The sequence below is a fragment of the Acomys minous genome, assembly GCF_964271855.1.
Source record: "Acomys minous genome assembly, chromosome: 1".
NCBI lineage: Eukaryota > Metazoa > Chordata > Mammalia > Rodentia > Muridae > Acomys > Acomys minous.
Genome location: NC_140483.1, coordinates 4,452,570 through 4,514,337, shown reverse-complemented (window position 1 = coordinate 4,514,337; position 61,768 = coordinate 4,452,570). Strand labels below are relative to the sequence as shown.

The window sequence follows — 61,768 nt, the reverse complement described above, 5'->3', positions numbered from 1 at the left end:
AGTCAAGAACTGTTCTCAGCCACAATCGACCTGTCGTTGTCTAGGCTCTGGTCTGTCCTGAAGGTGGGCTGGTACCGTTGTCAGAGCTCCCATGGCCGTTTGAGGAAAACTCACTCCCTGAGAGATCCTTGGACTTGGACGTCTCTTAGGCAGAGATACGGTGTTCTCTGTAAGATGCCTGTCAGTAGCTGAGAGAGGGGAAGGCTGCTGTAAGGCACTGTGACCAGAGAGCAGATAGAATCCACCATTGCATCCTTAAACACCTTCACTCTTGCCGAGGTGCCAGGGCCAGCACAGTAGCACACTGGCCACAACTACCCCATTCAAGCCTTGACTTTCATGCTTAAGCACAGGGGTCCTGGGCTTCCTAATTTCAAGAACTAACTAACAGGTGTATGGACAAGTGAGCCAGTCTCTTTTCCTGTTACTGTCTCCATCAATGAAGCCAGCCAGACATCTCCCGTCCTGTAGTCACAGAGGCCTACAGTCAATTCCTCAAAGCTGTGTCCTTCCTAGCCAGGTGCTGTGGCATGAGGCTGCAGCCACGACTGTGTAGGAGGCTGAGGCAGCATTACTGAGCCTAAGCAACAGAGCGTCTCATAGGAGGCAGGAAATGTCTCAGTGCTCTCACAGCTCAGATCTGGTTCCTTGTCACCTGCACAGCTCAGCTAGGACATCACACCCACAAGGACACTGACCACCAAATCTGAAGCATATCAAACTCCGCCATGCACACACTAATAAGTATCCAAAAGACAAACACCCATGGAGCATCTTCTATGAGCTTATTGTTAAGTGGGGGGAAGTGCAGGGGGGTCTGAGGCTCTCTTCCCTCGAGTGGCAATAACTCCAGAAGCCTGTGTGTCCAGTCTGTGACTTCAAAGTACCACAGGGTTACAGTCAGAACCCAGGGTTTCAGTATCAAAGCCAAATCTTCCTTTTATAGAAATAGAGCTTTTAGAAGTCATTATTTTAGCCGGGCGTGGTGGCACATGCCTTTAGTCCCAGCACTCGGGAGGCAGAGGCAGGCGGATCGCTGTGAGTTCGAGGCCAACCTGGTCTACAAAGCGAGTCCAGGACAGCCAAGGCTAACACAGAGAGACCCTGTCTCGAAAAGCCAAAAAAAAAAAAAAAAAAAAGAAGTCATTATTTTTATTCATGTGTATGCATGCCTGGGTAGGGGTATACCACACGTGTGCTAGTGCTGGAGGAGGCCACAAGAAGGGGGTGCATCTTCTGGAGCTGGACAGCATCACAGGCAGTTGGGAGCCACCCAACATAGCTGCTGGGAATTGGTGGTCTTGAGAGCTCTGGGAGAGCAGCTGAGTACGCCTAGTGGCCCAAACTTGTTCTTCAGAGGAACATTTCTGTAAAACTATGACTGCTAGCCACATAAAACGGCTTCTTCGTTTCAGATCATTGAAGTGAATGCCTGCTCTCCCCAGCGCTGCCCTGAGCTGGCTGGGCCTTGCACTGGGCGGTTTTGAAGCTATTTCTGGAGCAGGCACTGAAGCTTGGGAAACAGTTTCAATGCATTCTGGGTCGTCACTTCTCGGACCTCCTCCACCGAGATCCCTTTCACTCGGGCGATGAATTCCACTGAAATGGAAACGTTGCAGGGTTCATTCCGTGTCTGAAAGAGAACAAAGCTTGACACTCAGTGCACGGATCCCTGGAGACTGTAGCTAAGACACACACGGGAGTGAGCCGATAAAACACCCAATGAGCTCCTTGTCCACCATGAAGGGACTGGCATTTCTTTATTAATGCTTTTTCAAATGGGGGCGGTGAACGTGGCAGGTTTGGCGACAGTGTTGACTCTCAGTCTGTGCTGCTCCAGAAAAGAACCAGGAGACACTTGCAGCTGAAGCCCTGAGCAGCGGCCTGTGAAGCAGCCTGGGCCGGAAAGCGCAGCACGCCTGAAGGCTTAGCTGTCCTTTGTTCTGTTGCACACGTGACTTCTGGGTAAGGTCACTGCACTCCACTGGCCCCTCACTTCAGAGGCTCCCAGCCCAGTGTGGTTTAAAATGTCCCAGGGCTGGAAAGACTACTCCAGTAGGCTCTGCCATCTGGCTGACTTTAAGGTAACCCCTGCCCCCATTTTAATACCAGTGAAATAAACACACATTCTGCTTATACTTAGTGGTGTTTCTTTTTTCTTTTTTTAAAACTTATTTTATGTGCATTGGTGTTTAGCCTGCCTGTATGTCTGTGTGTGGGTGTCAGATCCTGGAGTTACGGACAGCTGTGAGCTGCCATTGTGGGTTCTGAGAATTGAACCTGGGTCCTCTGGAAGAGAAGCCAGTGCTCTTAGCCACTGAGCCATCTCCCCAGCCCCTCAGTGGTGTGTTTTAGTAACAACAACAGCAACAGCAACAACAACATTTCTGCAGTCAACAGTATTTAGACTTAATGAAAAACATTCCTGTAATTATTAAGTGGATACCTGGAATAATAATAAGAGGAATAAAATTATTAAGGCAAAAACTCTTGATAATATAGGCTAACAAAAAAAGAAGTGTGTCAAAGACTCTCATTCAAAGCTGTTCATCATAGTGAACATCAAAGCACAGACTGGCTGAGTGTGGTGGCACACATCTGAGTTTCCAGCCCCCGGGAGGCAGAAGCAGAGGGATCAGGTGTGTAAGGCCAAACGCTGGCTACATGAGACCTGACCTGTCTCAGAAAATTAAAACACACAAAAACACACACAATTTATGTATACATATGTGTATATATGGATATTATGTTTATACAAAATAATACATACAAATATGTATATAACATATATATATACATATATATTTGGCTAATACCAAGTTTCTTATTACAACTTTATTATTTTACATGTATTAACATTTTGCCTGCACATATGTGTACATCCCACATGCCTGCCTATTGTCTGTGGAGGCCAGAAGAGGGCATTCGGTCCTCTAGAATTGGAATTATAAGTGGTTATGAGCCAACATATGGGTACTGGGAATAGAACCCAGGACCTCTGGAAGAACAGCCAATGCTCTTAACCACTGAGCCATCTTTCCAGCCCATAACACATTTTGCTTATTTGTTTGTTTTTTGGTTGTTTGGTTTCTTGGTGTAGCTTTGGCTGTCCTGGAATTCACTCTGTAGACCAGGCTGGCCACCAACTCACAAAGATCCATCTGCTGCTACCTCCCGAGTACTGGGATTAAGAGCGTGTGCCACCACTGCCAGGCAACAACAAGTTTTAACAGTGGAACATTATGCAGTTATTAACTACAGTGAGGAAAAGTACATTTATTAATATCTATCAGTGAAAGAAGGTTGGAAATAACGTTTCCAGGCTGATCCGATCCTAAGGAGATAAGTATGTATGTCTATATATGGATATAGTGGTCTGGAAGGACATGAGACCGTAAACCTACTGATTTTTCATATCATAAGGCTTCGTTCCTTTCTTGGAGGGTTTCATTTAACCTCAGGATGACACTATGAGAAGACAGTATTCTGCTCACAGGAAAGATGATATCCTAAAAAGCTAATGAGGCCGGGCCTGGTGGCTTTAGTCCCAGCACTCAGGAGGCAGAGGCAGGTGGATCGATGTGAGCTCAAGGCCAGCCTGGTCCACAGAGGGAGTCCAGGACAACAGAGCTGTATAATAAAGGCTGTTTTTTTAAAACTTCGTACCAGGTACTACTAGGCACTTTTATATAACACTGAAAGTATTTATTTCACTATTTTAGCCATGTTTCATAACTGAAAAGTCAGCCAGCCATAGTGGTGCATATCTATAATCCAGTCCTTGGGGAAGCAGAGGCAGAAGGATTAGGAGTTCAAGACCAGGCTCAGCTATATAATGAATGGATAGATGGATAGATTGATTGATTGATAGATAGATAGATAGATAGATAGATAGACAGACAGACAGATGATAGATAGATAGATAGATAGATAGATAGACAGACAGATAGACAGACAGACAGACAGACAGACAGACAGATGATAGAGTTTTGGAGAAATTAAGTAGCTTCTCCAAAGTCAGGCAATGAAGTCTTGAACTCTCAAAAAGGATCTGAGTGGAAGTCTTAATAACCCAGACATATTTTCTAACACTCACATTACACACATGAAAGCAGTACCCTGCAGTGAATAGGCCTCAGCTCAGCATCTGAGTGCCTTGCAGAGTCCCTGCTAGGCCAGAACATCCCCTGGAAGGATGCATCTGCATCCCCACAAGCCCGAGAGCCGCTTACCATTTTTTCTGGTCCTAGCACAGGTGAATCTGTTTCTAAGCAGATAGAACTTAGAGGCAGCTGTTTCACAAGCTTCTGCTTCTTAGAGAGAAGAGAGAGTAAGTTTAAAACAGGAGGAAGTGAACAGCAGTGACCTACATGTGGGCGGGTCTTGTCCTGAAGGGCTCTCCCATGCATCCTTACCACTAAGTCACCAGTGGGCTCTCGACAGCTAGCATGCTCTCACCAGGCCACTTTAAAATAGGGATATTGCCTAAAATTGCAAATATTATCCAAATCTTCCAGGGAACCAAATGGATTAAAATAAAAGTAAGAAATGCCCCACAAGAAATCTAGTACAGGGCTGGGGAGATGGCTCAGAGGTTAAGCACCATCTGCTCTCCAAAGGTCCTGAGTTCAATTCCCAGTAACCATCTGTCATGAGATCTGGTGCCCTCTTGTGGTGAGCAGGCACACATTTGGGCAGAATACTGCATAAATAATTAATAAAATTTAAAAAAGAAAGTACAAAGAAAACGCTGCTAAGAAAGAGATTTTAAGTTCTCTGGCTAGCTGTCAGTTCTACATTCTGCACCTACTTTGGGTTTTGAAAAGTGATACAGATGTGTCTCACAGAACTGAAGGCATCACTGATCGCACTCTGTATCCTCATCTGACAGAGTATGGAAAAATGCGTGTCATAAAAGTGACCAAATATGGCAAATTACCAAAGATTTCCTTTTAAGTGTTTTGAAGTGTAATTCATATGGCATAACGGTCACTCTTTAAATATATATATCTGAATAAGATATAACCAGGCGTTTCTTATTCATCCCTCTAGCCAACAGCAACCAACTTTCTGTCTCCATAGATTTGCCTTGTCTGCATTTCATAGAAACAGAATCTCATAACGTGTGCCCTTTTGTGTCAGGCTGCTCTCTCCTAATATGTTTCATGGCTCATTCATGCTGTGACATCATGAGGTAGCCCATTCCTCTCTGTGGCTGAGGAATGCTCCACTGTGCGGGTGTGCCACACTGTGCTGCTCGGGCAGTCATCACTAGACTCACTTCTAGCTTGTTTCTGGTCACAAGGCCCCACTTTGGTGTAGGATATTTTTTTCCTTTGGGTGTATCTTCCTAGGGTGGAGTTAATGGGTAACAGTAATTCTACACTTAGTTTCCGGGGGACTCCGACTCATTGGTGTGGAATGGCACCCCTGCACTCCCCTGAGGGAATGACACCAGCTTCTCTTCAGGCACCGACTGCTCTTTTCTGTTGTTTTCTTCAGAGAATTATCTGCTTTGTGGTCAGACTTTAATCCTTTGCCCGCTTTGTGGCCAGGTTCCTATTTTCATCGTTGGTCTGTATTTGTACCTACCTATCACATGTTGTACTGTGCTCTCACGGGACACATGATTTGAAACTACTTTTCTTTCTGTGGATTGTCTTTTCAGTTTACTGATAGTATACTTTGAAATATAGAAGTCTTCTTTTCTTTCTTTCTTTCTTTTTTTTTTGAGACAGGGTTTCTCTGTGTAGCCTTGGCTGTCCTAGACTCGCTTTGTAGACCAGGCTGGCCTCGAACTCACAGCGATCCACCTGCCTCTACCTCCCGAGTGCTGGGATTAAAGGCGTGCGCCACCACGCCCGGCTTTATTTTCTTTTATTGTGGACATTTAATTTTTTGTTTGTTTGTTTTTGTTCTTTGTTTTTTGAGACAGGGTTTCTCTGTGTAGTCCTGGCTGTCCTGGACTTACTTTGTAGACCAGGTTGGCCTCGAACTCACAGTGATCCACCTGCCTCTGCCTCCCTGAGTGCTGGGATTACAGGTGTGTGCTACCATGCCCGGCTTCAGATTCATTTTTAAGTTTTCTATATGTTTGAATAGAGACTTAAGACTAATTTTGAGCCGGGCAGTGGTGGCACACACCTGATCTAAAAAGTGAATCCAGGGCAGTCAAGGCTATAAACAGAGAAACCCTGTCTCAAAAACCAAAAAAATAAAATAATAAAATAATAAAATAAATAAAAACTAATTTTGAAATGTAACTAAAATAGTACCGTAAGTTTGTCACAAAGCTTAGGTTTTAAATCGTACCTCACAAAGTATTTTAACAAAGCATTTTAATCAGAGACTTTACCTGCCCACTTCTTATGATGGATGGTGGTATTGAGAAGTAGTACCCAGCCCTCACTCCCTCCATGGCTACGGATGGCCGGCCGTCAAACGCGTGCAGGAGCACCTGCTCAGCACCTCTCAAGGGAAAAAGAAATCAGTGTTCGGTTCTGTCCCTACAAAGAGCTAGTCAAAATAAACAGAGTCTGGATTTTAAGAAATATTTATCACTGGGATATAACGATCAGATTCCATGATAAATATACAATGTTCAGAAAAAAGAAAAACATTGAAATGCAATTTTTAAAACAATCATCTAAACTTTCTACATTTCTAGATCTTTTCTATATGTCTATGCGCTGCAAAATGATTATCTAATAGAAGGGTGTTAAGCAAACTGATTTTTCTAACAGAAATTCAAGTAGAAAAAAATGGACTTACAATTAAACAAGCCTTGGTTCATGAAACCAACCCCTACTCTTTGTGCATGCATACATGTGTGTGCGTGTGTGTATGTGTGTGCACGCATGTGTGTGTCGCTGAGGACTAGACCCAGACCCTTCCTCATAGGAGGCAATCCCTTTCCCACTAAGGAACGTTTTTCCACACCGGCTGCAGCTCTTACAGGATAATTGTCCAGCTGACTCCTGAAGGGACATATTCACCACTGACCACACCTCTAACTGCATGGAGTTTTATTACTTCATCATCTTTTTTTTTTCTTCAAATAGTGAGAATATTCATTATGGTCATAAATTTGTTATAAAATTCATTTAGTAGGTCACAACCAATCAATGTATGTTTTTGTACACACTGTAGACTAAACACATGTGTACATGTACACGCACTGCTTGTTATACATTGGACAGCCGTTTTTAATGCATATAGGAGTCTAAAAATAAGATGCATTTCTTGTTGTTGGCGGCATTTTAAGCTTTGGAAAAGAATTATGTTCAGATTAGGAGAGTCCAGAGCAGGTAGCTGTGTTCTTTACATATGATGGCCACAACCTGCACAGTACTGCTTTTTTATTTACTTATTCTTTTTACATATTTAATTTGTTGTATTTATGTGTTTGCATAAGTACCACGCGCCATAGCAGAGGGCAAAGGTTCTTTCCTGATACCTTCTGGTACCTGAGACTTGACCTCTGGTCCTCAGGCGTGTGTGCAAGCCTCTCTACTCTCTGGTCCCCAAAGCAGCAGACAGAAAACATGTATACCATGAGCAATGAGACTGCCGTTTTTTGCCTTATTTTCTTCTTTCTTATTAGAGCCAGGGACTGGAAAGATGGCTGTGTGGTTAACAGTACTTGCTGCTCTTACAGAGGACCTAGGTTCAGTTCCCAAAACTCACATGGCAGCTCACAACTGTCTGAGTCTAGATCCAGGGCACCTGATGCCCTCTTCAGGCCTCTGAGGACACCTGGCACAGGTGCAATGAACGTACATATATACATGCAAAAAACGCATAAAATAAAAATAAGTTGAGAAATTTGAACTTCAAGTTTTCACTTGCTCTAGTTAAGCCTGATAAATACATAACTGCACAAAAATAACCTTGTAAATATTAGCCTGGCAGACAAACCCATCCTGGTGAGTTTCTTTTCTTCTTCTTCTTCTTCTTCTTCTTCTTCTTCTTCTTCTTCTCCTCCTCCTCCTCCTCCTCCTCCTCCTCCTCCTCCTCCTCTTCTTCTTCCTCCTCCTCCTTCTTCTTTTTTGGTTTTCTGAGATGGGGTTTCTTTGTGTAGCCCTGACTGTCCTGGACTCACTGTGTAGACCAGGCTAGCCTCGAACTCACAGAGATCTACCTGTCTCCCAAGTGCTGGGATTAAAGGCGAGCACCACAACGCCCGGCTCCTGGTGGGTTTCTACCTCCACTCTTTATACATTTCTTCAAGGAAGCATGCTTGCTCCTTAGAGCCTCAGCTGGAACTGTGAAGCTTGAATGTTAGGAACATAAGTACCTTGCTCACGTAAGAGGCTGATGGTGGGTCTTCCGGCTGAGCGCGAATGCACGTTTCTGTTTAACAACAACAAAATTCCGTTGAAGACTTTTAAATAGGAAAATACTGTTTTGTGGTATTAAAATAATCCCTGAGGCTGGAGAGATGACTCAGCTACTCTCACAGAGGACCAGGTTTCACCCCAGCACCCAGGGCAGCAGCTGGTTAACAGCTCTTACTCCAGTTCCAGGGACCCCACGCCCTCTCCTGGCCGCCACAGACACTGCATGCACACGGACCACAGACACACATGGACCACAGACACACATGCACATGACCACAGACACACATGGACCACAGACACACATGGACCACAGACACACATGCAGGCAACACCCATGCACAGAAAGAATGACTTTTAAAAAATAACTTGGGGCGGGAGGAGGGGGTTGGGAGGGGGCTGGTTAAAGAGTTGGCTCAGTGGTTAAGAGCACTGTCTGTTCTTCCACAGGGCCCAGGCTCAATTCCTGGCACCCACATGGCAGCTCACAACTGTCTAATTCCAGTTCCAGGAGAGGAGACCTGACACCCTCACACCAATGCACATTAAAAACAAAACAAAACAAACAAACAAACAAACAAAAAAACCTCACGGGAAAAGAGACATAGGGCTCATTATAAGAGGACCAGCCATTACACAATTTGCTCTAGTTACGAGAGATAGTTCACCTACAAAGGCACGTTGAGTCTTTTGGCCAATTGGACCTGTCTGATCAGGACTTGTCTTTGCTCTTCCTTTTCTTCATTGGTGCCCGCAAATCTAGGGGAGAAGTCTAGCCCCACCTGTAACAGGAAGACAAAGATTGTCACATCTCACATTTCCACGTGTGACGCCCACAGAGACTGTGAGTGGGCACTCAGGGCACATATATCACTACACAGCAGCCACGTGAAAACACTAGCCAAGTAGACATAATTAACTTCAATATACCCCAACATCTAAGTTGTTTTATAGTCCTCTTGTGGGGTACCACAACTCTAAAACCCACTATGTATGTCACACATCTCAGTTTGGTGCCAGCACTGACAAGTCACACGAGGCCATGGCACTAGCAGTGCAGGTTACAGAAGCCCGTTCCTATTGCTGCTGCCTGGACGTGCATGCTATGAACTCTCTCCAGAATTCAAGAAACATGGTATTTTGTCTTTTTTTTTTCCCCTAGAGCCAAGGACCGAACCCAGGGCCTTGCACTTGCTAGGCCCGCACTCTACCACTGAGCTAAATTCCCAACCCCAGAAACATGGTATTTCATCACAAACTCAAGACTAAAGTATGCCTTTATGTTACCTATGAAGTTTTTTGTTTTTGTTTGTTTGTTTTGTTTTCCAAGACAGGGCTTCTCTGTGTAGCCTTGGCTGTCCTAGACTTGCTTTATAGACCAGGCTGGCCTCGAACTCACAGCGATCCACCTGCCTCTGCCTCCCGAGTGCTGGGATTAAAGGTGTATGCCACCGCCACCCGGCTGTGAAGCTTTTTTAAAAATTGCATTTATTGGGTTGAGAGTCACACAAGGATACCACAGTGCACACATGGAGGTCAGAGCACAACTTTCAGAATCAGTTCTCTCCTCCTGCCATGTAGGCCCAGGTCCTCAAGCTTGGTGGCAGCTGCTTTCCCATGCGGAACCATCTCACTGGCCCTCCCTCTCCAGGCCTCTCAGCCTCACAGAGCAATGGCCACACTTAAGCAAAAGCAAAGTCTTTAGAAATATTCTTACAGCATCTTCTCCCACTAGGAGGAGCCTAGAGCAAGGCTTTCTGTTGCTTAATCCCCAAGTGCTTTTGCTTCCCGAAGAGGTATCGCGTTCTTGGCAGGCTGAACGGGATGAGCACAGCTATCTAAGTCGGTTACAACGACTAGTACTGAGCTAAGGGTTAGTGCCTCTATCCCGTGGAGGTCTGGACTGGACATCGCCTTGTCAGCAAAGGTTTACCTCTCCAATTGCCAGCAACCGATCCTTGTATTTCTCAATAATAGGCAACGCTGCATCCAAATCCTGCAAGGAAAAAAGATGTGAATGTGTCGATGCCCAGAGTAGGAGCATCGTTCCTCAGTGTGCGCTGTGTGCCAGGCCCTAAGCCACACTGGTACTTCACATCACTGCATCCGCTTCACCACGTCAGCAGCTCTAACTATACCTCTGAGTAGCAACAGCCACACATGTTCCGGCCACAGGCTTGTAAAGTCCCCTCTGCTTAGGAGGGATTCGCTCGCAGGTCTGACTTGCAGTTCCTGGAGAGGCTGAGAGGTCACAGCTGGTGGCCATGCACATGGCTCTGTCGTCCCTAAGCAGCAGTTTGTCGGTTTATGATAGTGGTATCCCATATGCCCTTCGTTCTCTTTGCATTGATTTGTCTTCATATCGGGCTCGGGCTCTGCCATAGGAGTTCAACAATATAAACAACGCGCTTCCCGTATGAGCTTGGGAACTACTGAGGCACGGCACGCTCTCATTTCTGTGACGTTACCTTTGCATTTAAGAGAACTTTGCCTGTGGTGTCCTTCTAAGGAGAAGACAAAATTTAGAAATTGCTTATATAAAAGCCGGGCGGTGGTGGCGCACGCCTTTAATCCCAGCGCTCGGGAGGCAGAGGCAGGTGGATCGCTGCGAGTTCGAGGCCAGCCTGGTCTACAAAGCGAGTCCAGGACATAGAGAATTCCTGTCTCGAGAGAAGCAAGGAAGGGAGGGAAGCGGCTGACGGAGGAGCAGGTGTGTGCTCATGGAGAGAGGGAGCAGAGGGCGAGCAGTGAAGGCCTCCAAAAGACGTCAGAGCAGGCTTGGTCAGAAAGAGCCCACTCTGCCCGGGAGCTAGCAGCTAGGACCCCATATTGTGGAGAAGCTGCCTGGCAACAGCTGGGATGGTTGTCAGACGAGACATCCAGAGCACTCTGCCTCTGGGCCAGGGGCACTGGAGAAGAGGAGAAATAGCTTGCTTACAAAGTGTGAGTCAGAAAAGAGGAAAATAAGAATGAAGTTCAGATTCACGTGGGTTTTTTGCTGTTGTTGTTGTTTTCTTTTTTGAGACAGGATTTTTCTTGTTGTCTTGGCTGTCCTGCACTCGCTTTGTAGACCAGGCTGGCCTTGAACTCACAGCGATCCACCTGCCTCTGCCTCCCCAGTGCTGGGATTAAAGGCGTGCGCTGCCGCCGCCACCACCACCCGGTGACTTTTAACTTTTGACTGGGGACTGAACCCAGGCCCTCGAACATGGAGGCAAGCACTCTTTCACTGGGGTAGGGCTCATCCCTCTTTGTGATTTTTACTTTAAAGTAGTCTCACTTTGAGACAAGGTTCTCACTGGGACCCAGGAGGAGGAGGAAGAGGAGGAAAAGGAGGAGGAGGAGGAGGAGGAAGATGAGAAGGAGGAGGAGGAAGAGGAGGAGGAGAAGAGAGGAGAAGGAGGAGGAGAAGAAGGGGGAGGAAGAAGAAGGAGGAGGGGGAGGAAGAGGAGGAAGAGGGAGGAGGAAGAAGAGGGAAGAGGAGGAAGAAGAAGAGGAAGATGAGGAGGAAGAGAAAAAAGAAGAACAACAGCAGCAGCAGCAGCAGCAACCTTGGCTGATGTTACAGCTCAGGGCAGAGTGCTTGCTTAGCATGTCTGAGGCCGTAGGTCCCATCCACACACCACAAAGAACAGAAACCAGAGAGTAGTGTGGGGACAGTTACTGAGCCAACAGTTACACTTGTTGTGGCTCTTATTTTACATGATGTTTACCTTTAATGTCACACTTCTTGGTTTTTCTGGTGAAAGGTCTTGAACTGGGTGAACTCCCAGACATGGCAGGATGAATCCAGTGTACCTAAAAACGTAGGAAAAGTTAGAGAACAACCTTGGCCAGGAGATCAGTGTCTCCCTACAGAACAAAAAGGGAAAAGCCTCTGCTTTTAGGGCTATGTTAAGATGTCTTCTCCTCACCGATCGTGCTATTTCCCTTGAGACAAAGTCTCACTATGTAGCTTTGGCTGGCCTGGAACTTACTCTGTAGACCAGGCTAGCCTTAAACTCACAAAGATCCTTCTGCCTCTATCTCCTGAGTGCTGGATTAAAGCGTGCTCTATCAAGCCCAGCTCCTCCTCCTCCTCATTCTTTCAAAAAACAATTCTTTGATGTTATTTATTTTGGACATAACTGTTTTTATTCACAACATTTTAAAATCCTTGTTAGAGCAGGTGTAGGCTCTGTGCTTTGGTCTCAGCATTAAGATGGCGAGAACGGGAGGGCTGCCTGAGTTCCTGAGGTCAAGACTGGCCTCAGCAGCATAAAATAAAACTTTAATTAGAAGTAGCATCAGAGTCGGGTGTGGTGGCACATGCCTTTAATCCCAGCACTCGGGAGGCAGAGGCAGGCGGATCACTGTGAGTTCGAGGCCAGCCTGGTCTACAAAGTGAGTCCAGGACAGCCAAGGCTACACAGAGAAACCCTGTCTCGAAAAACCAAAAAAAAAAAAAAAAAAAAAAAAAAAAAGAAGAAGAAGAAGAAGAAGAAGTAGCATCAGAGCAGGAGAGGTGGCTCGGCAGATAAAGCTCCAGGACCGGAATTCAGCTCCCAGCTGGGTGGGCATGGCGGCTTCCTGTAACCTCAGCCCTGGGGAGGCAGACAAGGAGGCAGGGCATCCCTGGAGCCAGGCAGGACAGCTAGACTAGCCAGAGTCAGTGAGCTCCTGGTTTAGTGAGGAACTAACCTCACTACATACAGAGGGAGCCACCAAAGAAGACACCTAACATCAACCGCCGGTGTCTTACATGCCCACATATGCATGCACATCTGCACACAAATGTGAACACACACACACACACACACACACACACACACACACACACACACACACACCCTAAGGAGGAGGAGGAGGAGGAGGAACAACAACAACAACAACAACAAACAATAACAGTGGCGGCAGCAGCAGCAATAGCAAAAACCTTTCTGAAAGTTGTATAATCCTTTCAAATTCTCCTGCGTGTTCAGCAACTGCCACAAGGGCTATAACATTAGCCTAAAAAACAAAAACAAAACACAAGAATAGAACAGAATACCAAATAATATACTCATTTAATATAAATGAAGGGAAATGTTAAAGCTTTCTATATAATCAAAAGGACGACCTTGTTACTATTCTTACAGTTCTTATTATTTCCGGCCTTCCCTATGTTTGATGAGTGTAAGTGTCCCCTCATTAACGTACACGGACCAAAGGCAGGCACTGCTTTCATTTTCTGGACAAAGTGTTTGGGAGGAAGTGAGGTCCTTAGGGTCAGGTGACCCCAAAGCCCATTGCCAATTAAGCTCCTCACGACGGTGTGCAACTAAGTCCATAAATACTTCCAAGATTTTATAATTTGTATTTTTAAATTTTATTTTTACTTATTCTCTGTGTGTGCACACGCACGTGCATGTGTAGGCATGTGTATGCCACAGTGAGCATGTGGAATCCGAGAATACCTCTGTGGAGTGAGTTCTCCTCTTCCACTGTGGTACCAGGGACTGCGCTCAGAACATCAGGTTTGCAAGTGTTTTTTATCCACGGAGCCATCTCTCCAGCCCTTGCTAACTTTTTTTTTCTAACAAATCAAACTGTTTCAGAAGATCTTTGTAATTTATCCTAGATCTCCAAAACAATGTGACTTTAAGAAGCAAAAGATTGGAGGCTGGGAAAATGGCTCAGAGGTTAAGAGCACTGGCTGCTCTTGCAAAGGTTCTGAGTTCAATTCCCAGCAACCACATGGTGGCTCACAACCATTTAATGAGATCTGGTGCCCTCTTCTGGTGTGTGGACAGAATACTGTATAAATAATGAATGAATACATAAATCTTAAATAAAAAAAAAAAAGTGAAAGACTGACTGGCCCACTCTTCAGTGCTGCCAAGCATGGTGGCTATAGGACCATATTTTCAAATCAGACTAACATGTCTCTGTCACTTCACTGCATGTGTCTTTGACCTGTTACTAACCTTTAGACATTTGATTCCTCATCTTTCCGACGGAGCACATATGACTATAAAAGAGCAACTGCCTCAGAACGTGAGACTTTAAATGAGCTAACGCTCAGCAGGGTCTTAGCTCTGTGGTTGGCATGGAGAGAACACTTTAATGTTGTTTACTGCTGACAGTGAAAGCCTAGCAGAGTCCGTCTAAACAGTGCCTAAAAACAGCATGTCGTGAGGAGGCAGAGGGGAGCAAACGGGGTGGCTGTGGATACTAACTTACCTTCTTGGCTTTCTCCAACACATCATCCAGATCCTACAACAAATGTAAGCAAGCACACTTACTGTACGCAAGTAATTAACTGCTCTTTGGCCACATAAGTACAGAAGAGGCACCATAACGGACAACATTGTTAGCAAGGGGCAGGGGGGCAGAAAATGATGTGCCACCATTGACTCTTGCACTCAGAACACACACTGCACCAAAACAGAAACCTCTCCTGCCAAGCACACATCCTCTCTCACCCCACCCCTCAGCCGCTTTTGGACGTCTCCCCCACACTTTGCTTTTATATCACTGGCGGCTGCTCTGAATTCGCCTTGCCTGACTCTGTCCTTTTTGTGACTTCAAGCTCTTTTCTCTGCACTTGCCTTAAAAGACCTCATCTTTCTCTGTATTTATTTAGCATCCTCAGCATGTACACCTGCAGGCCAGAAGAAGGTGTCACATTCCATTACAGATGGCTGTGAGCCACCATGTGGTTGCTGGGAATTAAACTCAGGACCTCTGGAAGAGCAGTCAGTGCTCTTAACCTCTGAGCCATCTCTCCAGCCCATATCTCCAGCTTTTTATGGTTTTGGATATCGTGCTGAATCTCCACGTGGCCTCAGTGTTTACTGTCCCCTGGACCCAGGATTGTAACTGACTATGTAATCTTTCCACTGGCATGGGATTAGATTTACCAGTATGTCCTCAGTTAGAGTTTCTATCTGCCCACCTCCCTACTCCAGTCCCAAACCTTGGGTCTTTCCTCATCTCAACAAAGAGCATCACCATCTGATACTCATGATATTCTTACAGACTGGCCTCTACTGTTAGGATTCTGCTTTAGTCTGTCTACCTGTGATGTCACTGCTTACCTGCCATGGGGGGCGTGGTCCTGCCCTGGGCCATATAAAAGACACCCTCCACGTGCCCCCCAACTCCGTGCACTCTCTATCTCTCTACTTCTCTACCTCTTTCCTACTTTCTCTGTTTCTCCTCTCTTTTTCTGGGGTACCCCTTCCCCCCTGCTCTCTATATGCTCTTGCCCCCCAATTCTCATTTAATAAACTCTGTATAACATGACATCTGCCTAGTACCTTGTATTCTATCATCCGCCTTAATCTTTAATTTTTATATATAACATCTACAATCTCTTGTTTGTAAACTGAGACATTTCTTAAAGGGTTAGCTTTCTCTCCTCCACTTTTTTGCCACTCAGCAGCAACTTTGTCTTCAGAATATTCTGTTTCTTCTTCTTTAAAAAAAAATCAGTCTTAAGGCTCTAATGGGTTAAAACTGTGCATCTAATGCAATCTGAATGTCTTACTGACCTATCTCTCCCATCCCATGAAAATCTCCTCAGTCTTTGAAGATTCCCTTTTATTAAGCACTTCCAGCTGTTCGTTAACTAAAATAGGCCAAATTCTATGCTGTATTGGGGTCTGCAACCTGCCGGTGTTCCTCATTATCGTTCACTCACGCCGCAAGAGTCACCTCCAGGAAACAGACACCTGCTCCCCCTTCATCTTCACTCTTCCCAGCAGGCGGCGAAGCCTAGTCCCACCCCTACACACGTGCCCCATCCCGTGCTGTTCTTGTTTGCCCCTCTCCCGGCCTAGAACGGGGACCTCTGCTAAGGCCTAGGATGGATCAGCCCAGAACAGGAGTGGGAGGAGAAAGGGCTGTTGAAACGACAAACGCAAGCTTCGTAGAGTTAGTTCACCGCTGTCTAAGATGAGAAAGAACAACCAGTACCACGATGGGGAGTCAAAGGGGAACCGGTCAGGTCGCCTTAGACTACCTAGGTTCTGAGGATCTGGGGCAGAAAAGATAACTTGCGGGAAAGGACGCAGCCCTCCCGACTCCCGCAAGCCCCAAATCGCCCTCACATACGCTGTCAAAATCCGGGGAGGAGAGATGGCAATGACAGTCCACCAGCCCCAAACCCACTGTACCCATAGCTGCTTCTGCAGGCTCCTCAACCGGAAGCCGGCCGGAACTCTGGGACCGCGGAAACCCGGGGGGAACCGTACGGCTGTGGTGGATAGAGTTTCCGGCCGGACACGTTCAGGAGCGTTTCACTGAAGGAAGCATCCTTCCGCTCTCAGCGGGCCCGCCTCAATTCAAACCGGGAAGATGGCGGGCATTTCTGAGTCGGTGCTGGTCTCAGCCCCGCAGGATCAGAACAGCTCGGCCGCCTCAGACCCCCAGGTCACGGCCTCCACCTCTTCCCTAGAGGACTTCCGAGTGCGCTGCACCTTGAAAAGGGCCGTGGTGGAAGTGATGGAGATGTGCGGTCGCTTCGTGCAGGAGCTCGGGGTCGCGCTGCCAGAGGACGTCCGCGAGCTCGCCCTGAGGGACGCGCAGTGGGTACGGACCGGCCCCCCTGCTTCCTGGCCCTCACTCCACTCAGCCTGGCTCCGGGCTTCGCCCATGTCAGGCCTCCGCTGATCCAGCGATGGCCCAGATTGAGAGGGAAATGCCAGGGAAGGCAGCTGGATGCTAGTGCCACCTGGGTGCTTCTTGTCCCTTGGACATACAGGGCAAACACGTATGCAGTCTTAAGAAACAGGCGGCGTTATACCCATGTATTTTATTATGTACAGTACTATACATGTAAATAAGGCATCACACTTTGCTTTCATACTAAGCTTTAGAATCAGATGGCTTATGTTTTACAAAACATCTCCTTTGGTACTAGCCGTGGTGTAAATGTTTGTTCAGTAAGGACAAAGTGGGTCCCAGCGCATGTTTACTGTCTGGTATGAGGAATTCTCCAGGACGCAGTAATCCTCCAAGTCAGTCACTTGGCTAGTCTTTTGGTCTTTGCGTTTGTTTTTGTTTGTTTTATAGCATTGTGTGAATGCAGGAAAAACGTTTTAAGTCGAAAAGAGATGGAGAAGCTGTCGTGATGTTAGTGCCACCCTGGGGCCACTAAATTTTATTAAGCTCTAGCCATGCTGGACATGACAGTGTGCGTCCAGCATTTGGGAGACAGATGCATGCAAGGCTGACCCACACGGTGAATTCCAGCCAGGGCTGTGTAGAGATACCGTGTGTGTGTGTGTGTGTGTGTGTGTGTGTGTGTGTGTGTGACCTGCCCCATCTGCCTTTATAACTCTTTTCCCCTTTCTTCAGTATTTTGTAAAACCATGAGTATGAAGGTTCTGGGAAGCAGATACTGGCCTATATGTAGGGGAAATGCAGCATATTTGTGACCAAATGACAACAGTCAGAGTAAAAATAGAGGTTATCAGTCTGAAAAAAGAAAACAAAACAAAAACAAACAAAAATGAGGAGTGGCCGGAGACGTAGCTTGCTCCTAAGAGTTCTTGCAGCACGCACAGACAGGCTGAGTGAGAGAGCAATGAAGAACTCTTCCCTGGATTCCTGGATTCTAGCTTTGTGTGCAGTAGCGCTTATGTCTCATGACACTTTCAGTAGTTGTCTTGGGAGATGGCTGTGAATAAGAGGGTTTGTCTGATTCTAAGAAAAGAAAAAAACAAATGTGGTTTGTTGTCTTCTTCTTCTCCTCCTCCTCCTCCTCTTCCTTCTTCGTCTCTTCCTCTTCCTTCTTCTTCTCCTTCTCCTTCTTCTCCAGATCAGGCTGACCTCAAACTTAGCCACCTGCCTTTAAAGATTTATATTTATTATTATGCACACAGTGCTCTGGCTGCATGTACACCTGCAGGCCAGAAGAGGGCATCAAGATCACACTATAGATGGCTGTGAGCCACCATGTGGTTTCTGGGAATTGAACTCAGGACCTCTGGAAGAGCAGTCAGTGCTCTTAACCTCTGAGCCATCTCTCCAGCCCCCGGGATGAGATCTTAAAGAGAATTAAAAGTGGGTGTTTGTAGAGAAGCTTTGACTATGTGGATGCACCTCCACGTAAAACTGAGTAACACAGTAACATTCTTTAAATACATTTTTAAAATTTTAATTATATTCTATGTGCATTGGTATGAAGGTGTCAAAAGCCCCTGGAACTGGAGTTACAGACAGTTGTGAGCTGCCATGTGGGTGCTGGGAATTGAACCCAGGTCCTTTGGAAGAGCAGACAGAACTCTTAACCACTGAGCCATCTCTCCAGCCCCCACAATAATATTCTTAAAGATTCGTGAAGCTGCAATGAGCATTTCAAAGGCAGTTTGTATTTGCATTTAAACCTTGAGAGTTTAATATAATAGGAATTTTGCCCTATAAAATGGCTTTTTCTCCTTTAGTGCTGAGGATTGAATGCAGGGCCAGTGCAGTCACTACTGTGTGGTGTGAACTGTTACTGATGGGACCAGTGCAGTTATTACTGTGTGATATGTGTATTTAGCTGTACTCCTAACATATTTTTTCATTGTTTCTAGCCTGTTAAACAGAGAGATTCTGTTACTGTTTTGCAAACATGTCTGAACTCAGTATTTAGAATCATGTTGCTGACTTGGCTACTGTGAATTTATTGCAGACTTTTGAGTCGGCTGTGCAGGAGAATGTCAGTTTTAATGGACAAGCCTGGCAGGAAGCTGCAGATCATTGTTTTATGGGTATGTGACTTAATTTTTTTTTTTTTTTCTGTCTTTAACTTTGTTTTTCTTTTTAAAGAGAACTCAGGTTCTCTGGAAGAATATCCACTGCTCCTAACCTCTGAGCCCTCTCTCCAGTCCCATCTGGCCTTAACTTCTGAGGTTGTTTTTTTTGCAGCTAACTTTATTATTCTTTCTTTCTTTCATTTATTTATTTATTTATTTTTGGTGTTTCTAGATAGAGTTTCTGTGTGCAGCTTTGCCTGTGCTGGAACTCACTTGTAGACCAGGCTGGCCTCAAACTCAGAGACCTGCCTGCCTCTGCCTCCTGAGTGCTGGGATTAAATACCTGCCACCCTGCCTGCTAACTTTATTTTAAATGCTATTTTATAATCCCTGTTTACATTGTTTCTCTGTGGTTTAAATAAGAATGATCTCACTAGGTTTATCTATTTGACTTCATAGTCATCAGAGAATGGCACTATTTGAGGAGGATTGAAAGAATTGTTTCAACTGGAGGGTGAGCTTTGAGGTTTCAGAAGCCCATGCCAGGCCCAGGCCACCCCCCCCCAACCCCCCACCCCATCACCACCACCCATTTTGTGGATCGGGATGTAGCTCTCCACATGCACCATGCTCCCCACCATGATAATAATGGACCAAGCCTTTGAACCCGTAAGCAAACCCCCTATTAAATGTTTTCTTTTATAAGAGTTGCCTTAGTCAGGCTTGTAAGCCCCTCAGAGCTAGAGAGTGGCCAGGCCCATCCTACAGAAAAACAAAACAAAACAAAACAAAACCCACCAATCCATGAGCAATCCAAGATCAATGCAAGATCAGGCTACCCTGAGAGGATTTGCCCCCAACAATTCTATGTAAAGCCTGCCTCCTGCCCAATTCTGTTTTGTTTTGCTTTATTTTGTTTTTTCGAGACAAGGTTTCTCTGTGTAGCCCTTGCTGTCCTGGAACTTGCTCTGTAGACCAGGCTGGCCTCAGACTCACAGATCCGCCTGCCTCTGCCTCCCGCGTGCTGGGAGGGTTGAAGGCCCGGCCTGCGCAGTTCTCTGCTGCTTCCCTGCTGTCTTTTTCTCTCCCAACAAATTTCTTGAGTGAGGTGCATTGTGCAGTGTGACTTTGTGGCATTCCTCGGCTCCCAGGATACTTTCTGCTCTAACACAGCAATAGAACAGTGACTGTGACTGTATAAACATCTCACTTCCTGTGTAGGGTGTAGCACATGTAGGAGTTGCTCTGTCCTCCCACCCTGAGGGCTCAGGGTCACACGCATGTCCTCGGCTTGGGGGCGGGCCCTCCTACCTGCTGAGCCGTCTCCCTGGCCTTAGCCTCAGTTATTTTAAAAAAACAATTGTGGAGTAAAAAGAAAAAAGTAATGTAGATTATTGAACACAGCCCAAGAGAAATTCAGTGGGTACCTTGATCTATCCTGTATGGTATCTGATATCCTAAAAGGTCTGCCATCTGTCCTTCAGACGCTTCTGCCAATAAGCTCTTCGGGGATATTGTAGATTTACCACCAGTTTAAAAAAAAAAAAAGGCCCAGAAAATCCCTGTACATCCTTATAAAGCAGGTTATAGATTTGCATTGCTTAGATGATACTTAGATGATACAGTGAAATGTTTTTACATGTAACGTTAAGCCATATGAGTCATGCAGAGGATGCCACAAATTTTTGTTTTGTTTTGCTTTTCGAGACAAGGTCCCTGTATCCGGCTGTTCTGGACTCACTTTGTTGACCAGGCTGTCCTCAAACACATAGAGATCCACCTGCCTCTGTCCCTCAAGTGCTCCCCCTCTGAGTGCTGGGTCACAGGCGGGCACCACCACATTGGGCTTAGACTTGATTGTACCTTACTAGTGGTGCTGGCATGCCTACAAAGAAAGGTCAGAGTAGGAAGGAAGCATCAATAGGAGGAGAATGACCAGTTAGAGAGAAGAGGCAGGTGTCCCTATACCTGAAGGGCTGTCCCGACAGGCCACATGTCTGCCTGGCCCTCAGGGCCGAGTAGCATCGCTGATGACATTCATTGCTTTGTGTTTACATTGTCCCATTGTTTGGGCTGATTATAGGCCCACTAGCAGCTCTCTGTGCCTATAACTTTCTTCTTAACAGTAGGAGAGTGCTTTGCCTAGAAAAACTTCCTTTATCTCAGAGAAGAGTAGGCCTCCAATGGGTACTAACTTACCCAGGCACCTCAAGTCACAGCAGGACTAAGCGTATCCTCTGCCACTGGGGCCTGACAAGGCAGTGGCAGGCAACAGAGTAAGAGACATGCCCTACTCCCACTGTTAGGGGACACACATGTTGACCACACTGTACATCTGCTACATATGTGTACGGGGTCTAGGTCCAGTCCACGCATGCTCTTTGGTGGTTCAGTCTCTGTGAGCCCCATGGGCCCAGGTTAGTTTACTCTGTAGGTCTTCATGTGACCTTGACACTTCCTGCTCCTTACAGCCTTCCTCCCACTCTTCACAGAACTCCCCAAGCTCTGCCTCTTGTTTGGCTGTGGGTCTCTGCATTATTCTAGGCTTCTGTCTGCAAGCATAGCAGGGTATCATTAATAGTGACAGGGGCTTCCTCTCTCCCACAGGGTGGGTCTCAGGTTGGGACAGTCACTGGTTTGCCATTCCCTCAGTCTCTGCTCCGTCTTTACCCCTGCACTTGTTGCAGGCAAGACAAATTTTGGGTCTAAGGTTTTATGCGTGGTGTCCCCCTCTCTCCACCAGAAGTCCCAAGTGGCTACAGGAGGTGGCCCCTTCAGGCTCTTAACCCCCACTGCTAGAAGTCTCAGCTAGGGTCACCTCCCATGGACTTCCAGGAACTTCCCCTATGCCAGAGATGGCCCTCACCACCAATTTCCACTCCCTCTTCTGGTTCCCCCACCCTCCCCTGCTCTCCACACACCTGATCCCCACCGCATTATCCACCTCACCCCCTCGCCCACCCAGTTCCCTTCCTCCATCTACTTCAGATGTTTATTATTTCCTGTTCTGAGTAAGATTCAGCATCTTCCCTTGGGCCCTCCTTGGCAGCTTTGGGTCTGTGGATTGTAGTATGACTATCCTGTGGTTTATGGCTAATATCCACTTATAAGGGAGTACACACCATGAGTGTCTTTCTGGGTCTGGGTTACATCACTTAGGATGATCTTTTCTAGTTCCATCCATTTGCCTGCAAATTGCACGATTTCCTTGTTTTTAATAGCTGAGTAGTATTCCATTGTGTAAATGTACCACATTTTCTTTATCCATTCTTCAGTTGAGGGACATAAAAACTACATGGTATTGGTATAAAAAAAGGTTGGCCAATGGAATCAAATCAAAGACCCAGAAATAAACCCACACATCTAAGGGCACTTGATTTTTGACAAAGAAGCAAAAACCATACAATGGGAAAAAAGCATCTTCAAATTATGCCGGTCTAACTGGATGTCTGTATGTAGAATAGAAGAATGCAAGCAGATCCATATCTATCACCTTGCATGAAACTCAAGGCCAAGTGGATCAAAGACCAACATAAAACTGGATACACTAAATCTAATAGAAGAGGAAGTGGGAAAGAGTTTTGAACTCACTGATACAGGAGACAACCTCCTGAACAGAACACCAACAATCAGTCTCTAAGATCAGCAGTCAATAAATGGGACCTCATGAAACTGAAAAGCTTCTGCAAGGCAAAGGACACTGTCCATAGGACAAAACAGCAGCCTACAGAATTGGCTTGGTTTTGTTTTGTTTTTCCGAGACAGGATTTCTCTGTGTAGCTTTGGCTTTCCTGGACTCACTTTGTAGACCAGGCTGACCTCGAACTCACAGCAATCCACCTGCCTCTGCCTCCCAAGTGCTGGGATTAAAGGTGTGTCCCACCACAGCCCGGCTTTGGCTTTTGTTGTTGTTGTTGTTATTGTTTGAGACAGGGTTTCTCTGTGTAGCCTTGGCTGTCCTGGACTCACTTTGTAGACCAGGCCGGCCTCGAACTCACAGAGGTCTGCCTGCCTCTGCCTCCCAAGTGCTGGGATTAAAGGTGTGCGCCACCACTGTCTGGCTGGCTTATTTTTTTGAGACAGGGTTTCCCTGTGTAGCCCTAGCTGTCCTGGAACTCCCTCTGTAGAACAGGCTGGGCTCAAACTCAGAGATCTGTCTGCCTCTTCCTCCTGAGTGCTGGTATTAAAGGTATGGGTCACCACCACCCAGCCAGGAACAGAGATTTTTTATCTCTTGTGTTTATTGAGATTTCCAAACTCCTGCACGTGATACCACTCTGCCAAGAGTAGGTAGACTGTGTGAAGCAGCCTCACAGCCGCCTTCCTCCCATGGTAACTGCTTTGGATGGGCTTGATCACAGAAAGTGTGGCCAGGCAAATTTATAAGGACAGTTCCTGGAAAGCAGAAGTGCATAGGTTTTCAGTAACAGATGCCCATCGAGTGCTTTGCTGTTTGTTTATACATCTCAGCTTTGCAGAGTCTGCCCTTGGGTGGCACCAAGAAATGGTTTTCCTAGAAGATTGCACTGTAGATGAAATGGCTCAGCAGAGAACAGTGCTTGCTATGTACGCTTGGGTAGAAGTAGAAAGAGAAAACAGATTCCAGAGTTGTTCATTGACCTCTACAAGTATGTGCCTCCTCCATCATACACACATAATTTTTAAAAAGAATTTTTATTAAAATGTGTGCTATTCTTTGTAGGGCAGTGACTTCACTTTTCTTTTTCTTTTTCTTTTTTTTTTTTAAAGATTTATTTATTACATATACAGTGTTAGCGGGCAGTGGTGAGGCATGCCTTTAATCCCAGCACTCGGGAGGCAGAGGCAGGTGGATCTCTGTGAATTTGAGGCCATCATGGCCTACAAAGTGAGTCCAGGACAGCCAAGGCTACACAGAGAAGCCCTGTCTTGAAAAACAAACAAAAAATACATATACAGTGTTTTCCTGCAGGCCAGAAGAGGGCACTAGATCACATTGTAGATGGCTGTGAGCCACCATGTGGTTGCTGGGAATTGAACTCAGGACCTCTGGAAGAGCAGCCAGTGCTCTTAACCGCTGAGCCGTCTCTCCAGCCCAACTTCACTTTTCAGATGAGCCTAGTAAACCTTAAAGCTCCTTATTTCAGAGAGAGTTCCATATTTTCCTCACGTGTCCTCCAAAGAAGCTGCAGAGGAGACTCGGTCAATGTCTGCTGCAGGAGTGAGGGGCTGCACCTACTGCGCGCGTCAGCTAGATGTGCTGTGCTGACGTACATAGACCAGCTCTCAGAATGCTTTAGAAACCTGCCTTCATCAGACTTCTTCCTCATCAAGCTGCTTCTGCCGGTGAGATTAGCCTAGGCTGGCACAGTAGAGCTCATGCTGTAAGCCGCTTACCTGAGGACTTGGGTCTTTAGGAATCATGGACTACTTAGAATTTCTTACTTTTTTTCTTTGAGAACTGGGGATTGAGTGCAGATCTCTACCAGTGCCAGGCAGACGCTCTCACCTCTGAGCTACCTTCCCAACCTGCTATTGTTGAATTATTATTATTACTACTACTACTACTACTACTACTGTCATTTTGATTTTTCATGGCAGGGTCTCTCTGTGTAGCCTTGGCTGTCCTGGACTCGATTTGTAGACCAGGCTGACTTCAAACTCACAACCATCCGCCTGCCTCTGCCTCCCGAGTGCTGGGATTACAGGCCTGCGCCACCATGCCCGGCTTAAATTTTTTTTCCCAATGAGGAAATTGTGTCTGTGAACACTTAGTTCTTTTAGGGTAATTCATTTCTGTGCCCTATCTTAGACCTTCTGAGTCCAGATTTACACACTAGTAACACACTCCTTCTGCTCCAGCTTGCACGCCACTGTTTTAACTCCAGGGAAGATTTGATAGAACAGTTGTTGCTAAATGAGAAAGTCCCCTGTGTCACCGGGCCTTTCATTTTGTTCCTGCCCCTGTCCAGGTGAGTCTGATCTCAGCGGGCACTCTTCTCACTGCTGCCATCGCAGGTTGGGTTGGCACAAAGTGAAAGCTTGTGCCTGTATGAGTTGCCTTTTGCAGTTTAGTTATTGGTGGGGAAGGGGGCAGAAAATGGACTCAGGGCCTGCCCATTCCAAGCACACACTGAGCACTGAGCTGCACCTCAGCCCCTTTCCCTGTTATTTATCCTGTGTCATTTGGATCACTTCTGTTTGGAGAAACTCCGTGTCTGTACAGTTTTCTTTCCCAAAGATTTTCCTCCCTGACCCCTTTTCATCCATTGCCTTTGTTTTTGTTTTTTGTTTTTTGTTTTGTTTTGTTGTTTTTGAGACAGGGTCTCTCTGTGTAGCCTTAGCTGCCCTGGACTTTCTTTGTAGACCAGGCTGGTCTCCAACTCACAGTGATCCGCCTGCCTCTGCCTCCCGAGTGCTGGGATTAAAGGTGTGTACTACCGTGCCATTGCCTTTGTTTGCACCTAGATTCCAGGCTTAAATGTCATGACTTCAACTCCACTGGTAACTGTTTCCTTGTTCTGTATCTGTGTCTTTCTGCCCTGTTGCATGTATCAGGTTACCAGTGCTGTCTCTGGGGCGTGCTGCCTGTCTTGTATTTCCACAGGTGCTTCAAGTTGATCAGTGCAGCGATGAGGGCTCCATTAGTTTGCCATGCTATTTTCTTTAATTATTTTGTGAATTGAGCTTATATAATATTTCCATACTAACAATGGACTTTTCTGAAATAGATTCTGACATCAAAATGCTTGAAGATGAATTTGATGAGCTCATAGTAGATGTGGCAACAAAACGTAGGCAGTATCCCAGAAGGATCCTCGAGAGTGTCATCAAAACCTTGAAGGCACAGCATGAGAGTCTGGTAAGATGTTTATATTTAAATCCTTGCACAGTGTTTTACCACAATAAAAATTACTTTTCAAATAGTGCAGTTTGGCCTTGAACACCTGATCTTTCAACCTCCACCTCTCTGGTGTGCTGGGATCATAGTATGTGCCACCACACCTGGCTGTCTCAGCATTCTAGATAGGCTTGCTTTTTCCTGTAGGTGTCAGTCACCATGCCTGTCATGTGACAGATTTATTAAAATTGGGACAAATGCAAATTAGTCCTAGATTAAACCTGAATCATAATTCAAATGAGGCAGGCCCAGAAGCAGTTTAGACTGGAGTGTAATGCTGAGGAGATTTGCTGGGGAGACATTGCCCCACCCCCACCCCAGATGACTACATGCAGGCCTTAGATTGTGCAACCCTCTTTGCCTCTTTGCCTTTCGTTTTTTAAGTCAGTAGAACTTTCAAGTGTGACACTTCCAGTAGTTTCTCCTTCAGTAATGTTTTAGGGCACTAGAGGTCTACATTTGATCTAAATATTCAGAGTCATATTGTGATAGGGAAAAAGAAATCCTGGAATGTTTCCTCTTTTTCACATCTGTCCTTAAAGAAAACCCTTCCAGCCAGGTGTGGTGCCACAGGCTTTTAATCCCATCACTCGGGAGGCAGAGGCAGGCAGATCCTGAATTATGAGGCCAACCTGGTCCACAAAGTGTGTCCAGGACAGCCAAAGCTACACAGAGATGCCCTGTCTCAAAAAAAGAAAGGAAGGGAGGGAGAGTGAGAGAGAGAGAGAGACAGACAGACAGACAGACAGACAGACAAACAGACAGACCCCGTCCCAGACTCCAGGAAAAGTGCTTGCTGTGTGTTGATCGCATTGTTCCTCCCTCCTGGCTCACCTCCCTAAAGAAAACCCTTAGAGTATTCAGTGAGGCAAAGGGTGGAGAGCGCGAGCTGCAGGGCAGCAGTGTGTTGCCCCCCCACTCTTTCACACTTTGCCTCCGGGTGTGATTGAGCAAGAGTAAGAAGGAAGGTTTCCTGTTTCCTTCTGCCGGATTGGGGAATGCCCAGCTGTCCCTGTGTGCCACAGGTGTGCACAGTAATTGGCTGCTGTGGTCATCTGGCCACTTTTTAAAAAGGGTTCTGTGGAAATAGGAAATCTGAGTTCCAAACCTTTGCCCTGAACAAACTTCCATCACACTGTGGTCATTACCCTGTATTTTATTTTAATTTAGCTTTAGTTTTAGTTTTTCAAGACAGAGTTTCTCTGCATAGCCTTCGATATCCTGGACTCACTTTGTAGGCCAGGCTGGCCTCGAACTCACAGCGATCCACCTGCCTCTGCCTCCTGAGTGCTGGGATTAAAGGCGTGAACCATCACACCCAGCTTTACCCTGTATTTTAAACACCACTGCACCTTCACTTTGTCTTTCTGATTATAATTTTCATAGTGTTACTTTGTACTGTATGCAGCAGATGGCAGTACATAAAAAGTTTTCAAATCTAAGGACTCTGTCCCCAAGAGTTCAGGATCCAAAAAGAGAAAAACCTGGAGGCTGGCACTGTTGACTGTGCGCTTGCTCGCACTGGCTGAAAGAGCTGCTTGTTTATCTGAGGCATCGCGTGTCTAAATGAAATGTTTTCGTTTGTGCTGTGTTTAGAAGCAGTACCGTCCTGTTGTACATCCCTCGGACCTGAAATGTGACCCTGACCCAGGTAAGCCAGTTGGAGAATGTGTCGAAAATGATGCTCCCTCTATAATGGTCCCAGCTGTGAGCATCCTCCTCCACAGCCAGTGCGTAGCACTTGCTTTTGGATTTTATAACAGTCTTTGTCATTGTGTGATCATCCTTTCTCCGATATTACGGGCCCAAGCATTGGATGCTCCCGACTGCAACTGCTCCGCTGTCTCTGTGCTTCCACAGGAACTTGCGTCTCTTTCTGTATTTTTTAAAAAAGATTTTATTTATTTATTGTATATGAGTGCTCTATCTGTATGTACCCCTATGTGCCAGAAGAGGACATTAGATCATGTTACAGATGGTTGTGAGCCACCATGTGGTTGCTGGGAATTGAACTCGGGACCTCTGGAAGAACAGACAATGCTCTTAAGTGCTGAGCCATCTCTCCAGCCCCTCTTTCTGTTTTGCTGTAGGTTTCTTTTATTGTTTTCATGTGTTCAGATTCTGTCTTTAATATGGTCTGCCTGGTTTTGTCAATTTTTGTTATATTTTTATATCATCTTCTTGAGTTCATTTGGTTCAGTCCCAGTGCTGATAAATATAGCTAGGCCACAGTTGGTGAGTCCCACTTAGATTCAGATCATAATCTTGTCCTGTGGAACTCGGTTATTTTCTAGTGTCTGGTTCCCCAGATCCCCCTTGGGGAGCCCTGCCTGGACACAGTGCCCTTTATTCTCTTGCTCTGTCTCCCAGTTCGGACATGGTGTGCTGTGGCTCTGTCCTGTCAGTGTCCCTATGAAGTTGTGGCTGCTCTACATGTGACCCGGCCACACAGTCTGTAAAACGCTTCTGGAGCAAGAAATGGACCTCTGTGCCGCTGCCTATTGATAAGCACGCCCCACGCCCAGGGTTTCTGCTGACAATTTTAGTTCTGAATAGCAGATAGAATTCACTGTTACGACTTTTTTCTTGTCCTGCTGAGAATAGAACCTGGCCTGCTACACGAGTGCTTGCCAACGCACCACATCCCCAGGGGGCTTTGGGTTTGGTTTGGTTTGGTTTTTGAGGTCGGGTCCCATTATGGCGCTCAGGCTATCCTTGAACTCACCGTCCTCCCGCCTCCCCCTCCTGGGTGCTGGGATTAGGTATGAACCGCCATGTCTCACTCAGTAGTAAGTTTTTGTACTTGGTGATTTATCAAGCAAGTTTTCAAAATTCTGAAATAACTATTGTTTTTAATTTTATGCCTTCCTTGTGGGTGTATGTACTTCTTGCTGGTATGTTCTTAGGCTCCTTAGATAAAGGTTGTGAAAGGCCAGCTCTGAGTTTCTAATCTGTCTTTGCTCTTTTATGTTTATTTGCTTTCATCATGTTGACTATATTGGACTCATCATGACCCCAGAGCAGTAGAAGACTGAGGTGCATGGGATCACAGATGTGTAACCTGTTTTCATCTTCAGAAAGAATGCTGACTGCATTCCCTCGGTGGCCTCCTTAGAAACCGAGTCAAGCCAGGTGTCCTGTGCATGCTTGCTTGTTTGTGCTCAGGAAATACATTGGAAGTAAATAGGAAGCTCTCAGCTGGCACATTTCTGCTGAATCTGCAGGCTTTTGGAGGTTCATGTTCCCTTGTTTAGTCAGCACACTGACCCGGAAGCAAAACTTGGCCTTATTACCCAATCTTTCATTTCCACTTTTTCATTTCCCCCAGTTTTAGAGAGCAGGCAGCTCGGGAAGAGTGTTCTCAGGGTGCTGAACTTCCACATTTTTTAAGGGCACACCCCCCGCCCCCGCCGGGCTATTTTCTGAGTGTTTACTGATAAGATGTGGCTCTTGTTGTCTGGAGCAACCCTGAGCAGTCGTTAGTATAAAGTCCTGAGGTGAGGAGGGTCTTTCCCCACTGCCCGGCACTAACCATACAGTGATGGTAGAGGTGCGTTAAGTTTGTCTATAGTCACACTGCGGTCTAGGCTGGCCCTGCGGGTTCAGCTCCTGTTTGCTGGCAGTGCTGCCTGGCTTCCAGCACTGCTGAGTCTCGGCAGACACTCAGAGCAAGGATATGTCAGAGTCCACATGCGCACCTAGGCTGAGAGAGAGAGAGACAGACAGACAGACAGACAGAGACAGAGAGATTGTTTTGGAGGTAAGTATGAGTGCCTATGGCCAGGGAATACAGATTTAGGCTACTTCAGATTTCATGTTACAGTGTGGTAACAGTTGCTTGGCATTTTGTGATAGCAGAGAAAACCATAAACCGAGAGGCTGTTGGGGTCCATCAGTGGAAGTGCCAGCAGGTGGCTCCTCAGGTGCACTCTGACAGCACCTGTTAGCCTTTGGGTTGACAGAGCCTGGGCTCTGTTTACAGACTTTGTACAAAGACATCAGGCCACTGACAAAGGAGGGCACACACCTGGAAGGCTAAAGATGGCTGGGATGGTGTGGCTCTTGGCTTGAAACATCTTATCCTTTCCCCCACACACTTAGTAAACTAGTCAGCCTTTAGAAGGCTCCCTGTGAGGTGCTGTTCTTCTAGGAACTTTCTGTTGACCTTGGTAGAGTGGTACACACTGGCTCTAGGGGAACCCACCCCATCTCTTAGATGGCTCGGGCCAGCCACCAGCACTAGGAGACTCCCGTATCAAGACTGCTTCCGTGTTCTTCCCAGATACAAAACACAGCTGATCGGCTTAGCATCACTGGGATAAAGGCAGCAAAATGCTGAGTTTCCTTAGCAAGTATTCATGCTGGAAAATGATGTTTTTCTTAAAATTTTATTAACTTCTTGTGTATGTTTGTGCAGACAACACCTGTGCGTGCCACAGCATGCATCTGAAGTCAGAGGATGACTTACAGAAGTCACGTTGTCCAATTGGCAGCAAATGCCTTTTCCTGCTGAGCCATCTTGCCAGCCCAGGAACTAATCCTGCATATATACAGCATAGCCACATGTTTAATGAGTAGTGAGTTTTGTTCACTTTGGGGTTCTGATTTTGAGACAGGATCTTGCTAATGGTCAGGATGACCTGGCATGTGTGGTCCTCTTCTCCTTGCTGCCTGCCTTCTGTACTGAGGTCACAGGTGGCTGTCACCTTGACTGACTTGTAGAGATTGTGCCTGTTTCCCCCCACCCCATCTTTATTTTTGAAAAGTCTTTCTTTGGTTCTATTCCTAGAAGTATTGATGGCTTGGGTTTTGCTTTATCTTGTCTTATTTGCTTTTATTTTTTGTTTTTGAGACATCATATGTCTCTGGCTGGTCTGGAACTTGTTGTGTAGACCTGGCTGACCTCAAGTTCAGAGAGACCCGCCTCCTCTGCCTCCCAGGTGCTGGGATTACAGATGAGTACCACCACGTACTGCAGAAATGTTTTAGTTTTGAAAGGAAAGTATTTAATTTGCTTAATTAAAGAAAGAAGAGGTATTGTAAATCCAGAGTTAGACATTTAATTTCAGAATGGCACAGGGCATATTTTTATTCCAAGAAACTTTCATTATGCTGGAGCTGAGTTTTGCCCATTTGCAAATTACATTTTTTTTTAAAGATAAATTAATTTTTGTGTATACAGTGCTCTGCCTGCATGTACACCTGCACACCAGAAGAGGACATTAGATCTCATAGATGGTTGTGAGCCACCATAAGGTTGCTGGGAATTGAACTCAGGACCTCTGGAAGAGCAGTCAGTGCTCTTAACCTCTGAGCCATCTCTCCAGCCCGTGAATTACATTTTCAGGAAGATAGTATATGATTTCTGGTAAGGTGATATTTTTTAGAGAGCTACAGTGGATTCCAGAAGATATGAGTTCTAATTCTATCCCATTGCAGTTCCCTTTCTCGGGTTATTTGTAGAAGGAAGCCATGAGATATGCTCTGAAATGGCCTAACAATGACAGACTGTGTGGTGACCACAGCAGTCCACACAGCACAGGCTTCAGGGGGGGACAGACTGTGTGGTGACCACAGCAGTCCATACAGCAGAACAGGCTTCGGTGGGGGGGGGGGTGTGTCTCTGAGTTCTTAGCTGTCATAGGCAGGTTCCTCAGAAGCCTCATTTGTATTCGCCAGCTTCACCTTTTGTTTTGTTTTGTTTTAGACAGCATCTTTCTATGTAGTCCTGGTTGTCCTGGAGCTCGCTATATAGACCAGGCTGTCCTGGAGCTCGCTATGTAGACCAGGCCGTCCTGGAGCTCGCTATGTAGACCAGGCTGTCCTTGAGCTCGCTATGTAGACCAGGCCGTCCTGGAGCTCGCTATGTAGACCAGGCCGTCCTGGAGCTCGCTATGTAGACCAGGCCGTCCTGGAGCTCGCTATGTAGACCAGGCCGTCCTGGAGCTCGCTATGTAGTCCAGGCTGTCCTGGAGCTCGCTATGTAGTCCAGGCTGTCCTGGAGCTCGCTATGTAGTCCTGGCTGTCCTGGAGCTCGCTATGTAGACCAGGCCGTCCTGGAGCTCGCTATGTAGACCAGGCTGTCCTGGAGCTCACTATGTAGTCCAGGCTGTCCTGGAGCTCGCTATGTAGTCCAGGCTGTCCTGGAGCTCGCTATGTAGTCCTGGCTGTCCTGGGGCTCACTATGTAGTCCAGGCTGTCCTGGAGCTCGCTATGTAGTCCAGGCTGTCCTGGAGCTCGCTATGTAGACCAGGCTGTCCTGGAGCTCACTATGTAGTCCAGGCTGTCCTGGAGCTCGCTATGTAGTCCAGGCTGTCCTGGAGCTCGCTATGTAGTCCAGGCTGTCCTGGAGCTCGCTATGTAGACCAGGCTGTCCTGGAGCTCGCTATGTAGACCAGGCTGTCCTGGAGCTCGCTATGTAGTCCAGGCTGTCCTGGAGCTCGCTATGTAGTCCTGGCTGTCCTGGAGCTCGCTATGTAGTCCTGGCTGTCCTGGAGCTTGCTATATAGACCAGGCTGTCCTGGAGCTCGCTATGTAGACCAGGCTGTCCTGGAGCTCGCTACGTAGACCAGGCTGGGATTAAAGGCATGTGCCACCGCTGCCTGCTGTCCACTAACTTCACCTTTAATCTCTGTTATTCTTGTAGAAAAAGGTCAGTCTGCTCAGCCCTCACATCTTACACCATGTAACTGCCCTGCAGTGTAAGCCACTGCTGCTGCATCCCTTCCAATGTGACCGTTGCTTCTCTCTCTGTTCTGTCCTATCTATCTCTGATTTTCTCCCAGAACTGTAAATTCTGAGGTGTGGTAAACACTTGAGGTTAGATAGGGTTTCTCTGTGTAGCCTTGACTGCCCTGGACTCACTTTGTAGACCAGGCTGGCCTCAAACTCACAGAGATCTGCCTGCCTCTGCCTCTCGAGTGCAGGGATTTCAGGTGTGAGCTTCCCGCACCAGGCTCTGTCAGTCTTGTTTGTAACCTTCCATCTTCCTATTGCAGTCTTTCCCAGCTGCCCTCACCTGCGTGATCGTATCTGTCCCTTTCACCTCTATCCTGGGAATTTCCTCACTCCTCTCCTGCTGTGGATCACGTTTCCTGGTTCCTGTTTTCTCCTGTTTCTGGTTTATTTCCTTATTTGGGTAGAGTGTATCCTGTCCACCTACCTACCTCTGACCCTGTACTCCCCAGTCCATTTGCCATCAGATCCCTGTTTAAGGCAAACTTTCCATAGTACAGTCAGTTCCTCTGTGAGCTGATGTCACCAGCTCTGATTGAGGAAGTGTCCACTATCGTGTCTGTGTCCTGTCATATCTTTCAAGCACCTACTCTGAAGTTCTGTGATCACCACTAAAGATCCCAGGACTAAAGAGAGAGCACAGTCTGTGTCCCGGGAAGTTCTCAATGACTGGGGGGAGTCCAAGCTTCTCACTGTTGTCCATACTGCCCTCTAGTGGCTGTTCTGGAGAAGGCGGAAGCTATTTGGAGGTAAAGGATGGTGTGGCCACACAATATGTATATATTAAAGACCTTCGCCATCTAGGTACTTAAGTGTGATAGCTAGAAACATGATAAGCATTTTAAACTATTTTCAAATGTGCCTTATTACGTTTTCATGTACACAGTAAATACAAGAGATTATCCAAAAACCCTGTACTTACATGTAGTCTATTGTGGTTTTTCAGGTCAGTAATTGAGCCTGCTTCTTTAAGTTTAGGAGTATTTTATCTGGAAGAGAGTAAAGTGAGGAATAAGATGTATCGGATACCCCAGAGACCTGAAGGTCTCCCCATAGGCTTGCCTGGTAGCCAAGTGTTTAACACATTGGCCTTTGAGGAGCATTCTAGACTCACTGGTATGTTACAGATAGCAACTCACTGAGAGTTTTAATTGACACTTAGGACTAAGTGCATTGACTTGATAGCATACTGCTCTAATGTTGGATTGATTGCCTGTTACTTAATAAATTATCTCAGAATTGAACAGCTTAAAACAATAAACACGTGTTATAGCCCTTGTGATTTCTGAGGCCGTTAACCTGGTAAAAGGGGCTTTAGTTCCTCAAACCACAGGAACTGTAAGTTACTAGTCCTGCAGAGAGGAAAAGGACCTCATGCATATGAGTGTGCACACTGAAGTGGCCTCGTCAGGCCATCGTCAGGCTAACTAATGTGCACAGGGTTGCTGTACTAGGATTCTCTAAAGGAACAGTGGATGGAATGAATGTGAGAGAGAGTGAGTGAGAGTTATTGAGTGACCCGCAGCTGTGGCCTGTGTAGTTTCACTATGGCTGTCTCCCGACGCAAAGGCCAAGGTAGCTGTAAAGTCAGTTTCCACTGATTCCTATAGAGCTGCTGCTCTTCAGTCTACATTGAAATCCCAGAGAAGTGGGATCTAATAACAGTGAAGGAGTGCCTCAGCAGCAGGATGGATAAACTTGCTAGCAAGAGTGAGAGGGCAAGCAGGCAAAGAACAGAAGCTTCCTTCTTCCCTGTCCTTTCATGTGGCTCCCATCAGAAGAGGTCCAGATAGGGTGCGTCTTCCACTGGCAAGTGATGGAATTAGGAAAACCCCTCCCAGACTTATAATCACGTCATCAACAACAATTAGCCATAGTTGTGGTAGAAATACACAAAAAACTTAGCATGTGGGGCTGGAGAGAGGACTGAGCAATCAAGTGCACTAGCCGCTCTGAGAAGGAGGCAGGAGTTGGGCTCTCCTAACCTCTTTCAAGTCCAGCGTCAGGGGATCTCACAACCTTCTCTGGCTGCTGTGGACATGTCATACGTGAGTGCACACACACATGTGGACATGTTCATACGTGGACACACATAAACAAAACAGTGTGCCATCACTGATAGACAGCCAGGCTTGTGCACCAGGGTTGTGGAGCAGCCCACTCCCCAGAAGGAAACTCTGCAGGCGTTGAACAGTCTCCCATTTCCCTTCCTGGTCCCAGGCAAGACCTGGCTGCATTCTGACTCTGGCTTTGCCTGGTCTAAGTGCAGCCCCGCAGTGCGCACCTTCCCGCAGTGTCTGCTGAGGTGTTTCTAGTGCTGCTTTACTCTTTTTGTGCCTGGTGAGTATTTATCCTCAGCATGAGACACCCTAGAGTCACTGGGAGCCAGAACCTCAGCTAAAGGATTACCCCGTGAGGGGGCTCTGTGGCCGTGACCGTGTGGCATTGTGTCTTGGTGATTAACACAGGTGGGCCCAGGCCTGTGGTGATGCCATCCCTGGGCTGGTGGCCCTGGTTTGAATAAGAAAGCTGGCTATGCATGAGCCAGTGGGAGAGCAAGCCAGTAAGCAGCATTCCTCTTGGGTTCCTGCCTTGGCTTTGCTCAGTGGTAGATGGTGACCTGTAGGTGAAGTCAGATAACACTTACATCCCCCAGCTGCTGGTGGCAACTGGCTTAGTCAGGTTTCAGCTGCCATGAGAGACCCCATGATCACAGCAGCGCTCACATTTAGCTGGGGCTGGCCTACAGTGTCAGAGGTCTGTCCAGTGTCGTGGTGGGCTTCACGGTGGCTTGCAGGCAGATAGAATGCTGGAAAGGTAGCTGGGATCTGGATCAGCAGGCAGCAGGGAGAGAGAGACGGTGGGCCTGGCTTGAGCATTTGGAACCTTAAAGCCTACCCCAACTGACACACTTCCTCCAACAAAGCCACACCTACTCCAGCAAGGCCACACCTCCCGGTAGTGCCACTCCCTAATGACCCAGCATTCAAGTATATGAGCCCCTATTCAAACCACCATAAAATGACAGTTAGCAGAGCATCAGGATCAAGCTAGAATGGGGTTTCCCCTGGTGACTGCTGGGTCTGGGATGTGTGTCAGGGCTGGCGGCTGGCGGTGCGCATTGCTTCCACTTCCTCACGACACTCTTCTGTCCTTTATTGCAGGTGGGTGTTAAAATCTCCACCTGTTACTGTCAAACTGTTTCTTCAGTTTTGTCAGCTGTGATACCATGTATTTTGGGGTTCTCTTTGTGGTGTGCTTATGTTTACAGTTGTTAGAGTACCAGGCATGGTGGTACACGCCTTTAGTCCCAGCACTTGGAAGGAAGACACAAGTGGGTCTCTGAGTTTGAGACTAGCTAGGTCTAGAAGAGTGAGTCCCAGGCCAGCCAGGGCTGTGCAGAGACCTCGTCTCAAAAGGAGGTGGGAGGGAGGGAAAGAGGAGGGCAAGGGAGGGAAGGAGGGGCGGGTCAGGGCCCTGTAGAGATTTGGTTCCTGCTCCCAGCTCCAGCCTGGGTGCATCTTAGGCCAAGGTCGTAAAGGAACCCACTCAACACCACAGTTGCTCTCGAGACTGGCAGCCAGCAGCCATTTCATTCAACCTCTGGGTGACTCAAGGCACTCTGCAAGAGGCAGAGAGAGGCTAATTCCTCCAGCCGGACTCCGAGGTTTTAGATGTGGCTTGTCTCTCTTTCCTTTCTTCTCAAACAGTTCATAAAGTAGAGCTGGGCGTGGTGGTGCACATCTTTAATCCCAGCACTCGGGAGGCAGAGGCAGGTGGATCACTGTGAGTTCGAAGCCAGCCTGGTCTACAAAGCAAGTCCAGGACAGCCAAGGCTACAGGACTCCTTGCCACGCTGCCTCTCAGTTTCCAGCCTGGCAGCCAACTTAACACAGGGTGATGGCCTTTCCATTTATCTTGATGAATTAAATACGACATTGACTTTGGTAGATTACGAAGTACTTGGTCACGGTTGGCGCACACCTTTCATCCCAGCACTAGGGAAGCAGATCTCCTTGAGTTTAAGGCCAGCCTGGTCTACAGACTGAATCCAAGGACAGCCAGGGCAGGAGAAACTCTGCCTCAAACAAACAAACCAAGATTAGAAAGATTAGAATAAGGTGAATCGTCCTTACAGATTTCTGTCTGGATTGCATCTAAATGTCTTTATGATTGGCTAATTAGATAAAGAAGCTAAAATACTGTTTGGTGGTTTCTTGCAGCTTCTCGTGTGGAAAATTTGAAATCCCGTGGAGAAGACATAGCTAAGAAAATCAGTGACGCCATGAAGGTAAAAGCCGTGCTAAGTATGTAGAGTGGGAAAGATCGGTGCTCACCATCGGGCACAGGTGTGTTTGGGGCTGCAGGAGGCGGCTCAGGAGTCCCATGGGAGCTCCATTATTAGGTTCCATTTATCAGGTGCCTACTGTGTGCCAGATAATCTGCCTGGCAGGTACCCATTTATCAGGTGCCTACTGTGTGCCACATAGTCTATGTGGCAGACACTTCCTGGAAGCCAGGTCTTCTGCTGGCTTCTCCAGTGGGTCATACTGTATGAGCTGTGTTGGCAGCTGGTCAGACACACTGGGATAATACTGCTGGTAACAGTTATGGACCGTGTGTCTGCTTTACGCTTACTGTCTTATTTCATTCTCTAGGTATGTTAGCCCCCAATTTATAGATGGGAAAACTGAAGCACTAAGCCTAAAGAAGTTGCCCAGCCAAGTGACTGAGCCAGGGGATCTGGCTTTGGAATTTGTTCTTGTGTTGTTTCTGCTTTTGTACTGGGCTTGAACCCAGGTCTCACAGATGCTTAGCACATGCTGTGCCCTGAGCTGCTCCCTCGCCAGGGAATTTTGCTCTTAATCACTGTATTACACTATTCCAGCTGCAGAGCCTCAAAGCCACAATGACATGGTTTCTAATGGGACATTATTTTATCTAAATATAAGAACAAATTCCTGGTACATAGAAATTAGTTTTAAACTCTTGCCGAACTTTCTCAGTTCTGAAACACACTTTCTGTGGCATTACTTTGTGGTTTGTGTCAATTCTATGTTTTCTGATAATTGATCATTTTGCTACTTTTATCCTATTCTCGATCCAGCCTCGGTGGGCCAGGCACTGAGCCTGCTTCAGTTTTGTAACACAGCATGACTGACACAGATGGGGTCAGTCATGTACTTCCTGTCGGCTGTGTCTGTCATGTTCTAGGCATGGAGTCCGGTTCTCTGTTTTGAGGACACGGCCTCACTGTGTCCCACAGGCTGGCTTCAATCCAGCTGTAGTCACCGAGTGCGGGCATTACATTCCTGTCCTGCCATCGTGGGCCACGGTTGAGTTCTCAGGCAGAGTGAGCGCCCCAGAGTCTAAAACGCTGGCTGTCCCACCCATTGCAGCGCCTGCTGCCGCTTGCCTTGGTCAGGACTCTACAGCACGGCGGCACTGGGAAGTCGTAGCTCTGAATTTCCCTTGCTCCTATCAAACTTAACATCGCCACCAGGTGTGGGAATGACCCATATGGTCGGAGTCTTAGCTTTTAATTAAAATCCCTCCACTTAAACAGCCAGATATGTATAACCGCACGGCACCAGGTCTTAGCGCTAGACTTGAATTAAAGAATTACATCCTGGGAATTAAAGAATGAACAGTGTGTCCATGTCTGTGTATAGTGTGCCTGAGTCTGTGCGTTCACCTTTCAACCTGAGGTCTTCCTTCCCAAGGCTTTGCCTGTGCTAATTGAGCAAGGAGACGGCTTTTCCCAGGTGTTAAAGATGCAGCCTGTCATCAAGCTACAGAGGATCAACCAGGAAGTCTTCTCCAGCTGTTATGGGAAAGCAGATACCAAGCCTGACAAGATTGTCACACAAGGAGAAACCACGCCAACTGAGACTGTAGCCAGGAAAGCCTCAAACGTAGTGCTAAAGAGAAAGCAAGCCCCGGACTGCTCCCAGAGAAAGTGCTACCCGCTGCGGCTGAAGAGAGTTAATCTCGATATATAAGCTCTGTTTGTTGGGGAGCTGAAAGTTAGTGCTCTCAACATTCGGTCACAGTCTGAGGCCTGGGAGACGTCATGTAAAGTAGCAGTGACAATGTGCAGGTACAATGCGCTGTGGGGGTTCGTGGGCTGTGGTGGGATGCTGAACTTCTTCCCGCGTCTCCCTGTGCAGTAGGAAAAGCCCTCGCAGTGTTGCACACCTGTCAGTGTCCTCACATGCCATCAGCTCGGCTGCCTTCCCGTTTTCCAGGCTTCCCAGGGGGACATGCTCGAAGGGGTTTTCTTGATGTGCAGCTCTCTCTTGTGCTGCTTAACTCCGATGGTGGCTGTTCTGACCATGCCTTTTATGGCGTTAAAGTTCAGTGGTTGATTTCACTTCAGAAGTGCCCAAACAGGCAAGGCTAGGACACCAGGCTGTGTGGCAGCATGGTGGGTTTCCAGGGAGCGAGTGCTGTGGGGCAAGATGGGAGAAGGAGCTTGGAGACGTGCCCAGATGAGTCTGCCTGAAAGGCCTGTTCCACACGCATGCTCTGCGGTGATGCTCAGAGGGGCTTAGACTGACCAGCGAGTGCCCGGCATGGATGTGGCTGAAGCACTTGCTTATTAGTAGTGAGCTTTGAGAGGTGCTCAGTCCTCAATGCACAGACTAGGTGACGGGGAACCCCAAGGATATTTGGGGCCCACTACAACAGTTCTTTTCTTTTTTTTTTTGGTTTTTTGAGACAGGGTCTCTCTGTGTTAGCCTTGGCTATCCTGTACTCCCTTTGTAGACCAGGCTGGCCTTGAACTCACAGGGATCCTCCTGCCTCTGCCTCCCGCATGCTGGGATTAAAGGCGTGCGCCACCACGCCTGGCGCACAACAGGAGTTCTTAATGAGGGTTGTCTTCCCAGGCACCTTTGCTAATAATGAAGATGCTTTGCCTGTTGTAACAAGATTTGGGGGGGGGGGGGTGTTGTGGGGGGAGGGTGCTGCATATGTCCCAGCGGATGACACAACTAACTTTTTGCCCCAAGACCAGTGACGCTGAGGTGGAGAAGCCTGCTGAAGGAGAGCAGGCCAACAGCAGAAGGAGGTATGATTTTTGCAGCTTTCCCAACAAGTCTGGGAAGGGCTGTTTGTCACATTGCACTTAACTCTTGTCAGAGCACCCCACTGTCAGCCTTCATAAGACAACTGTATTTATGATCTTACTGTATATAACCAGACTGTAGAATGTATATATATATTTTAAAAAGTCTCCAAATTAAAAAAAAGTTAATTCTAGTTGCATTTTCATTGAGTTTTAAGGGATGCAGGTGGGTAGAGTTAAATGACGTCATGGCTTGGGCTTTGCTCTGAAGTGTGTAAGCAAAGAAAAGGGATGAAGAGGCAGGCTAAGCAGATGTAGGAAATGTTGGTGGCATTGAGCCTCTGTGATAAAACAGTTACTTTGGGCTTTGAAAGTGTGTGTGTGTGTGTGTGTGTGTGTGTGTGTGTGTGTGTGTGTGTGTGTGTGTAGCAGCTGGATAGATGAGACTTGAGAAGCTTGCCCTGCAGGCAGGCGCACAGTGCTGAGCACCAGTGCCGAGCAGGCCTGCGCTGTGACGGGAGTTACGGCTTCTTAGGCCATGGCTTAGCAGGATGAGGGTCCTGAAGCTAAGAACCCACTTAGAGCTGAGGGGAAACTGAAAGTCTTCTGTCTGCTGGAAAAGGGAGACTGAGTCAGAGAGGGCATTTAAATTTGCCGTGAGGGCTGGAAAGAGAGCTCAGAAGTTAAGCGCTCTTTGCAGAGGACCCAGGCTTCATTCCCAGCACCCACACAGTGGCTCACAGCCAGCCACCTCTAACTCAGGTCCGTGGGATATGAAGCCCTCTGCTGGCCTTCCTGGGTACTGCACACATATGGTTATAGGCAAAAGGCCCATACTCATTTTTAAAAATTCTCTTAAACAAAAGGCCAAATCTAGCCTGGTTTTCTCCTGAATAGAGGCAGACACCCTCACTCCTATGTCCTTCCCAATAAATTTCTTATTAAAAAAAAAAAAAGCAAAGCCAAATCTAGGCCCCAGGAAGAGAGAGCCCTCAAGAAGACTTTGCAAATTCTTAAGGGCATCAGTTGAGGGCTGGTGAGATGGACCAGCCTGTGAGAGCACCTGCCACCAAGCCTGACACCCTGACTTTGATCTCCATGGTCCACATGGTGGAAGGAGAGAACAGACTCTCACAAATTGTCCTCTGACCTCCACAAGGCACAATGTGTCACAAACACACACACACACACACACACACACACACACACACACACACACACACACACACACACCCTTCCTTCACTTTTGAGATGGTCTCACTATGAAGTCCTAGCCTGGAACTCACTATGTGGACCAGGCTGCTCTCAGGTCCTTGAACTCACAGATCTGCCTGCCTCCTGAGTGCTGGGATTAAAGGCGCATGCCAACCATGCCCCACCATAAAATGCCACTGGTTGTGCTGGACTCTGGGTGCAAATACTCAAGCCACTGGGTGACTTACTTGAAAGGTGGTGGAGTAGGTAATGTGCATCTCAAAGAGGAACACGGAAGCAAAAACATGGCCAGAGCAGCACCAAGTGCTGGTGTATGAGTGTGGGGTTGCCTGGTCCCAACATGGGAGCTTGTGATACAAAAATACATCTTTCTCACCAGGTCGGGGGAGAGGGTGGGCTGTGTCTGTTAATTTTTTAGGAGCAAAGCCTTGTTCTGTAACCTGAGCTAGCCTGAAGCCTACTGCATAGCCCAGGCTGGCCTGAAGCCTACTGCATAGCCCAGGGGGTTGAGGCTCCAGGACCCCAAATCCAGTCCCTAAGGCTGGGGTTTAAGTGCCTTTGAGGGGTCATCAGTCCCAGTAGGCCCACATCTTCAAAGCGAATGTGTCCTGACCCCACCGTGACTGCTTGGGGCCACTGTGCCAGGGACAGCCTACTGATGGGGGACAGCCCACCAGGCCTCTGTTCAGGAGTATGAGGAAGATGCCAGAGGTTTGCCATATTTATGGATTTGTGGTCCCTCTTCCTGTCATAATTTCTGTCAGAGATCTGTCCAACTCCCTGTCCCTCACCACCACACCTGGAAGCCCTGGGAGTTGATTCAGTTTTGTGGTGCTAGCAGTCAAAGCCAAGGTCTTGGGCACAGTGAGCAAGCATCTGCCACTGAGTTCATGCTCAGTCTACACCATTGGATTGCTGAAGGGGACAGCAAAGTGCCAGTATTCCCACATGCTGGGTGGGTTTTTCTACCATGTGCTAAGATCTGTTCCTCAGAACCTCTCCTCCCCCTCACCACACATGATGAAGAGATCGGGCTGGGAGCGGCTAGGCCCTTGCTGCTTTCCAGCAGACATATGAGCAGGAGCCGTGAGGCCGAACTCCCGCCTCTGAGGCTCTTGGCTAAGGCCTAGTCTGGTCATGTCCTCAGCACTGCACCCCAGCCTCTTGACTGTTTCGCCTTGTTTTCAGCAACACAAACCAATACAGATTGACAAACATCTCCGAGTTTTCCAGGCGTCAGGCATGGCTAACATAAAGCAGAAGAGGCAACTATGAATGGAAACCTGCCAAAAGCGGGGCCTCCTCAGCTCAAATATGCTTTACTGTGTGTGCTCAGGGTCTACCAGCTGCCAAGGCCAGGCTGGCATCACTGCAGGTGTGAGCAGTTCTCCACTCGGTCACAAGAGATTCTGAATTAGGGGCTGATTTAATGAGGTTTCTAGGCGACTTCCTGACAACTGAGTCGTCAAATTTTAGAACAGTACACACCACACATGTAATCCAGTGTCCTTTCTCTTTGGAGAAACTTAAATTTTAATCATCTTTTTAGTCACCGAATCAGTCCTTCAAGTCACTATGCTCTGAGAACATGGCAGCTGAGTCCTGACCCTGCCTGCTGCCGTCTGGCACAGTGCGAGCGCCATGTCCAGTTGCGTCAGCCACCTCTTACAGCAAAGGCCAGGCCTGGTGGCCCTCTGATGACACCTCACTTCTACTCTATGTTTAAATTTTATTTTTATGCCTTTTGCCTGCATGTATTTGTGTGCCCTGTGTGCAGTGCCCACACAGGCCAGAAGGGGGGGGCGCAGCCTTTGAAACTGGAGTTAGGTGGTTGTGAGCGTCCATATGGGTGCTGGGAACTGAACCCTGGCCCTATGCAATGGCAGCTAGTGTTCTTGCTGAGTCATCTCTCCAGCCCCACCCCATTCCATTAATAAAAAAGCACAGGCCAGCTCTGACTCAAAATCGGGTCAGGCAGGGAACTGCAGAAAGGCACGGACACTGAAGAGTGGCTCACTGTGGCCACCAGGCTCATGGTCTTCTATACCTGGAGTCTGGAACTGGACAGATGGCTCAGTGATTAAAGCCAGAGTACTGGGTTCAAGTCCCAGCACCCCCACGATGGCTCACGACCTCAGTTGCAGGGGATCCAACATCCTCTTCTGACCTCTGCAAAACACCCACGTGCGTAAAATAATATTTGAAAAAACAAATTTAACCCCTGCAATCCCTTCACTCAGTCGCATAACTCCCAGCACTCAGGAGGCCATAAGTTTGGGTGCTGGTTAGTCCTTGTCAACCTGACACAAGCTAGAGTCCTTGAGAAAGGACCCTCGGTTGAGGAATTGCCTCCATCAGAATGGCCTGTGGAGCGGAGCACGGTGGCACACACCTGTAATGCCAGCACTCGGGAGGCAGAGGCAGGCGGATGGCGGTGAGTTCGAGGCCAACCTGGTCTACAAATCCAGTCCAGGACAGCTAAGGCTACACAAAGAAACTTTGTCTCAAAAAACCAACCAAACAGCTGAGCCTGGTGGCGCAAGCCTTTAATCTCAGCACCCAGGAGGCAGAGGTAGGCAGATTGCCATGAGTTCAAGGCCAGCCTGGTCTACAAAATGAGTCCAGGACAGCCAGGGCTACACAGAGAAACCCTGTCTTGAAAAGCCAAAACCAAACCAAACCAAACAGACAAAAAAACCAAAACAACAACAGCAAAAAAACAAAACCAAAAAACCCAAAACTCAGAATGGCTGTGAGCAAACCTGTAAGGCATTTTCTGGATTAGTGACTGATGTGGGAAGGCCCAGCTCACTGAGTGGTGCCACCCCTGGGCAGGTGGTCGCAGGTGCTGTAAGAAAGGCTGAGGAAGCCACGGAGAGCAAGCCAGCAAGCAGTGTTCCACGTGGTCTCTGCTTCTCTTCCTGACCCCAGGCTCTTGCCTTGGTTTCCCTCAAGTTGTTTTGGTCAGTGTTTTGTCAGTTACAGAAAGGGAACTAGGACACTAGGCAGGCCTTTTCCCAACTGAACTGCTACCCCAGCTGATGGCCGGAGTCCCCTGGGAACATGCTTCCAGGATGGTTCAGGGGTTAAGAGCACTGGCTGCGCTTCCAAAGGACCCAGGTTCAAATTCCAGCACCCACATGGCAGCTCACAACTGTCTGTAACTACAGGTCCATGGAATCTGACACCTCTTCACACAGACAGAATACATGGAGGTAAAACACAAATGTAAATAAAATAAAATGGTTTTTTGTTGTTGTTGTTGTTGTTTGTTTGTTTTTTTGTTTTGTTTTCGAGACAATGTCTCTCTGTGTAGCCTTGGCTGTCCTGGACTAACTTTGTGGACCAGGCTGGCCTCGAACTCACAGTGATCCACCTGCCTCTGCCTCCCGAGTGCTGGGATTAAAGGTGTGCGCCACCATGCCCAGCTTGGTTTTTTGTTTTTTGTTTTTTGAAAGAAGAAGAACATGGTTCCCACAAATGCCTCTTCCTGGGGCACCCATTCCAGAAGCCTCTGGAACCCTGGTCTGTTCTTTGTAACCACGCTTTCCAGGGTGGCTGGGAGGAGCCCTGGCTGGAAACAGGAAATTTGTACTGTTTTTCCTTCTTGATTTCCCATTCACTGAGAAACTGCCCAGTTCCGGGAGCTGCACGCGGCTCTCTATGGCTCTTACTAGGAAGTTCATGCTTCAGTCACAGGCTGTGAGGCTCAGCAAGAACTGGCCGCAAGATGATCCAAAGCCAGGTCAGAGGGTGAGCCTAACGTCAGCCCAGAGACACATCCCAAAGACACTGGATATGGCTCCTGGCCTTCAGAGAGGCCTCAGAGCGACAAAAACAACAAACCCGGAAACAGGCCTCAAACACCAAGGATAGAGTTGGCAGATTGCCCAAGGCTGAGCATGCCAAGTTCTGTGAAAGTTCTTGGAAGACACAGGAGGTGGCTGGTGTCTTTTTGCTTCCATGAGGGCTGAGGGGAGTGGGAATAAGAGGAAACGTATTTGTAGAACATGTGGGGCCAAAAATAATCCTGAGAAACTGCAGCATCAGTGCTGCCAACTATAGCATAGTGGGCGTCGACACAGGTGGATCAGGTAGACCAGAAGTACGCTGCCGAGGCCTTGCCTGGGTCAAACTGCACTGCTCAGGAAATGAAGGCTTTGCACCTGTGCGCACTGGCCTGTCAGGGGGAGGCAAGCAGGAGAGTCGCTCAGCCATAGTCTAGACTGCTGAGCTCGGACAGTGGAGGCTTCTTCAAAATCACAAAGCAAGGCAGAAGCAGCGCTCACTTTAAAGGGTGAATGTGAGTGACAGTGACCAGGGAGAGACCTTAGCTGGGCAAGTGCTTGCCTGGCAAGAAAGAGGATCCGAGATTGACCCCAGCACCCACCTAAAGAGCTGGAAGTGGGGGATAAACTTGCTGAGACAGGGGCATCCCTGGGGCTCGGTGGCCAGTCAGCCCTGCCTCCTCGGTGAGTTCCAGGACACTGAGAGATCCTGGCTTCCACATGCATGTGCACACATATGAACACACACGTACACAAACACAGCTCCGTATTTGAAGAAATACAATCAGGAAGGAAAGAGATGTTGAATTTCATGATCAGTCTTGCTAAAATGCATGGAAAGGCAAATTAAGATGACAGGCAAATATAATTTTGCACTTACTAGACAGGAAAACATAATTAACAGGACAACAAGATTGACGAGGATGTAGAATTCAGCTGGCAGCACTGATGGACAGTGTCTGAGAGGTCTGGCTGCCTTTCCAGAGGGCCCAGGGTCGATTCTCAGCACTCACATGGTGGCTCACAGCCATCTGTAACTCCCGTTCCAGGGTGATCCGATGCCCCCTTCTGGCTTCTTCTGACACACCAGGTGTGCACACGGTACACATATACATGTGCAGACAAAATCAGCCTTAAAAATTTAAATACAAGATAAAAATAGACAAGGCAGAGCTCATCATAAATCTAAAGAAATGACAACTCCCTAAAATCATGAGTCCTGTGTTTTATTGACTTCCTGGTACTTCTGAAACGATTTCTCACTATACAGTTCTAATTAGCTGCTTTGTGGTTTTTTTTTTTTTTAATACAGTTCAGTGGATCTATAGCACCTCTTTCCACAGAGACCAAAAAGCTTAATTCAGCCATGTAAATGCATGATAACTTAAGAAATACTCCGTTAATTCTTATATTCCACAGGCAAGTGGGGGCGGGGGAATGTCATGTAATTTTTAAGAGTTGGCAGACTTGGAAAAGTCCCTATTAATTTTTTTGAAATATTGAAGTTGTAATTTTCAGGACATTTATGGTTTCTTTTCCTGTGATTCATGATTCTTAGAACTGATGATTTAGTTAATTAGTCATTGGTGTCCCCAGTAAGTGGCCTACAGGCTAGGCTCCAGGTGACAGCACGGAGAGCTGTAAATGCCTTTGTTTTTATAGCCCACTTTACTGTTGTTTTAAATGAAAATCCCAAATTGTTCTATTTTACCAATGAAGATTCAGGAGCCAGATGCTGGGGTGAAAACCTGCTAGCTCAGAGAAAAAGCACCCAGTTGACCCTCCTATTTGGCTCATGTCCCGATGGAAAATGCCTAAAAAGCTTACTAGCTCAGCTGACAGCCCAGGAGGAAAAGGCAAAAAACCCAAAGCCTTGCTAGCTCAAAGCTCAAAAAGCCGAAGGCCAAGGAGCTGAGGAGCTCAAGAGCTAAAAAGCTAAAAGCTAAAGAGCCCAAGAGCTAAGGAGCCCAAGAGCTCCTTCTCCTACACAGTCTTAAATACCCTCATCTCAAACTCCCTCCTACTCTTTAACCCCTGTCAGTTGATTTCTTGCCCCGCCTCTTGACCTAGGGTTAACTTTATTAAATTCTTGTACAGAAAGCTCTTGGAGTAAACATGTGTGCTAGGGTTGTCTGAACCTCACCTTAATCACTTGTTTATAATAAACAGAAAGTTCTAGGATTAAAGGTGTGTGTTAGGGCTCAGCCAGGATAAACGAAAGACAGGTTTTCACAATTCACAGTCTCAGGGATCAGAGTGGGATCAAATATCCTGCAACACTACTTCATGACTGGACCACCCAACAGCCGATCAGCACTGGCCTTTTCCTCTAAATGAACCATTTCCTCTTGCATAATCTGAGATTCCTCGTAATCGGTTTGTGGGTGCAAGACATTTCTACTGGTTGTAACTCCCAGCCGTTGTTTTTACGTTTCTTTGGTTTTATGCATTTTTTTTCAGTTCTCTAATATATAAACATTTTAGAGGGGCACATGCTGTGCCCTTCACAAATGGACAAATCAGGAGTCTACTTCTGGCACCCTGTCTACTGACACATTCCTGTGCGTTTCCAAACAACAGTCAAAATGCCATGCTCAAGGGGCTGAGAGAGGGCTCAGCAGCCAAGAGCACTGGCTGATTTTCCAAAGGGCTAGGTTTGATTTCTAACACCCCCGTGGTGCTCACAACCATTTGTAACTCCAGGTTCGGTCTCCTCGAACATCAGACAAAACATTCATACATTTAATAGCTTAAAAATTAAGCCATATTCAAGCTTCATGGAAAGCGTTGCTCCTGTCACCAAGATGCACAGGACGCAGGGGCTCCATTTCCACTGTGTGCACTGTTTTGTATTTAAATCCTGAAGGGAGCAAACTGTTTTTGAAGAATTGTAAACAAGAAGGGGCACCCATGCTTGCAGCTTTCTGTTTGATGACACAGAATTTTCAGGCTGGATGCTTGGGTGTTCAGCTCAACTCTGAGTTCCCTTCTACCGCCCACACAGCTCTGGCGCTGGGCTGTGTGGGAGGTGTTTTTGTCTTGGTAGAACATATCACTGTTGCACAGTTTAGCATGCAGGACGGAGGAAGTATTCCTGGAGGCAATGCAACTGGCAAACACTTGTCTCTGCATGAAAGTGTCTGCAAAGCACACACGGGCCCCCGTGGGTGGACTTCCTGGTTAAGCCTGCCTTTTCTGGGGTCCCTCGAATGCTTGCAGACACCTCAACACTGCTAGACTCGAGATGGTAAGGAACGATGAACTGAAAAGAGACAAAGTTCTTACCCATTTGTGGTCAAAATACCCCATTTTTACCAGTTTCATTGTTAACCATTGAAAATGGTCCCCATGGGTCCATTTTGAAATATTTCCCCAGTAGGTGGTGCTATGTTGACACCGTGGGACTTTTAGAAGGAAGGGTCACATTAGTGGGTATTCTCTGCTTCCTGTCAGCAGCGGACAGTCCACTGCCATGAACCTCGCTGTATCTCTGTGCCTCGACTGACTGGAACCTCTGAAGCTTGTAGACCAAAACCAACTATTTTCTTTCTTACTTTCCCCCCCCTTTCCTTATTCCATTTTCCGGTCTCTGTGTAGTGTGCATGTATGTGTAAGCATGTCTGCATGTGTGGGGGCATATGAAGGCCTGAGGTTGACATAGAGAATCAAATCTGGATCACTCTTTCACTGACTGGCACGGCTAGTCTTACTAGCCTACTTGCCCTAGGAATCCTGTCTCTGCTCAGAAAGCTGGAACTACAGGCAGGCCACCACACCCATTCCGAATTTACAAGGATTCTGGGAATCTGAACTTCTCACTTTTTAACCACTGAGCCATCTCTCTGGTCCCCTTAGGCTGTTCTGGCAGGCACTGTGTACCAAAAGTGAACAGTGCATTTGTGAACACTAGGTGACCATATACAAGGCTGCTCTGGGTCAGGATGAGCCTGTGACAGTGAGGCACTGCATACTGTCTGTTCAACAAGTTCCCGGCAGACTGGCTGAGCCCTCCGCCATCTCCCCAGCCCTACCCCAGCTCTCTTTACCATGGCCCTCACCCCCTGAGTCTCCTTGTTGCTTTCAATTTGTTCTTAAGACTTAAATGTTGGGCTGGGGAGATGGCTCAGCGGTTAAGAGCACTGTCTGTTCTTCCTAAAGGTCCTGAGTTCAATTCCCAGCAACCACATGGTGGCTCACAACCATCTATAATGAGATCTGGTGCCCTCTTCTGGCATGCAGGTGTACAAGCAGGAAGAATACTGTATAAATAATAAATAAATCTTAAAAAAAAAAAAAAGACAAATGCCCCATTGCAAATGTTTCTGTTATGGCTTGGAAGGGCACCTACTGGCTCCTGTCTTGGATGCTGGGTCTGCACTCTGTGGTGCTGTTTTATGAGGTTACCAACATGACCCCATAATAACTTCAGTCAGACCACACCATACCTCGGCTCAGAAGCCACGTGTTTTCTACCTTACTTCAAAATAAAGGTTGCCCCGAGTGAGGGGTTTCACTGCTTTCCTGACCTCATCTCTAGGCGTCCACCTCTCTCTTCCTCAGGCCACACCAGACCTGGGAGTCTCCTGTAGCTTCTTGAATGGCCAGATCCTTGCACAGGCCTTCACTCCTGCCTTGGTGCAGCTTTGACCATACCCTCCAGGTGCCCCACAGCCCTGCAGAGAAGCCTTGTTTGATCTCCCTCTTTTAACACACTCTCTCTCTCTCTCTCTCTCTCTCTCTCTCTCTCTCTCTCTCTCTCTCTCTCTCTCTCTCTCTCTCTCTCTCTCTCTCTCCAGCCCTTGCTTTTATATCCCAGACCCAGATGAAGGCAGACCACATCTGAAGTTCTCCATTGTGTTTGTCAGACTCTACCTAGACCGTGAGTTCCCTGGAGAGTGGCTCTACTGGCCACAGTGGCCAGTTTCTGGTAAATGCAGTGGTCTCTGCTTTTGGCTTTCTCTTTCCTGGCCTCACCAGAAGCCCAGAGAACCACCTTCTGGGAAAAGCACGAGAGAACATTTATCGGAAGACCAGTTTCTAAGAGAGAGCAGCAGGGGTGAACTAAGTGGTCACAGGACTTTCAAGCATCTAAGCAGCTTGTTATTGGAAAGAACCAGCTTCTGGTGAAGTGAATCACCAGAGCGTTGGATCACCAAGCTCTGAATCTATGGCACACTCCCCCCTAGACAGAATCCACTGTGGTGTAAATAGGAAACTGACGAATCATACCATGTCTCCTCCCAGTTCAAGGGAAAAACACAGAAAACTCAAGAGATTTATGACGAGACAGGTTAACTCCTGGCTACACCCAGGTTACCTCAAAGATGATGATGAGCATCAAAGAAGCTCCTTAGGGAGATGGCTTTAAATGTGCCAAACAAGCCACTGGGCAAAACGTCCTCATTTCTGCCACAGACAGAATTTGGCCTAAAAGTGGGCAAGCTTGGATGCAGGCAGGGTCAATGGACAAACTCTGCCAAGACAGGATAATAAGAAAGTCCTCAATAGTTCCTGCCTCACAAATATGTCTGTCAGATATATTGGGCCAGAAGGCTGAAGAAGATGCTCCAATGTTATGGAGAGTTATGGGTGACTGTTCAGGCAGCAAACTGTCTCTGTTGTTTTGGGTTTGGTTTTTTGTTTTGTTTTGTTTTGTTTTGTTGTTTTTCACTTTGGAAGCTGCTATCCTGCACTTCCTGTTTACTCAGGTAATTAATTTTATTTCTTCTCAAGCCTCTGATGACGTTTAAGACCAGATAGTTTAGTTTTACAATTAAGATTAATTGTTTAGGGGTTAAGATGTTTTTAGGTGTAGATAGATGTTTTAGGTTGATAGGGATGAGATATGATAGATATTGATTTACATTCAGAATTTTAGACTCACCAAGATAGGAAAGATGTTTTATCCAAGGTTACTAAATACAAATAGCCAAAACACTATTAATGTAACATTTATATAATTCCTGATTGTTTCGTGATTCTTTTGTTGTTGTTTGTTTTTTGAGACAGGATCTCTCTGTCTTAGCTTTGGCTGCCCTGGACTCGCTTTGTAGACCAGGCTGGCCTCAAACTCACAGCGATCTGCCTGCCTCTGTCTCCCAAGTGCTGGGATTAAAGGCAAACACCACCACCTCCGGTCCCTTCGTGATTCTTCTTGCTGTAGGTAGTTTATTATATATGTGTGTATAATAATATAAATGTATATGTAAAAAAATAAAATAAATATTAAAAAAGAGATTTAAAGCATTTCTTTGCTTTCTTTTCTCTTGTTCATTCGTTCATTCATTCATTCATTCATTCATTTTGTGACTACAACATAGACCAGGCTGGCCTCTAACTCAGAGATCTGTCTGCCTCTACATCCCAACTGCTGGGATTAAAGGCATGAATCACCACACCCAGTTTAATTACTGGCCTGGAGCTTGGTGTATAGACCAGGCTGGCATCCATGTTGGTCAGAAAAGGATTGGCATTCTAGTATGGTAAATGAGGTTAGCACCATACTATAATAGTGTTATGGGGATAATAGAGATAAAGAGAGAAATAGAGATGTTTAAGGAAGCATGCAAAAGACATAATTCTAGGACCCAGAGAGAGAGCCAGAGATGCGGGAAGAGCACTGATTGCTCTTGTGGGGACCCAGGTTCCATCCCCAGCATCCACATGGTGGCTCACAAATATCCCAGACTCCATTTTCAGGGTGGCTGACACCCTCTTTTGGAACCAGACACTCATGTGATGGACAGACTCACATGAATGGAAAGAAACCATCCCATGCTGGGCGTGGTGGCACAAACCTTTAGTCCCAGCCTTCAGGAGGCAGAGGTAGGCAGATCTCTGTGAGTTTGAGGCCAGCCTGGTCTACAAAGTAATTCCATGGCATCCAGGGCTGTTACACATAGAAACCCTGTCTTGAAAAACCAAAGGGGAGAGGTAAAGAAAAAGAAAAAAAGAAATCATCACCTAAGCCAATACAAGACCGCTGCTGGCTCTGGAGCAGCTCAGTGGGGAAGACCCCCAGGGGACTTAGAATGTGGTATAGCTTATCAAAAAGAGGGAAGGCCATGACGAGAACAGGGCATGGGCATGCACTGATGTGTCCAGGATGTCCCCATTCTTAGACATGTGAGAATGAAGGGTCTAAAAGTTAGGGCTGTCTGCCCCAAAGTTGCTTATTTTGTTTGATAGTCTTTCTTTCTTTTCTTTTCTTTCTTTCTTTCTTTTTTTTTAGGTCTTGTTTTGCTAAATAGCTCTAGCTAGCCTGGAGGTTACTGTATAGCCCAGGATAGCTTTGAACTCGTGAAAACCCTGCCTCAGCCTTCTGAGTTGAGAAACTATAGTCTTGAGCCACTACACCCAATTAATAATTACTTTAATTTTCAAGAACCGAGGTCCTGGGCTGACCTATACCAAGTGCAGGGTGCTGCGCACTTCTGTACACTGTGTGAGATGTAACTGTCTGTCACACACACACACACACACACACACACACACACACACACACACACACGCATGCACGAATTGGGTTGTTGATGGAAGGGGGTCAGAACTAAAATCCAGGCAGCTGGTTAGGTGTGGTACACGGACACACGCTCTGACCTGCTAACACACATGACCATCACCACTCCTCTTGTGCCTGAAGCCAGGTTCAAGCACGCGCCTGCTTAAGTCTTAAATCCTGGCAGAGAGCCATGCACACTGGGTTGGGATTCAAATAGGCCACCTCCCCCTACTGCCCAGAAACCAGAGAAGGCCAAGACAGCACACTAGGAAGGCCTCTCTTGCCTGGTTCCCACCCGTCCCCCAGCTCGCGGTTAGCTTTCGCCCCCTATGCGCCGACCACAACCTGCAACCGCTAGTTCTTTGCTGGGCAGTCATCTTGACTTCACATTGTTAAAACCGGCAGGCAGGTGAAGGGGGATGCGCTATGCCTCCACCTAGTCTGGCATAAACATAGCAACCACATATCTTAGTCTTTAGTTAGGTGCCACCTTAATCTTGAAGTAAAAGTAGCTGGCCCATGGGACCTTTGCATGGCCTGCCCAGATCCCCGAATGTGTGACCAGGACGTCTAGTGTGACTGACACTCTCTCGGGTGCCTTTCTCTGTTTCAGCTTTCACTGTTTCACAGCCTCCCCTCACCCCTCCCCCACCAGAATTCACCCTCATAATCACCCCGCCCCCTCCCTCCTACTGGACCCGACAGCTTTGAGGTAGAAAATCCCGGGGGCGCCCGCTGCCCTCTTGCGCGGAGGGTCTCCATCGCGGCCCCTGCCCGCTGGCGCCTCCGGGCGACAAAGAAAGTGAGGGTTGTCCGGGTGCCACCTCCCCCGGAAGAAACTGACCGGCGCTGGGGCCCGGCGGGCAGGCTGCGAAGGGACGGTGACGCTCACCCCTGCTTCTCATCCGATACCCCGGGGAGCTACCGGAGGACCCTCAAAGGCAGCACCCCGTCCTCACCCACCTGGGGTCTCCTCCCGTGGGTGGGTTTCGGGGCTGCCGCGGGACTCTGTGAAGAACCAGGTCCCTAGCGGAAAGCAATGACTTGGGTGGGATCCTGGACCCCGAGGTGTGGCGTGAGGGCGGGGAGAGGAGGAAGCAGGGGCGGGGTGGCAGCAGGGGGCGGGCCCGGGACCGGACGGGCCCCGCGGGGTAGGGAGGCGGGTGCCGGGGAGCCGGGAGAGCGGGAAGCGGCGGGGCGGGGCGGCAGGTGCGGGGATGCGGGCAGAGCGCAGGTAGCGGAGCCCCGCGTTCAGGGCGCCCCGTGTGGCGAGCGCGCGGCATGTCGCAAGGGCCCCCCGCGGGCAGCGTCTTGCAGAGGAGCGTGGCGGTGCCTGGGAACCAGCCGCAGGTAGTGGACGTTGGGGCCGGGTACGGGGAGGGGAGTGCAGCGCTCCACTTGTGTCCGGGCCCCGCACCCTGGGCGCGCGGGGGGGGGGGGTGGCGGAAGGGGGCGACACTTGGGTCCTCGCTGCCCGGACCGCTGCATCCTTGCCTACTGCTGGAGTGAGGGGGCCCGAGCTCCGATGCTGGGAATACAGCCCAAAGGGGCGGTTCGTCCCTGCATCCAACCTACTGGGAACGTGGGACCGGTCAGCCTGCCTGCGTGGGGTTGTATCTTTAGTGGGCAGACTCCACCCCCCAGCGTGGGTGGAAGCTCCTCGCCCCCATCCTATCTGCCCCCTTCTGCTGTCCCCAAGTTTCACAGCTGTACCCATTAGAAGCTGAGACAAAATCGAGACAGCTGTTGGGACAATTCTTGGCCGGCTAGTTAGTTGCTCTAGTAACAGACGTAGGTGGAGTGGCCTTGTACCATTTACTTCGACTCAGTTTCCCCGTCTATAAGATGGACCCTATAGCGTCTTCTGAGGATGTTTGCGCAGATTATGTGGCCTGTGGATCATTTGTGTCCGCATTCGAGGCTTCCGCTGCGTGGGAAGGTGTGAGCACCTGCGACAGGAGGTAAATCCAGTTTACAGCGACAGCTCCCAGAGGACAGGAGGCATGCTGCCCTTTGCCCTGAGACGCGTTGGCTTTGGAGAATAAGGAAGCACTAGTGGGGACCCAGTGAGGTCAGAATCTCAGGCCAGCCACCACACTTTTAGGGGCAGCTGTCCCCAGGGCCTAGCAGGGTTCTGAGTACATGGCAGGCTCCTGGTTAATATAGACATTGGAAGAGTGGGTGGATCTGTGAAGGTATAAAAGCTGATGTTCTTGTGTTTACTCCCCATGTCCCCCACGGACGCTCCACAGCTTGCTGAGGAGTGCTGGGTGTAGTGACACAGAGCTGGGGAGGACAGGAGACATGGGGAGGCACAGACAGGAGGCACATTTTGACGTCCTTCTGTGTTCTCCTGAACAGCGCCTCCGTCATGTGTGTCTAGACTTACCATGCTGGGCACTCATGGCTGACCACCTGAGTTTGTACAGCCGCCTGTGGTTTTTACCGTGGTTAGACATTGCACTCTAGGCAGCTTTTGGACTTAATCCTGAAGGATATTTGTTTTTCTCCCTTGATGGCTTTCATGCAGTTCTAGAAAGCAAACCCTTGGCACTGAGTAAGCACTCGCCGTGTGCATTTTTCTGCCTGCCCGCGTCATGCCACCTCATGAAGAACTTTGAGATGTTTGGTTAAGAACTTTCAAGACACATCACAAATTTGCATTTGGAATAACCCTGACCCCTGAGAGAAAATGTCAGCCAAGCATTGTTCAAGAGAGCATGTCATCGGTGTTCTAGAGTTTTCCTCGTATTGGTAGTTGTGTGGTTGCAATTAGTAATAAATGCGTAGTTATAGCCCGCGCGCAGTTTCAGAAGGACTCGCCAGTGTGCAGTAGTGTAAAGGCTGTGCACAGCAAGTCCCAGAGAGCAGGTACCCTGGTCTTCCCCACCCCTCAGATGAGCAGCGGCGCTGCAGCCCTTCCCGGCAAACGCCCTGTGGGGTAGAGGTTTTGTGAACGTTGGTGTGGGGACCAGCAGACCTGACTTCCACTTCCCACTCACCCCGTGCTGGCCGTGGTACCTGCAGGACTTCCCTAACCAGAGTTTCTTATTCCTTGGCTCTTAGTATTTTTGTTTTGTGGTCCTGGGTATGGGACTCAGGGCCTCACGTATCCCTCACAAATGTGCTGCCACCAAGCTGCTCCCTGGCCTCTTATTCCTCATTTTAAAACAACAGTTTCTCCTCACATTCCTCGGGATGGAGGATGGAGATTAACAAGACCGCAAAGCCCCAGCGCAGAATGGGTGCCACCTAACAAGGGCAATCAGCAGCCCACTGAGGCCGGCAGGGGACACTGTGGAGGGAGCTCCCTGAGTAAAGCCAAGAGAGTTTCACCTCGCCACATGTCACCCCCAGAGCCCTGAGGATGAGGACAGGAAGGTTCGAAGGAGAGAGAAAAACCGGGTTGCCGCTCAGAGAAGCCGGAGGAAGCAGACCCAGAAGGCTGACAAACTCCACGAGGTGAGACTGTGGTCAGGGGCAGGACCACAGGACAGCCATCCTCTGCTCTGGGGAGGGGGGCGTTGGTCACTACGACCGCCACCAGTTGTACATGTCTGATTCCGCTGGGTCTTTCCAGCCTACTGTTCTGCTTCTTTGTTCATGGGCCTCTTCCTTTCAGCACCAGCGCTCTGGGTGCTTCCCACGCTGCGTCTCCTCTCACTGTAGACTCAAGCAAGAGCTGTGTGGTGGCATACACTGTACTCCGCACCCAGGGAGGCGGATGCAGGAGGATACTCAATTTGAGGCTGGTTTGGACTGCAGAAAAACTGTCTCAAGAATTAACAGTGGGAAAAAAAAGAATTAACAGTGATTAATCGCTCCTGGAAAGTTACCTATTGTGTCAACAAAGCACTTAGTATGGTATAAAAAAAGAGAGAAAAAAAAGAATTAACAGTACGTGGTGGTGCATGCTTTTAATCCTAGCACAAACTCTGAGTTTGAGGCTAGCCTGGTGTACAAAGAGAGTTCCAGACAGCCAAGGCTATTACACAGAGAAACCCTGTCTTGAAAAACCAATGAATAAATAAATAAATAAATAAATAAATAAATAACAGCAACAGTGACAATAGTAAAATTAACGCTCCGGGGAAGCAGTTCCACAGACCGCTGGCATAGCACAAAGATGCCCTGTGTCTCAGTCTCAGTGCCACGCACATCAGGCACGATGGGGTGTGCCTGTAATCTCAACACTCAGGTGTAGAGGCAGAGAGTCATAAGGTCAAGCTCAACCTTGGCTTTATAGTGACTTTGAAGATAGCCTTGGCTACATGCAACCCCATCTTAAAGGAAAAATAAAAAATTAACAAAAGTACTGGAAGTAATAGAGCAAGTCTTTAATCCCAGCACTCTGGAGGCAGAGGCAAGAGCTCTGTCAGTCTCTGTCCGTTTGAGTCCAGCCTAGGCTACACTTCTAGGCCAGTCAGAGCTTTGTAATGAAACCTGGTCTCAAAAAAGAAAATAAATAAACGAACCTGGCTGAGGCAGGTCCTGAGAGGGTCAGGCGTTTAAGCCATTTTTGGCTACATAGTAAGTTTGATGCCAGCCTGGGCTCTATGAAAGCCTCTTTCAACCAAAATTGAAAATTGAAAAACGAAACAAAATAGATTTTTGTGCTTTTGATTCCTTTTCAAGTTCATCCAAAGAGAACGGCCCCGTAAGCTCATACATTAGGATGCTCAGTATGGAAGTCAGTGGGGTTGTGCCCTAAGGATTAAGAGGTGCGGCCTCTTTGAAGGAAGCCCACTGGGAGTGGGGCTTGGAGGTTTCAAAAGCCCCACTTAGCTCTCCGGATCTCTGCATTGTACCCGTGGGTCAGATGTGAAAATCTCAGCTACAGTTCCAGCGGCGTGCCTGCCGGCTGCCAAGCTTCCTAGCCTAGCCTCAGCCTGCTAGTGCCGTGATGGCAGGAGTGGACCACCACCCTTTACCCTCTTCCTTTCTCCCCACCCCTCCCTCCCCTCCTCCCCTCCCCCCTTCTCTGCCTGTTTTCTTAAATGTTGGTGTGGATTAAGGTGCTGTACTCCCGCCTTTTCATCTTGCCTGGGATGTTCCGCCCACCATCAGCACTTAGCAGTCCGCTCAGTACTTCCAGGCAGGCCCCGGGCTGCATGTCAGGATTTCTCCTTTTGCTCAGGTGTCCCCAGGGCTCTGCTGCAGGCTCCTCACGTGCACTTTTGAGACAGAATGTGGTCTCTTCGCCCTGAGACTTTCTCCTCTCACTATCTCCATGTGGTGGCTAATGGCGCCTAACCACCTTTCTTATCTCTCAAATCGGGAGCCTTTATCTGAGTCTATTTTCTCTATTGCTGAATACCACAGATTGGGTAGTTGATAAGGGGGAGACTATTTGGTTCAGGGTTCTGTAGGCTTAAGAGTCTCAAACTATGGAGCCACATCTGCTCAGTGTCTGCTCAGCACCCAGTTAGGCCCCTACGCTGTGGTGGGGGGCGAGATGGTCGGACAGCAAGCGAATCAGAGAACTTTCTTCCATAAGCAGCCACTCCCATTGTAACATGACCACCCATAGAACATCTGTGAGTCATCTCCCCAAGGTCCCCCGTCCCAGTGTTGCTGTTTGGGGGACCGTGTTTTCAGGCCAGCCAGTGGGGTGGGGCATATTTGGCCGTAAGCACTGCCATTTATGCCTGTGGTTCTGCGTTCACTGACCCGCAGTCCCTCAGCCGGGGCTGTCGTCGAGGGGCGGGTCCGGTGTCTCTGCTCTTAGCTGTTCAGGGATTGGTGTGCAGAGTTAAGGTCCAGTGCAGCACCCTCGTGCCGGCCAGCTCTCTCCTGCTTTCTTGCCATGAGTGTTTCCCCACAGCTGGCCAGGAGATCCAGGGGAGGGGAAAGGGTGCCTGAAAACGCCTCCACTGCAATCAGATCACCTTTAGACTGCACACACGCCAGAGCCCTGAGACTTGGGCTTAGAGACCCACCTCACGGCCAGAGGCTTTGCTGGAGGCAGGAGGGCTGAGGCTGGAGGCCATGGTCCCCACATGGGCTTCAGGGAGGGTCTTCTCAGTCTTCGTGAGATCTGTAAAACGTCCACAGAAGAACAGCAGTGCCCTTGCCTCCTTCCTTCTCTCTTTGTTGCTAAGGTCATGGTGTTTCTGGATTTGTGTAGCCACATAACCTCCTCAGAGGACCAAGGGCTTTCTGCTAGTGCCTAGTCCTGTATTCAGACCATGTGAGCCTACTGGACGGCTGGCTCCTCCCCTCTAGAATCTTCCAGTTCAGATTAGATGTATTGCCATTTGTTGGTTTTTGTTTTTTCAGGACAGGGCTTCTCTGTGTAGTCTTAGCTGTCCTGGACTCCCTTTGTAGACCATGCTGGCCTCGAACTCACAGCGATCCGCCTGCCTCTGCCTCCCGAGTGCTGGGATTAAAGGCATGCACCACCATTGTCCTGCCTTGTATTGCCATTTGTTAAGTCCTGAGCAACTGTACGCAGAGGTGACCAGGTTGTCTTCGACAAGACTTTGTCCTGCAGCAGCAACATCTAGTAGATCCATAAATACTTATTTCCTTGGGCAAAGCTTTGCTGTGGAGTCAGAGAGAAGAGACCCCATGTGTGTCCTTGGGGAGTGCAGGATTCATTTCCTACTGCTGCTGCTGCAAGGAATTCCAGCAACTCCATTACCCTCTATGCTGGCAGGGAGCCGTCCAAATGCATTCCACTGTAGATGTGGCTGCGGCCCCATGCTTTGGTCAGCTTCTAGGGAGCTCCATGCTCCTTGGTTTGTGGTCGTCCATCTCCAAAGCAACACTGGCCCCACTGTCAAGTCTCCTGTCTCCCTGCTGACCTAGGAATCCCCTGATGCCGCTGCCCTCACTTGGGTCACCGCCATCTCATGTTCCTTAGTCTCACCTGCGAAGTCCCTTTTGTTAAATAGGCTCCTGTGCACAAGTCCCAAAGACGAGGATGGAAGCATTTTTAGGGGCCAGGGTTCTTCCTGTCACAGAAGGTAGCAGATGCTCCTTATGAGTGCCAAGAAAGGGCACACAAAGGCTCATTCATCCCTTCTGTGTCTCGTGGCTGAACATGATAACCGAGTAAACCAGGAACTTAGGACTGGTGCTGCCCTTGTGCCCACCTTGTCCCTTGTAGAGCTAGAGGTGACCCGCTGACATGTCCTTCTGCGCAACATCTGTGGCCTGACAGCTGTGGCCTTCCTAGATCAGGCCAAATGGATCTGAAGCCAGTCCTCTCGGGGCAGGGTTGTTCTCTTCTTCACAGGGGCTAGAGGCACAGGTCAGGAAATCTCCCTGTGCGTCACAGGTGGGTAAGGACGGTGGCTGCACTTGCACACGGACCACAAAGCTGTGGCCCTGGCTTTACTCATTAGTTACACTCAAGGGTCACTGGTCACAAGGGGCACGAGGGAGTAAGAAACCGGCTTAGAAAAAGGAAAGGCAAAGAGGCTGTCAGCTACGGACCCAAAGGCACCCTGTGGGAAACCATCTCAGGTCACCTCCCTGCCTCCTTGCTTAGGATGCCATAGCTGTGGGGAGTCCATGTTTTATGGTGGGTAGGACACTAGGTGACCAGCTGCACCCTGGTGTCGAGGTGCTGGTGAAAAACAGTGTTGTCACTGAGATCCAGTGAGTGGGGCGCAGGCCACTTCACATGTCGCTGTAGCTCATGTTGGAGAGCCCTGGGGACCTGTGGAGCTCCTGAGTGGGAACCACACCTGATGAGAAACCAGCTGCAGGCTAGGAGGACAGCCACCTGGTAACTGGCTGCCTGATGTTGTGTGTGGGGTGGTCCATGACCTGGGCATTTCCTCGTCCTTACTCCCGAGTGCAGAGCAGAATCCTGAATGTCAAAGGCTGTGGCTTCTCTTCTAGGGACACCACAAAGGGGGGAGGGGGAAGTGTGTGGAACAAGACTGTTCAAAATGGCCCCTTCTCTCTTCTGTGTCCCTCGCTCGTTCCAGATGACGCAGTGGCCTCTCACCTTTGTGAGCTCCTTGGCACCTTCCGTCTTCCTGGCTGTTCACTGCCAAAGCCCGCGGCCTGTCCCTCATGATAGAATGGGCCGAGCTGAGGGAGAGCTGGGTTAGCTGACTGACTCCTGGGAATTTCCCTCAAGGTCGTGCCTGCCGACAGAGATGTGTGGTGGTGAGGGCGTGCTCAGTGTTCACACTTCTCTCTGCGCAGCGTTGGGCTGAGGCTGCAGATGGGAACCAAGATAAAGTCGCAGAGTGGCAGTGCCATGCCGAAAGGTGGCTTAGAAGTGGGTCAAGATTTGACCAGGCACCAAAGATGTCAGACTGAGAAAAAATTTTGAGTCAGACAAAGGTGGGAGCGATGCCAGCCTTGAAAGCCTTAAATGTCACAAACTGACAAATGACTTGGGCACTGCGACTGTGGTGAGTGCTGTCATATACCGAGTGTTCAGAGAGAACACTGGTGACAGGGCACATGCAGTTTAGGAGCTGATATGACACTGATTTGTACATCTCTTGCTGGTGACACCGTTTTTCTGGTCGGAACTGTCTTCGTACAAGGCTTAGGACAGGACCAGCTGTAGAGTCTTGAAATCTCGATTCTGGTAACTGCTGTGGGGAGCTAACTGGTGATGCTTGAGAGTTGGGGTTCATGACACTGGGGATGGGGTCCCAAGTCTCCAGGAAATGGCCACGTCCTCTGACGCCGCCACTCGCTCTTGTCCACTGTGTCACTCACTCTATTTGCCCTCATTTATGTCCTCAGCCTCACTGACCCTGACCTTAGAAACCCAAGACAAGACTCCTCATCCTCAGCATGACTGGCCTTATTGCTGTGGGCCCTGAAGGGTGTTGAGCAGGGAGCCTGGCCTTGCCCACTGGATACAAAAATACCTACCTACCACGTATCAGTGACACACCCTCAGGCCTTCTGGTCGAGGACACTGCTTCATTGCGTCTTTATTTACTGCATGCCATGTGGCATGTGCCATGCCATGTGTGTAATGGTCAGAGGGCACCTGCAGAAGTCAGTTGTCTCCTAACTTGCACCTGTAACTCACCAAGTTATAATGTGATGGCATCTTGTGTGACCCAGACTGGCATCAGACTCAGCCTGTGCTGAGGTTGATCTTGGATGTCTCTGTGTGGTGCTGGGGACCGAACCCAGGGCCCTGTGGGTGTGGAGAAAGCCCTCTACCAACTGAGGCCTACCTGCTATTTGTAGTGGTCCCGCCCTGCCACTCATAGTTTTGAGTCCTCTGCATTGAGAGTGTGACTGATAGTTGGGGGTTGTAGACACCCCAGTTCCTGCTGATGGTCTGTTAACCAAGGAGACCCAGTCCCCTGGGCAGCTAACTGACTTTGGATGAGAAAACACACCAGAGGGTGTCTGGAGATTAGCCAGTGACCTCCTGCTCTGCGGGCAGATGCTCTGCCGCCGAGCTGTAGTGGGACACCTCTGGCATAGCTAGGCCTCTCTCCTCGCTGAAAGGTGGTGACATCTTTTGCTCTTTGTCCCCACTTGTGTCCTGTGGCCTCCTCCACTCCTTCTGGGACCTCTTCTTTATACTATTAGTCCTGCCTGG

At 48.2% G+C, this 61,768-nt stretch overlaps 3 protein-coding genes across 10 annotated transcripts in view; 2 read left to right on the top strand and 1 right to left on the bottom strand.

Moving 5' to 3' along the window:
• Nucleotides 1-1,138: 1,138 nt before the first annotated feature.
• On the bottom strand, nt 1,139-16,548 carry TATDN3 (TatD DNase domain containing 3). 7 transcript variants are annotated; one of them, XM_084788699.1, is made up of 10 exons: nt 16,413-16,547; nt 14,538-14,570; nt 13,252-13,325; nt 12,050-12,134; nt 10,270-10,332; nt 9,009-9,118; nt 8,297-8,352; nt 6,356-6,468; nt 4,233-4,313; nt 1,139-1,633 (listed from the first exon to the last, which is right to left on the bottom strand). In XM_084788699.1, exons 1-10 carry the CDS (start codon nt 16,476-16,478, stop codon nt 1,490-1,492), a joined length of 825 nt encoding a protein of 274 aa, XP_084644825.1. In that variant the 5' UTR covers nt 16,479-16,547; the 3' UTR covers nt 1,139-1,489. The 7 variants fall into 7 exon arrangements, with proteins under 7 accessions (XP_084644825.1, XP_084644830.1, XP_084644826.1 ...); XM_084788704.1 differs by having other exon boundaries at nt 1,139-1,599; XM_084788700.1 differs by having other exon boundaries at nt 4,233-4,310.
• Nucleotides 16,549-16,606: 58 nt separating this feature from the next.
• Nucleotides 16,607-39,881, top strand: NSL1 (NSL1 component of MIS12 kinetochore complex). Of its 2 annotated transcripts, none has more exons than XM_084788679.1 (6): nt 16,607-16,889; nt 18,979-19,057; nt 25,753-25,883; nt 27,519-27,573; nt 36,881-36,948; nt 38,366-39,881. In XM_084788679.1, exons 1-6 carry the CDS (start codon nt 16,656-16,658, stop codon nt 38,657-38,659), a joined length of 861 nt encoding a protein of 286 aa, XP_084644805.1. In that variant the 5' UTR covers nt 16,607-16,655; the 3' UTR covers nt 38,660-39,881. The 2 variants fall into 2 exon arrangements, with proteins under 2 accessions (XP_084644805.1, XP_084644806.1); XM_084788680.1 differs by having other exon boundaries at nt 16,608-16,889; nt 38,381-39,881.
• A 13,523-nt stretch (nt 39,882-53,404) lies between these two features.
• The window catches only part of BATF3 (basic leucine zipper ATF-like transcription factor 3), a 12,162-nt gene continuing 3,798 nt past the window's right edge, over nt 53,405-61,768 (top strand). The window contains exons 1-2 of the mRNA XM_084775357.1: nt 53,405-53,580; nt 55,588-55,692. Coding sequence (XP_084631483.1) covers nt 53,512-53,580; nt 55,588-55,692 — 174 coding nt within the window. The 5' untranslated portion in view covers nt 53,405-53,511. The remainder of the gene's footprint in view (nt 53,581-55,587; nt 55,693-61,768) is intronic.

Coding starts and splice junctions, on each gene's coding strand:
- TATDN3 (XM_084788699.1), bottom strand. CDS start 16,478: ATGGGTACAGTGGGTTTGGGGCTGGTGGACTGTCATTGCCATCTCTCC. Junction 12,135..13,251: donor ATTATACAACTTTCAGAAAG/GTTTTTGCTATT, acceptor CTACGTTTTTAG/GTACACTGGATTCATCCTGC. Junction 10,333..12,049: donor CAAGAAGTGTGACATTAAAG/GTAAACATCATG, acceptor TTTTCCTTGCAG/GATTTGGATGCAGCGTTGCC.
- NSL1 (XM_084788679.1), top strand. CDS start 16,656: ATGGCGGGCATTTCTGAGTCGGTGCTGGTCTCAGCCCCGCAGGATCAG. Junction 16,890..18,978: donor CCCTGAGGGACGCGCAGTGG/GTACGGACCGGC, acceptor AATTTATTGCAG/ACTTTTGAGTCGGCTGTGCA. Junction 27,574..36,880: donor GAAATGTGACCCTGACCCAG/GTAAGCCAGTTG, acceptor GGTTTCTTGCAG/CTTCTCGTGTGGAAAATTTG.